At 46.9% G+C, this 72,089-nt stretch overlaps 1 long non-coding RNA gene across 1 annotated transcript; it reads right to left on the bottom strand.

Moving 5' to 3' along the window:
* Positions 1 to 51,882: 51,882 nt before the first annotated feature.
* LOC109379674 (uncharacterized) lies at positions 51,883 to 66,219 on the bottom strand. Its single transcript, XR_002123252.1, has 3 exons — positions 66,057 to 66,219; positions 65,086 to 65,289; positions 51,883 to 53,805 (listed from the first exon to the last, which is right to left on the bottom strand). It is a non-coding gene; the product is annotated as an uncharacterized LOC109379674 (long non-coding RNA).
* Between the last annotated feature and the right edge of the window lie 5,870 nt (positions 66,220 to 72,089).

The following is a 72,089-nucleotide window of genomic DNA, read 5'->3' as shown; positions in this document are numbered from 1 at the left end:
GGACCTTGATGTAACCTCTTAAGATGTCCCTTCATGGTTCTAATCAGCCTCCAGAGTTTGGGGAACAGGTTCATGGTCCTTCCCTCTCACCTTGGCCTATCTTTTCATACTGCAGAGTTACTTCTGTTCAAGGGGTCATGATCTTGGCCCTACTCTGGATAACATTGAGGGCAGGGCCAAATAAACATCAGACAGAGTCTGACAAGTAAGGAGGGGAGCTTCCTGAATCAGTAAGTTTGCTTCAAGGGCCCGTGAGGGTGTGTTAGCATCAGGGAATGTATCTTCTATGGTCATATGTCAGTGTTAGCATGTGTTTGGCCGTGAGCATAACAGAGCATGACTAGGAATCAATGTTTCTTGGGCTCAGGTGTGTCTAGATGACATTTTAAATGCTTATATATTGGAGTGCACACCTGAGTATTTGTATCTATGTAGTCTTTATGTGGGTCCCTGGGAGTAACTCCACGTTTGATTGTCGCTGGCTATATTTATAATGTTTTAACAGTATATGTGTGACTGGGTCATCTCAGATATAAATGCATGTGCCAATATGTGTGTGTCATCACTCGTATTGTTAGGTTTGCCACAATATGCACTTGGGAGTGGGTCAGCAGGTTTTTATTTTCATATGGTAGGTGGTGCAACTCCTTCCTCCAGGAACTTAAGACCATAAGTCCTAATGCCTAGTGCCACAATAGGTCGCCTTGCCATGGGGGCTGGGGACTGAGAAGCTGACCTCTCAGAGGACCAAGCTATATCAGGAGTCTTGGACCCCATGAGTGGTCAACCCTTTTGGACACTTCCATTTCACAAAAGGAGATGTTGAGGACAAATGACCAACAAGGTCATGCTGAGTGTGAGCAGGGAAGAAGGAGAGGGGAACAGGGAGAAGGTGGATGTACCAGACCTGCCTACCCCTTCCCACCATGATGGAGGGCACCTGGGCTGCTGCTGCTCTGTTGCCTTCCACCACCCTGCCTTCCCTCCCTCCCCCAGTCCCAGCCCATCCCCATCCTCCTCTCTCAGTCCCAGTCCTAGCCTCCCTCTCCCAGCCCCTCCCCACTTTCTCCCCTGCTTTCTCTCTCTCCAACGGGCACATGTCAGAGAACATTATGTGCGCTGCAGATTTGCATAATTCAAGAAGCATCAAATTAAATTTGCATAATTCCTTTGATTACACTTGTTATTAAATGTAAGTGACATTGATTTACAAAATGGCCCAATATAAGGTTAATAGCAAATGTCACCTTCCAACAGGGTGAGTGTGTGTGAGTGTGTGTGTGAGTGTGTGTGTGGTAGGGGCAGGGGAGCTGCAGGAGGATGGACCTGAGTCCTGGCATTTCTTTTCTGCCAGGCTCAGCCCCTCCCTGCCTACTCCTTCCTGTCCCACCCCCCAGCTGTCCCAGGCCCCCAGTCTCCCCTCCCCAAGCTCTGAGTCCTGACATAAGGGGAACAATCGGTTACACAGTCCCCCTGTTCTTTCCCCCTTTCTTTCAGAGCTGGATCCAGTGAAGTTAGGTTGAGGGACAGATTCTGTGAGTCAAAGTACAGCGTGTCAAGAGTTGTGGGGTTAATGGTTAGGGATTAGAAGCTATGAAGTGTGGGGGTGCTTTGGAGTTTGCCCCCTAAGACATTGATGTCATAGGGCAAGTCGCTAAATGAAGGTATGTAGCTTCTGACCTGAGTGGGAATGGGGAGACTCAACAGAGGTTGGGTAGCAGAACACGAATGGACTTTATTCCGAGGCTCCAGCCACAGGGCAATGAGGACCCACTGAGGATCATGGTGACTCACCCTCTGAGCAAGGATGAGACCCAGGTTCAAGACCATGAGGACTCAGGAGCCCAGCAGGGAGGGTCCCAGTGAGCAAGAATATTGGAGATGAAAAAAAAATAATAAGACTGGCGATGGGGTCAGGGATCCTTAACCTGGCGCCCGAGTCACCACGACCTGCCTTTGTGGCTCAGCAAGAAGGGGTAGGGATGGAAGCATCATTCAGCCCCTCCTTAGCAAGAGATGACCAGCTCCTTCCCAGGTCATCAGGAAGTGGGTTCAGGACCCAGAGCAGGATGGGAAGAGAGCCATGCTTGACAACTGTGAAGGGCAAGGATATAGAAGTACACACAGCACTACTCAGACAGTCCCATACACATATACACATCTGTACATGCACACCTATACACACAGACATAGATGTACCCCACATAGATACATACATGGGTGGGTATACACATAGTCGTGGGCATATGCAGCCATATATGAACATGAAGGGACAGAAGCACCCAAATATGTTTATGGACCATGTTACACATTTGGATCCATGAATGGCTGGTTGCCAAAGCACGTGAAAATGAAAAATCACAAAGGCACAGAAACACACAGACACAGGCCCCTGCAAGTGTATGACGATGGGAACTTGGACAGACATGTTCTCTCACCTCAAGAAGGGCCTCCCCATTGCCTCCCAGAACCAGGAGGACTTGGAAAGAGGAGAGGTGGTGGGGGGGAGACCTCTCCTAACTTCAGGCCACCACCTTTGTGGGAGCAATAGGAGAATCACAAGGAAAGGCCCTTCCAAATTCCCTGCAGAGCTTCCCTGGAGCTGCCCTCGCCCAAATCCCCTTGCTGAAGGGTCCCTTCCCTCATCCTTAATCTGCCACACAATGTGTGTGTGTGTCAGGGGTGGGAGCAGTGCCTCACCATTCATCCTCTTCCTGTGTGAGAGTATCGACAAGGCGGTAACTAATCATTAGACCCACTGGCCCCTTTAAACAAGGAAGGAGAATTATGGGCAGAACCATTGGGGGCAGGAACTCCCCGTGGGCCCTCTGAGAGCGAGGTGGGCTCAAGGCTGAGCTCCGAGCACACCTGAGAGCTTGATTCAACCATCACTGCCCCAAGGAGGAACCAACTGGGGAGCTCAAGCCTGGAGGCAGGATGTGGAATAGCATCTGTACTCACAAACCCATGAGGACACACAGCTGAACGCAGGCACACCCTTTACACAGGAACACACCCAGATATGGACCTACAAATGCATGTACCTGTGGGCGACCACAGATACATGCAGAATAACACAGAACAAAAACACAGGTTATCACTCTCCACAGACGCATGCATTCCTGCAGTATAATAATCAATGGTCAGGAGTGAGAGTTCTAGGGTCACATGGATCTGGGTTCAAATCCTCAGTCTGCCATATCCTAGCTGAGTGGCCTTTGGAAGCTTACTAAATCCTTCAGAACTCCCATTTCTTCATCTGTTAAGTGAAGATAATAACAATCCCTACCAGTGGAGTTGTTGCATTAACTGAGGTAATAAATGTAAAGTGCCTGGCATGTAGTAGGTGCATAACTGCTCTTAGTTGGTGGTGGTGACGTTGTCATTGTCATTTCCAGTCATATGTATTTACTGAGCATCTCCTCTGTGGCAGACACTTAGAGATACAGTGATAAACAAGACTGACAGTAGTGGGGACTCCATCATTGGGATCCATGGATGGCTGGTTGCCAAAGCACATGAAAATGGAGACTCACAAAGACACAGAAACGTAAACTTAAGAACTGAGAACAAGGCCCTTCCCCCGTCTGCCCACCGAGGGGCAGGTGCAACAGAAACCTGGACAAGTTGCCTCTGGGATCTGAGAGCAGAGCTGAGCATTGTTTTCTCATCTGCCTGGCGTATCACTTCCCTCCACTCTCTGCCCTCAGAGAAGATTAATCAGGCACTAAGACCCACTCTCCCTTTCCCCAACCCATCCCTTTTCTACCTCCATGAATAGTCATCATTTCATTTGCAAACCCTGAGTCCTGACATGTGTGCCCTCCAGCCCATCATGGTTTTTGTTTGTTTTTGTGTTTTGCTCTCTCTCATAGACCACCAAGCCCGCACAGACGTGAAGAGAGCAGGAATGTGCACAGTCTTAGGTTCTCTGCCCCAAGTAGGCTCCCCTCACCTCCTCCTGCCCTAACCAGGTGGGGACACTGCTGCTGTTCTCCTAATTAGTAAATCCACAGGCTCCTCTCAGTATTTCTTCTTTTCGACCTCTGCACATTTGGCAGCAGCTCCACCCCTCCTCCTTGAAATGTCTCCTTTCTTGATTTCCATGACATTGCACCCTCCTACTTTACTTCCCTTCCCCCATCTCTGAAGTTCCTTTTCTGGCTTCTTACCAGCTCCTCTGCCCTCTCCTATTCCCTAAATGCAACTGTGCCCAAGATTTTGCCCTCAAACCTTTTCTCTCCCCTCTCTGCATTTTCATAAGCTCTATCAATTTCAACCTGACCTGTAATCTCTTCGGAAATGAACACCCAACCGAGATTTCTAACCCCAAACCCTGTTTACCAAATGATGGCTTTAAATTTCCACCTGCCTGTTTGAACTGGCATGTCAGATTCACCATGTGCAAAGGAAAGCTGAACGCATTCATTTCTTTGGTAAACATTGCTTAAGCACTTCCAATGTGCAGACGCTGTGCCAGGCAGTAAGGATACCAAGCGAAGGACACTGTCCCTGCCCTCCAAGAGCTTAATGTCTAATGGGCCCCCCTCTTCCCGATCCCCCTCCTCATTCCCTTATCCTTTTACTTAGAAAGCCTCTGAATCATCTGGACACCCTTCTTCCCACTTCCTCTTCCTTCCCCATCCTAGCAATTGTCAGTTCCTATAAAATCTTCATCCGCATTGCAGCTGGCCCAAATCAGATCCCCTGCTTCTTGCTTTCTGAGCAGTTTCCTTGCCACCTGTCTCTCTAGGGTGTAGTTTACCAACTCACCCCTACAAAATCAATCAATCCAAGCACAGCTCTGACCATGTCTGTCATGAGTTGTATTGTGCCAACGCCCCTACCCCCCCCCCCCCAATAAACTTTTTTGTCCAGATAAGTCCTATCCCATGGTACCTGTGAGTGAGTGTGAACTTATTTGGAAAAGGGATCTTTCCAGATGTAATTAAGATGTAAATGAAAATGAGATCACAAAGGAGTAAAGTGGGCCCTTAATCTAATAAGACTGGTGTCCATATAAGGAGAGGGGAACGGACTGTGCAGACACAGACACAGAGGGAAGGCCGCCATGTGAAGATGGAGGCAGAGATCTATCTGAGTTACGCTGCCACAAGCCAAGAAACACCTGGGGCTACCAGACGTGGGGAGAGGCATGGAAAGACCCTCTTTTAGAGGCTTTGGTGCAAGCATGGCCCTGCAGACACCTTGAGTTTGGACTTTGAACCTTCAGAACTGTGAGAGAACAAATTTCTGCTGTTTTAAGCCACTCGTTTTGAGTACTTAGTTATGACAGCCCCAGGAAACTAATGTCACAGCCCTACTTGGAAATCTTCCATGGCTCCCAATATGCATTAAAATCTAACTCACCTTATCATAATAATAGTTATTGCTTCAAAGTATTATTTTCGTATATTATTTCATTCACTATTCACCACAATCCTAAGTAGCTATTTTTATTTCATCCTATTCTACACATGGAGAAATAGAAACAGAGTCCAAATAAGTTGTCAGGCTCATCAAACACCATGGGCTGAAGTTCCAAAGCCTGTACCTTAACTTCTAGGCAATTTTGTCTCCAGTCAAGACTGGCCACAAGTCTATCATTCTAGTTACATTCCTATTTCCTTTCCTGTTTGTATCTCAAGCTTTGACCCAACCGGTCTATTTGCTGTTCCTCAGATAATTCTCACACTTTGGCCTATCTGACTCTTTGCTTACACTGGTCCCTTTGGCTGGAAATACCTCCCTAATATCTTCACCTGCTGAAATGACACTCACCCTTCAAGGAGCAGGTCACATGCCACCTCCCTTACTGATCATCTAATGAGAAGTGATTACTCTATGATTCCTTTCTCACCGCATATAACCCCATCTGGCCCAGCTCTGATGGCCTTACACAGCTTAGCGTAGTGACTGGCATGCAACTGGCCCACTATTAATAGAAAGATATTTCACATTGACTTGTGGTTCCTTCCCCTGAGGGAATCAGCATTATACATGTCAAGGGCGTACGCTTCAGGGTCAAACAGACCTGGCTTTGGATCCAGGCTCTAAGCTAATTCGGCGGTGTCTGGAGTCTCAGTTTTCTCACCTGTAAAATGGGGATAATAACCATTCTTACCTCACAAACTTGTGCAGATTAGAATTTATGGTAGTAGATGTCTGGTATTGTTGGCCAAGCCTCACTGGGAATGTTGGTCTTTTCTTTTGGAAACCAACATATAGTCTCAGAGAGTCTCCTGACCCTCTCTCAGTCCTGGCCAGAGTCACCTGGTCCTAGCCTGGACACTTGACCTATGGGGTCCAATGGGAGTCCTTCTTTGTGATCCTTCCCTGGTGGCGAGAGCTGCAGGTGAAACCTCAGAGACAGAACCTCCTGGTGTTCATCCAGATCCTGTTCTGAAAGTTCCTGAAGCTCTGTACCAACTCGGCCCTTCCTGTTCTTTGATTGTTTAAACCTTGCTCTGATTACCTGTGGGTCCACATCCCTTCCAGTAGATTCCTCTCTTTGCCTAAACTGGTTGAAACTGAGTTCTTATTACTTGCAAATAAGTGAGTCCTGATTGACAAAACATATAAAGGATCTGACAGAGTAGGGGCCCAATAATTGCTAATTCCCTCCCCCAGGAAAGAGACTAGTGTAACCCTGAGTCCCAGAGATAATGTCCCTTGGGGCTGTCCCAGAGGAAAACAGAACCTCTGCTGATTTTCAGGTTTTTATGTCTTGAGAAGGGATAGCCTGGCTCAAATGGCTCCAGCATAAAAAGGCTTGAGTGTTAAAAAAAAAGCTTGAACATAATTTTCTTTCTTCTTCTTCTTCTTCTTCTTCTTTTTTTTTTAGAATTTCACAGTGACATCCTCATCTCATAGCGAGGATGTCACTGTGAAATTCTAAAAAATTAGATGTCACTGCGAAATTCTAAAAATTTTATTCATACTTTTTGATTACTAGCAAAAAATAACTTATGAGCAAAACCAAACAAGCTGAACTAAATTTCAAAGACAGGGAGAAACTTATAAAACTAAAAATGAGCCTTGGCGTTAAAAAAGACAGAAGAGTTTTTTTCTTGAGAGATGGTAAAGTTGGGTAGAAACTGAACCATTCTAGAAGATTTACAACCTGGCATCGCAGGCAGGGGAGGGCTGTGGGAAAGTCTTGTCCCAGGCGCCCTCCACAGGGCTCTGCTCCAAGAAAAGCCTGGCCTTGATGAGACTGTGACTGGCAGCGGGTCTTCCAGACTTACAATAGAAAGTGGCCTTTGCTTGAAGGCAAGTATTCAAAATAATTGCTTCTGAAAAAGGAAGTTGGTGGAGTTGCCAGCTCTAGGGGAATTTTCACATTTTACTCCACATACTTCTGTATATTTCGCTGTTTTACTTTGGGTATGAATTGTGGTATAGTTTAAAAATATTTAGACAAACCAGAACGTGGTCACTGTGTGTTGTGTACACGTGAGGCCTGTGGGTGTCCTCCTGGCTCCATGGCCCCTGTGGAGTCCTCCATGGGGTGCTTGCTGGACTGAGAGCTCTCTCCGTCTGCTCCTTTTCCTGCCATAGCAGCTCGGAGGGCTCATCTTCCTGGGCACAAACTACCCAGGCTCTGACGTTGAGCTGAGACTGCAGCCTGCTGCCGAGGAGGCCCCAGGACCAAGGGGGGCGGGGCAGTTCCGTCTGCTTCCCATATGGGGACATTGTCTGTCCCTGCCTGAGGGCCGCCCCCCCTCCTGCTTCACATTGTCCCCTCGCTGTTTCCTGCTGGCCCAAGCCCTGGCCTGTCTCTTCCCTTTTCATTAGCCTCCTAGTGGCAGCCCCGGGCAGGACACGGGGGGGCTGGGAAGGGGGCTGGGAGTCGGCTTGCTCTTCTCCAGCCTTGGAGTCCCTGGCCAGCTCGCCCGGACTCTTCCCAGACGGGAGTTTCAGCCTCATGTGCACACACGCGGGGTGTATGGGGAGGGGTGCCATGCTGGGCAGGGCCTCTGGCTGCACTGGTGACTCAGCTGGCCCTGGCTCAGACCCTAGAAGAAAAATGGGGAGGAGAAGGCCACAGTTGCCCCCCACCCCCTTGCAAAACACGCCCTCACTTTATGATTCTGGACCTGATGGGAATTAGGGTCCCCCCTAACCCCACAGTAATTTAGGGCTGGGGGCTGCCACTTTGAGGCAAATCTAGGTGGTATGGTGGGAGGAGGGCATCCCCCACTCTGCCAATGCTCTGACCCTAGAGGAGAGGGTCCATTGGGGTTCGTCTTTAGAGGATAAATTCCCACAAAGCCTTGTTCCAGATATTCCAGGACAGATCACCTGACAAGGCATGGTGTCCAGGAGAGAGGAGCGAGGCAGGTGTCAGCTTACAAAGTTGTGAGATTTGTTTAGCAAGTGCTTTATAAATATTAACTAATTTAACCTTCACAATAATCCTATAAAGGAGGAACTATAATTATTATTCCCATCTTCTAGGTCGGAAAGCTGAGGTTAAGTAACCTGCTCCAAATCACACAGCTAGTAAATAGCCGAGCTTGGATTTGAACAGTCTGGCCCGAGTGGCTTCCTAACCACCTTCTGTGCCACCTCCACATGTTGGCCCACACTTCCGGCAGCGTGCACATGTTTACATATGTGTGTGCATTGTCCAAGTTCGGAAGAGGTTCTGATTTGCATAAGTGCTTACAAGTGAGTGCAAAATGTGTATAATTTGATGGTGATCGTAATAGTAATCACTTACTGAACGCTTACGGTGCTAACTGTGAATATCATTGAATCCTCACAGTCCCACAAGGTAGATTCTATTATTATTCTCATTTGCCTGTTGAGGAATGCTGAGTGAGGTCAACTAACTTATCCTAGGTGACTCATCCAGAGATGAATGGAGCAGGTAGGTTTAAATGGATGCCTGCAAAGCCTTTACTCTTAATTCCTATTCTGTACTGAAAGTGTCTCTATGATCAGTGTGGGGATATGTATGTCACGATGTGTTTGCATGTAAGTATCTATGTATCTATATTATTTATCTGACTATTATCTATTTATATCTCTCTATCTATCTATATCTATATCTAGCTATATCTATCTATCTATCTATCTATCTATCTATCTATCTATCTATCTATCTATCTATCTATCTATCTATCTATCTATTCATCCCTACCTGTCTATCATTGGCAGCTGAGGTCATCGCCTTGTGTCAAGTTTTGTGGAAACCAAACTGTGGGGACTGGAGGAGAGATAAGAGAGGAAGCCGTGGCCTCTTTCAGCTGGATCAAAAAATACCCAAGTTCCTGTCATGCGTTCTCTCGAGTCCAGAGTGCTTATAAGGAAAAAAGCCCTGCCCAGGCGTGCAGGGGGAGAGGTCTCACCCAAAAGGGTGGATGCATCCTCTTCCTCATTGCCATCACCCCAGACCAGTGGGCAAGAGGGGCTTCATCACACTCTTCAGAAGGCAAATCTAGAGCTGACCACACATCCACCTGTGTCAGTGCTTGTCCAGGGGACCAGAATCTGTACATTGGGACCCAAATTAGTTTGTATCTTTAAGAGTGAATTTCCTTCATGTTTCTCCATAGCACTTGTTAACTTTGTGTGTGTGTGTGTGTGGGGGGGTTTGCTAAATCTGGTTTTAAACAGATAGAGAGAAAGCTGAAAGGCAGAACTGAAATGATGCTTCAAGGAAAATGGGATTAGTGGTCAAAAGAATTAAAAGATTTGGGAGACAAGCAGGGAACAGACCAGTGTGACTAATAAGTTTCTTTTTGGGGTAGGGGCCAAATTACCTGGATGTGATGCGGTAGGTATTATTTTCTATCTTGAAGAAAAATGTGAGATGTTTATACTGTCTCAGAACAAATAGGCCTGTGACTGATGGATAGTTTACCATTCATGTAGCTGGTTTCATGTACTTTTGACAGCTCAATCAGGATTCCAACAGTTATAAAAAATGATTTTCTTCTAGGAAGTTGCAGGAGGGGAGCATGTGCCCCTCGCCCCCATCCTGTGCCCCCCGGCATTGTACCTCTGAGCGAGGAAAGATGGGGATGTAGAGGGCAGCAGGGGGAGTGGGAAGAGGCTCACGGGTGCCCATAGAGCCGTCCTGGGTTAGACATGGGGTGTCTCATTTCTTGAGGGGCTGCCTCGGGACTCTTTGGCTGAACTGAGTCTTGGAGGGCCATTCAGGAAGGTCCATGAGCTTTTGCTGTCCCTAGGACTAAGAGGAGGAGGGGACTGTGGACATGAGGAAAAGAAGCTAAGCCCATCAGAAGCCCAGGAGAGTCGGACCCAGACAAGACTGGCCTTCAGGCCATAAGGAGGATTTGGGCTCCTCCTTCCTGGATCTAGCCTGTGACCAAGTCACTGTCTCAGCTGACTCACTACCCCAGTCAAGAAGGGGACCATGAGGACGAGGAGAAGGGTTGTGGCCCTGCTGGCCTTCATGTGGTGGCAGCAAAAAACGCCAGTGGCCAAATCAGGAAGGTGGAAGGTAGGAGGGAGTATTTTGTCATGTGCACATGTGCAGGGACATTTTAAGTTTGGGTTCATCCACTTCAAAGCCATTTCAAAATAGAGAAGTCCAGAGAGGCACCACAGATCAGCTAGAGGCTGATGAAGGAGGGATGCTGGAAGCATGAACAGGCCTCAGCCGGGTTTGGAGGCTGTGTGACACTGGAGCTGGTGACAGGCCTGAGAGCCACCCGGAGCTAGCACTCCCCATTCACCTGATGAGACCTGCTACCAGAGACGTCTGCAAGCCTCTGGCCTATGATTTTGAGGGCATTAGTGGGATCTTCAAGGTGACTTTTAAGGAGGCAACCTTAAGGTATAACAGGCTCTGCCCATGGGTCCCCCTGAAGAACAAAGCTGTTCCCGTTATTTTTTCAGCATTAACCCACAACCCAAGCAGGCTCTGGAGCCTGATACCTAGGTTCAAACCCCTTCTCCTCCACTTACCAGCTACGTGATCTTGGGCAAGCCACTTAACCTCCCTGTGCCCAGTTTCTTCATTTGCAAATGGGTATATTTTAGAATAATCTCATAGGCTTGCTGAGAGGACTCAATGAAATAACCTACTGCATCTAGTTAGCACAGTGCCGGGCACATTACAAACACTCAGTAAGCGATTATTATTTCTCCACCTCCCTCTTTTTCATAATTACCATTCCATTAATATCGACTATGTGCTAGGCATAATTTAACATAAATTTACTTTATTTATTTATTAAAAAAATTTTTTTTTAAATTGGGGAATTGGGGGGATGGGAACAGCAGTGGGGAATTGGGGGAAGGGGAACAGACAAGTTGCTGTCATTTTGTTCTTCAGTCTAGTTGTGGAGGACGTTGCTTCACTGGCCCAAGTTGGCACCATCATTGCGCTCTTCCCGGGCGAGGCACATCAGTCGCCGGCCTCTGGACAGCTGCGAACTGCGGCTGCTAGCCGCTCACGCTGGCTGCTGGTTACACACGGTAGCCCATGGCAACCCACTGCCACAGGGGCTGCAGCCTACACCGTCGCCGGCGACTCACGGCAGCCCAGCTCCAGGTTGAGCCACTGTTCAGCATCTTAGCTGTGGAGGGCAGTGTCACTGGCCCTCATATGTGGGATCCGAACCATGGCCCTCTGGCGCCCCAAGCGAGTTCTTAACCATCGCGCCACTCGGCCGGCCCAACATAAATTTACTTTAAAATGTATATCAAGCACTAGGATAGATATTGAAGATACAGGAGTGGGTGACAATTATGATATTATCTAGCATTTATTAAGAACCTACTCTATGCCAAAGCTCTACTAAATACTTAACATACATTGCCTCATTCACGAAGGGCCTTGCTTTCAGGAAGCTAACAGTTTAAATGCAGCTGTACATATATTATCTAATGTACCCCATGACGGAGATGCTGTTGCTCCAATTCCATAGATGGGGAAATTAAAACTGAGAAAAGTCGAACAGATTGGAAATACTGGGACTTAGGTTCAAATCCAGCTCTGTGGCTCAAAGCCCATGCTATTTCCACCACGCCATGCCACCATGCTCACGTTGCCAAATATTCACATATTTAATTGTCACGCCTCTGGAAGTGTGGGCCTCATGTCCAGGGTATGTGCTCCTGTGTGTCTGGATGTCCGATCCTGGATGCCTGTCTATGACTGGGCGCCTTACATTCATAAGGGGGATATGTGTGACTATATTTCTGCATCTTATGCCTGAAAGCAGACTGTTGATGTGATACTGTAGGATTGTGCAGCTTAGTGCAACTGGTCTGATGATGGGTCAGGATAACTATGCGTGGGGTAGGTAGGTGTGTCTGCTTAGATGATTGTGGGTCTGTGTGGCTATGGCTGGCCCAGATTGGTGGTGGGTTGTACTGGTTTGAAGGGCTCTTCTGACGCCGCCCTTAAAGGAAGGAAGAGAAGTGTTGGGAACCCCGAGTGGTGGCCTGCTGGATAGACCCTTCTGGGTGGGGACACCTACTGTGCCTGGGCCTGGGCCTCCCCTGATGGCTCCATTGCCTGGTGCTGGGTTTTAGACCGAGAGTTGGATAAGCTCATTTCCCCTTAAACACCACAGATTAAGGGCCTGCAGTGGGCACGGGCGGGAGGGCGCCTTGTCGCTCACATTACAAATCAATTCATTACCGGCACTAGCAGTCGCCTCCGATCTTCAAGGATCGGGGGTTTGATGAAGAGGATTCATTTCAAGAAATAAACCTTTTAAATTAACCACGAGATGAGGGAAATTTCTTTATTTAAAAAATGCTCAGGCTCTGCCGGCTTTGTTTTCTCTCTCTTATTAGCATTGTTATTAATAATCCCACCCTCTCTCTCCAGGGCATGGTCCACCCTGCCCTGGGAGGCTGAGTGAGCCACTGAAACTTGGGGGCAGACCCCAACCCCAGACACCTCTGGCCAGGCCTGTCTGTTTCACCAGGCCTCCAAGGTCCAACAGTGTGGTCCCTCCCAGGCTCATATGCCCCAGATAGACCCTCAGGCAGGTGGCCATGAACCTGCTATGTGACCTTGGGCAAGTCACCTGACATTTCTTTCCTCGACAGCAAAACAAACATAGAATCACTACTTTCTACAACTGGGCCTTAAAGTTAGGAGTTCACCCTTGCATGTTATCAATGAGAAACCAGGCCCAGAGAAGCGAAGTGACTTATTCAAGGTCACACACACAACATCTTCATTGCAGAGTTGGTTTCAACATCAGCCTAACTCCTAGTCTAGTTTCTACCTGGAATCAAGCATTTGATTTGTGATCTATAAATTACAAAGCACATTGATACACATGATCTCACTGGATATGTACTAATAACACTTGTCAGCTGTATATTATCATCCTTCTTTTCCAGGTGAGGACACTGAAGTGCCCTGGGAATGTACCAGCCAGAGTTTTGACAGGAAACATATGACATACTCTATTGGGTCATCTGAAGAGAGTTTAATAAAACAACTATTTATGAAGGTGTGGGCAAGGATTAGGAAAAGTACATGTGAATGGAGCAGTATGCTGGCATTACTAACAGTGGGAAGCCATGACCAACCCAGGTCTAAAAGGGGCAAAGATGGATGGAGAAAAATGACCAGAACCAGGATAGACATCTGTGTAGAGAGGTGTGGAGAGCTGTGGCCTTCGGTGGGGAGATGCAACCAATCCATAGCAACCTGAACAGAAGGGAGCCAAGGACAGAAATACCCCAATCCCCTCTCATCTCTTGCTGACTACCCCTTTTGGTCAAACCCAAGGGAGCCAGTTGATGCAGACTGGCTAGCCTCTCGGTCACAGAGCAGGCCTGAGAAGGATGGGAGTGGACTTGGAAGGCAGATACCCAGCACAGAGGGGAAGGGACTTGTTAAAAAATGGCAGAGAGAAGATGTGACCTCAGGACTCCTGAGTTGAAGGGTGTCCTAAGTCCAAAGCCGTAGTTTCTCCTGCCACCCTGCTCTGCCCCAGTGACACCTGGCCCCTGCCTCAAAGGAGTTTTGCACAACTCAAATGCAGTGCTGGAGGTGTAACCTAGTATGAGGAGCGGCTGTCCCTCCCTGTGGGCATTTCGGAAAGAATCAAATACTGGCATCAAGCAATGACAGGTAGCAGCATCATGCCTCCCAGGCGGCATGTTTGCATCAGAGCAGGGACCTTCTGGAAACTCAAGGCTTTCACCTAGCAGGGTAGCCCATGCTCAGGCCTTGGGCTCCCTTCCACAGGTCCACACTGCACACAACGGTCTACCCTAAAAGAGTCTGCACACCACAGGCCTAGCCCAGGAATCAGGAAGAGTCTCCCCCACCCTCACGCTGCACACAGGGTAAGAGCAAATTTGGGCCTTGGAGAACATCACCCACTACTTCCTTTGGGGTTCACTCCCCACTTGATGTAGGATGGGTTGGGGAATCCCAGGGAAACACAGATTAGGGCCCCTCTTTCTTTGCCACAGCCCAAAAATGAAAACTAGGCTTACAGATTAATTTCTCAGGTTAAACTGAGCGTCAGCTGGATCCAGAGGAGGGACTAGAGCTGGGAGACACTAGGGGATCTGGGTTCTATGGCCTGGGAGGAGGAGGGGTGGAAGCTGTCAGAGGTGGGGCACAACCAGGCTGTTTAAACCCTGCTTTACAGGTCGAATACCAACTGGTATTTACAGTCATTTCTCAGGTGGGGAGTCTGTCTTCCTCCTTAGAACCAGGTCCCCAAGGCCGCGCTCATGTTTTTCATCATCAGGTTAGGGGTGTCTGGGAGTGGGGCTCAGTTCATCCTCTGTGTGGCCTCTGAAACTCAGCCCAGGTCTCTGATCTTCGGTGGGAGCTTTAGCTCAGCAGACCCCCCAATCAAAGAAGATAAAAATCCTAAGCCTCCCTCTCCCTTCCCAGGCCTCCTCCCAGCCCGCCCCCTACAGGCTGGGGAAGGAAAGAAGGGAGGACATGACGGCCTTTCTAGCTTAGGCACAGACCTGCCCAGGTGTGTGGGGGGGACCAGCTCACCATCTCATTAACGTGGAATTGTTTTTAGGTTAATAATCTCACGTTAATTTTCCCTTAAAATATTGTCTTTGACCGTTAAATGCTCACACTGTTATAAAAAGAACGTAATAAATGATCTTGAAGCAAATTCTCCTGCCAAATGTCATAATTTATTTGCATAATTAGCTCTTAATTTTAATTCAATATGCAAATCCACGCTTCCTTTCCATTGCAGCCGCCTGTTTCCCAGCCTGGGCGGCCATGAATTTACTGTGACGCTCTCTCCATGGCTGTCAGAGGCGGGGGTGGGGAGGCAGGGACCTTCTGGGGCTGGTGCCTGGAGAAGGGGTTCAGACACACAGACTCAGATAGACAGGCCCATGGGCCCCTGCTACATAGATTCAGGCTCCCACAGATGGACCTGTGTGGACACCAGAATACCAACATACAGACTGACGTGTGCGGAGACGCATCGACACATAATCAGAGGCAGAGACCCAGAGGTAAAGGCACATGAACCCAGACTTAGAAGCTGACACATTAAGAAATCCATGGGCACCCACTGAGACACATTACACAGGCAGAAACACTGCCACGCATGAGCACGTGAACACAGACTCTCCTTAAGGCCCATGGCCTCATGGACCCAGACATGGACACTGACATTCAGAGACATGGGCATGCCCAGATATACTTATGAAAGCAGGTAAACCCAGAGACCCAGCCAGCGAGCAGAGGTGCCTGGGGTGACACAGATAGCATGCAGCATAAGAGAGACCCATGGGTAGCTAGCTATAGGTGTGCAAAGCCACACTTGCTGTGAGACCACAAATCCACATGTGACACATATAACAAGGCACACTGTCACAGACAGAGACTTGACAACCCTATTGAAAAGTCAGGGTGCCTTGTGGACACCCCTGCACAGGCAAGACATGGCCTTCACCACTCCATTGCAAGATTTGTGAGGCATTGTAGGGCTGTGGAAGGAGCACTGAGCTTACGGTCAAGGGACGTAGCTCTGGTACCATCACCACCTCTCACTTGCTGGGGGACCTTGAGCAAGATACGTCATCCTTTTTTTTTAAATAATGGCTTTATCAAGATGTAATTCACATACCATACAATTCGTCTATTTAAAGTGTGCAAGTCAATGGTGTTCAGTATATTCACAGGGCTGTGCAACCATCACCATAGGATGTTTTAAAACATTTGAATCATCCTTCCCAAACCCTATAGGCATTAGCAGCCACTCCTCTCTTCCCCCAACATGCTCTTTCCCACCCCAGCCCTAAGCAACCCCTAATATATATTTTTTTCTCTGTATGTTGGCTTATTCTGGACATTTCATATAAAATGAATCATACAATGCATGTTTTTTTTGGTGACTGGCTTCTTTTACTTAACATAATGTTTTACTATTCATTCACATTGTAGCAGGTATCAGAACTTCATTCCTTTTTATGGTCAAATAATATTCCATTATAGGGATATACAGCATTTTATTTATGCATTCATCACTTGATGTACAATGGGTTGTTTCCACTTTTGGGCCATTATAAATAATTCTGCTATGAGCATTCTTGTTCACACAGGCTTATCTAGCTGCATTTGTTTATGGTTAACTTGGGGTTCACCAGCTGAGGTTATGGTTCTTCTCACACAACCAGATACACACACACACACACACACACACACAGCCACCTGGACACACCATAACCACAAAGGCACAGACGTTCTCAAGGTGACCTAGACCGTTGCAGGGACCTGTTCCATAGTTTGGACCTAGAGAGTAAGAAATGCTGTCGGAGAGATTGTGACAGCCCTGGAGAAGACTGCCCTGACTCAGGGAGGGGGTCCTTTCACGGTGAAGGGGAGTCAAGTCTGGAATTTAGGAGAAAGGAGGTCAGTCAACAAGAAGGAGAACCAAGGGAGGGTGAGAGGGTGGGATATTGGACATGGAGGGGGGCCTCAGGACCTGGTCCAAACACCAGGACACTTGGGTCCCATTTCCCCAGCCATTTCTGCCTTAGCCTCTCTGACTAGGTTACCCTTTGTGTCCTGCTCCCTCTCCCTGGAGGAAACATGACCCCTCCCCACCCTTCAGTTACCCCCCAACCCCCATAAGCTAAGGAGACAAAAGGGATCCTTTTTCCAGGATAATTAAGCCTCAAAGACAGCAGCTCCTCCCAGGAAACTGATCGGGTTTGCCCTGAGAGAGCCCTTTAGTGTGGGAGGGGAGGGGAGGGACAGAGAGATGGCCAGGAGACAAGAAAGTGAACCCAGAGACCGCTGGGCTGACACCAATTCCTGTGGCCATATATTGCCTGTCACAGGAAAGTTTGATCTTTAATTCTCCTTAGGAGAAGGGTTTCTGAAGTTGGGGACCTGATGAGCTACAGACTTAATGCACTATCTCCCCATAATCACAGAAGACCTGGGTATGGATGAATGGAAGATGTTTGAGTGTGTGCGTGGACGTGTGCATGCCCACCGTTATTATGGATGCGTGTTTATGTTGCTGCTACGTATCAGTGTATAAATGTGTGAATGTGTGTCTGTCCCCAACCCTCTCCGGCCCCCACCCCCACCCATGTCCCCCTGCAGAAGACTCACTGTGCGGCCTCAGCGGAGTTTCTAACCTGGAGTGATCGCTTTCCTGATTTGCCACTTTAGTACTCTTGTTAATGAATTTTTAATCTTCTTAATGACATTAAACACGGAAAGTAATTAAGGAAAACAAGTTTGAAACTGCTGACTTCAACCCTTTATTCACAACTATTTAATGTAGAATTAATTTGATTTTGCCCATTATTCAAATGAACGCGCTACCTTCTCTTCGGCCCCAGGCCTGTCCCCTTGCCCCCTCCCTGCATGCCCAGAGACCTCCTGTAGGGGTCACCCAGTTATCAGTGACCAGTGTGGTCGATGGTTTCGGTGTGACATGTCTGTGCTGGGGGCCTGGAGGTGATGACCTGAACAAGCCAAACTCCTGGAGGGTGAGGAACACAGAGTGGCCTCCCTAGGTGGAGAGGATTGAAGGGACTCAGGAGGGAACAAGGAAGATAGAGGGGGCCTGATGGGCGGATGCTGGACTGATGCAGACTCCCTTCCATTTCAGATTTCCAACTATAGGCACTCACTTAGTCAGCTCCTGGGTGCTTGGTGACCTATGCACTCAAATGCTTGGATGTCGGGGAACATTCAGATTCACAGGTATTTGGTAGTAGAATGTTTAAATCTGTAGACCTCAGATAGTCAGGTGTGTGGAGACTCAGAGGCTGAGGTCCCATGACTTCCAATTTCAGACTATTTTGCAGAATTTCATTTTCAGAATTTCAGAGAAAGAAGCTCTTCCCTCTAAATCCTGGGCCTCAGGCCACTCTTTGGATGAGGCTAAAATGGGAAAGGCACAGCTGTTTGAAACTGGGCTTGAAACCTATCCAGATCCTGGGAGCAGAAACCAGACCCCAGGGCCTAGTCAGCTTTCCTGAGAGGGTTTGGCCTCCCCCTTCCAGAAGGAGTCCTTAACTGGCCTCTGAACCCTGGGGAAGCAGGAAGACAGGGTCCACAGGAGCCCTGGGGGGGTCGTTCAGGTCCTGGGCCTCAAAATCCACACAGCTGGGGGTAGCTGGGAGAACAGCTGCAGTAGGTAGGTACCCTCCCACCCCACCTCTTGACTCTCGACTCTGGCCTTGGATCCCAGATCTTGTTTTGTGTGTGAGTGTGTATTGTACCTGTGTGGTGGTAAGAGCAGGAGCGGTGGGTGAACATCTCAGGAGTCAGCAGAGGGGAGGAGGGACATCTCAGCATGTGGACTCAGGCAGATGTGACTTAAGTCCTTGCTCTGCTCTTTTTTGTAACTTTGGGCAAGGCTGGCCTTGCTTTTCCTCCCCTCTGAAGTGGGAGACTGATCCTTGCCTCAAGGAGTCGTTGTGGAGATTCAGTGGAATGTCACAGATCTGACCCAGCACAGTGCCTGGTTGACAGTGGGCCTTCCCACCAATTCCTGGCCCATTCTCCACAAAGCCCACCAACGAGGAGAAAGGAGACTCCATGAATGTGCCAGAGAAGGAAAACTGAGGGCTTCTGGGGCTGAGGATCACAAGGGGATCTTAGGAACGAGGGGATTTGCCCAGATGCACTGAGAGTGGGGAGGGGAGCTAGCATTGCAGAGCTTCGTCCCTCTTTTCCCTGAACTTCCTGGGAAATTTTCTGGGGGGTAATTCCCCTGAATTACACCCCCAGAGGGTTTTTCTTTCTTCCTCCCCTTTACCCCTTCCTCTTGCCTCTTCTCTCCAACAAGCCCCCCCCCCAAGTCACTCCACTCATCTTGGCTCCTGGAGGAAACCCAGCCCTAACCCTTTGTCCTGCCCCCACCACTCTGCACTGAGCCATGACTGGGCCTGAGCTGATGCCAGAGTCTCTCTCACCCCTTCCTTCCATTCCAGAGACTTTATGGCCTGAGACGCTGCTGCTTGCTCACTTCTCTCTCTCTCCAGCTCCTCTTTCTTTCTTCCCCTGCATGTCCTGCCTTGCTCCTCTGTCTTTCTGTCTCTGTGTCTTCCTCCACTTCTCTCTCTCTTTCTTGAGAGACCATGGATTCTAGAACATTTCCAGCTACAACTGTCCAAGGCACATTCTCAGGAAAGGAAAACTGGCAGGGGAAATGGAAGGACCTACCTTAAGGGTACCCTGGGGCAGGGCTAGTCCTTGAACCTAGCTGTTTATCTTGAGAAAACCCAGGTCTCCTGTTTCCCACTTACTCTGACCACTTCCCCTCCTTGTTGACATCCTGGGAAGGGCCAGGAGGGCTCTGAAGAAAAGGACCTGGTCAATCTAGCACTCCCACCACCCTCCCATACCTATTTACCAACCCCAACTCTCTCATACTCACAAAACCCTCTCACAAAGACCCACACTGACACTTACACACACACACACACACACACACATTCACATATGGGACAAACTTGCACCTCGCTTACACACACACACACACACACACACACACGTATGCACGGGCACAGATACACACAGACACAGATGCACACTCGCAGATACACAGTGCCCCCTCCCCACAGATGCATACGCACACACACATACACATGCAGAGATCCCACAGGCACCCAAAAGCACAGGGCAATGATTAATGTCCCCTCAGAAAAAGAAATTATATCGAATAAATTAAACTACTGTGGCAGCAAATTGAAAAATAAGGATGTAAATGAGGTTTGAATACTTAATATCGAAGACAAGGGGGGAACAAAAAGGGATTGCTAGGTTCCCTGAGAGGGGAAAGTATGGTCCCTCCTGCCCCCCAGTTTGACTCTGGCTCCTGTCCAGGGACCTCAGAGCTGGGAGCTGGGGAGTATGAGGGCTTCAACCAGCACAGGGGACCCTGTCCCCAGTGGCCATTGCAGAGAAGGTCTCGGAGCCTTTAGAAAGACTGGGGGGGGGTGGAGAGGAGGTAGCATGACCACCTGATGGCACCCCAAAACCCACCCCTGACAGGCCCCAACACACCAACGAACACTTGCTTTCAGGTTCAACATATATTCCTTTGGAGGCCCATCCTGGTTTACCTGAGCCTACTACTCATCTCCCCCCGGGGCCCCTACCCACCCCAAGACTCCCAAATGCATCTGGTCACATACACCTTGCTCAGCCCTCCACAACTCAGTCTCAAAGTTGCACACACTCACTGGACTCACCTGCCTCCTCACACCCCCAACATATCCTAACCTATACACATACCCTGACCATGCCACAGACATTCTGCCCACATGCCCACCAACACCTCCATATTCACCTGGCACAGTCCTACCCATACCAAACAACCCCCGCTCACACCCACCTGCACCCACATCTGCATTCACATACACAAACATAAACTCTTTCCTTGTAACATACCCCTGCCACACACCCCCCATACAAACCATCATGTGCTCAGGTGCACACACACAGCAGGGGTAGACCATCCCTGGGTCTCTTCAGAAATTGTAAGGAGGAGGAAAGCTGGTTTTGGAAGAGGCTTCACTTTCTCCCAAGCTTTAAGCCAGTCCTCCCTACACACACACACACACACACACACACACACACACACACACACACACAGGTTCTGTGTAGAGCACTTCCATCTTTCTGTTTCTCTCTGCCTCCATCTCTCGTGCTATCTCAGTTTCCCTCACTCTTCCTGTCAACTGCTTTTTCCCTGTCGCCTTTGTCTCGCACCCCAACATATCCCTGCCCCCTCCTCCCCATTAGTGGCCAGTCCTGGGCTGCTACCCCCACCCCCCCTTCCCTCGCTGTCGTCTCTGTTCATATATATTTAGTATTTATTTACAAGGCTGGGTTTTTTCCCTGGGCGGGAAGCCAGCCGTGCACAGAAATCCTTAAGATGCTATAAAGCTGGTGAGGTATAAAATGGAAAGTGGTTAGTGCGCTGTTTGGAGATATCTCACCGGCGGCCGGGGGCCGGCGCGCCCAGCCGCCCGCTGTAAATCTCCCGGAGTTTAGCGCGCTTGTTTGTATCTGGCCAGGAAGGGAGGGAGGCGCTGGGAGAGGACGTGGGGCGGGCAGGATGGGGCGCCCCCCAGCGTGGGCACCCTTCTGGAGAGGCTGTCACTCCCTTCTCAAAAGGAGGAAGGTTGAAGGGAGAACTGGGAAGACCCCTTTTTGGGAAACAGAGGCTCCTCAGCTGTGCCTCTTCTGAACTCCACCTTGTCCCCAAGGGGGACAGAAACAAAAGGAGTTAAAACCCAGAGTCCAGAGGTCCCCCTCAGGGCACGTGAAGGAACAGGGACCCCATAACACTGTCCTGTGAACCTCCTTCCCAAGAGTCCTCTTAAGCTACCCTCACTCCCCCCAATCCCCAAAGTGCTGGTGGTATGCGGAGGGAGGAGGTGACCCTGGCCAGGTCACCAAGGACCAATGACACATTTAAGGCAGGGAACCAAGGTCCTGTCACTGATAAGCTGGGTGCATGCTCTCAAGTTACTTCACTCCTGAGCCGCAGTTTCCTCCTGCTCAGTGGGATCATAATTACCACTCCGAAGGGAAGATTAAATGCCAGTGCAGGTGATGGCGTGAGCTCAGGGACTCACACATAGTAGATGCTCAGTAAATGCTGACTAGTGTAGTTTCTGCCCGTCTGCCCAGCATTTTGTTCATCCATGTGTTTGTTTAGCTGCTCATTCACTCATTTATTTTGTCAACTATTCATGGTATTCATCCACCCAACCATTCAGCAACTTTAAGCTGTGAGGTTCTGGACTCTGTAGTGGAGAGTTCTACAGAAGGCAACAGGCCTCCTAGGGGAGTTCCAGTCTGGATGGGGCAGTGAGAGCTACACCAAAAGGGTAAGAAAAGCCACTCCTGGGCTTTTCAGGGCAGCTTGGAGGAAGGGGCTTGCCCCATCCATTAGTGTGTCCATCGCTGTCCGCAGTCACTGGTGAACTCCTGTGGTCTGAGGGTCACAGGAGAGTTCACAGCCTGTGAACTCCCAGAGGGCAGCAATCGTGCCCCACTGTTGCCTCCAACCCCAGCAGAGCCCAGAGCTGACTCTCAGGATCTGTCAGTAAATGCCCTTTGATTGATGAGCTGAGAAGGCTGAACTCTGCCACACTCCCCTCTTGATCTGGAGGGATGACACACCTGTCATACAACCTGCACGCACATGTCCCAGCTCACCTGGACACATGTCAGGAGGGCCAGGAGTAATGACAGGGAACTCCTAGGTGGTCACTGTCCAGAACAGGAGGCTTAGAAGAGTCTAGCCTGTGTCACAGAGCCATGTCCTGGCTAGTTGTGCTGTATTGGCTCATTTGTTCACTTATTCATTCATTTATTCAACAAGTGTTGATTGAGTCTCATGGGCTAGGAGCTGAGGGGGACACATATGAACATTACTTAGTCCTGGCTGTTAAGAAGTATATAGTCCAGGACAACTTTAGAGCAAACATCCTAATAATAACTATCAGGAAAGCTATGATATGAACCAGGAAAACTGTAGAGAGGACTAGAAGGTTCACAGGGAAGAGAAAGCACTTCTGGTGGTGGTGGGAATAATATAATAATAGTAATGCCAACAACACTAATAACGACTAGCAGGCACCTTGCTAAGCATTTACAGGGAATGTTCAGAAGATGGCTTTACTTGAATCAGGTCTTGCAGAGGTTTAGAATATTGACAGGCAGAGATGAGTTGGGGTGTTGGAGGGTGATGCCATTTCAGAAGGAGGAAAAGCATGAGCCAGTGCCCAAAGGTGGGAAATCGCTAGGTGGGGAGAGTGCAGGGGAACCACTCAGAGTCCAATTTGGCTGGCAAATGTGAGTGTGAAGGAGAGTAATGGGAAGGCTTGAGGGAGGGGTAGGTAGGGGCCATGAACATCATAGTAAAGAGTTTGTACTTTATTTAGTAGGCAATGGGGAGCCATTGAGGGTTTTTGAGCAGCAGAGTGACGTGAGCAGAGCTGTGCTTTAGGAAAATTAACCTGGCAGCAGTGTGTAGAACAACTGGAGATGTAGAACTTAAAGGCAGAGAGCCTCGCTCAGAGGAAAATGCCTCACCTGGTGACCAGTTCACAGGCGTCCAGTAACTGTTTAGCGGTTGAATTGAAGCGATCCAGGAGAGCTGTGGTAATAAGGGTCTTCCTGGCATGAGCGGTGATGGTGAGGCAAAGGTGGGTAGAAAAGACATCAGGAAATAGCTCTGAATGTGTAAGCTGATGGAAGGTAGAGATGACGACGGAGGAAGACCTAGAGAGTCCAAGGTTTCTGTGAGGGTGAGTGGGTGGGGGACAGGACTATAACAAAGTAGAGTCACATGTTGTTGCTGGTTTTAGGAGAGACATCGGAGTTAGCCTTGCACTGCCTGGACTGTGGGTTTGGATCTAAAGAGAAGCTTGGAATCAGAGGTCAGTGTTTCCGTCACCTGCAGGGAGGTGTTAGCTGAAAGTGCCTGAGTGGGTGATGTCTCCTGAGAGACAGACAGTAAGAGAGAAGAGTGCACTGTAGCCACATTTTGGTGAGTTGTAGGAAGCAAAAGAGACCAAGGAGTGTCAGAGATGTCAGTGGAGCCGGAGAGTATAATGGGCAAGGAAGCCAGGAGATCCATGAGCTTGCCAGAGTAACCAGTATTCCAAGGGTTCCTGGGATTGGGGCCTGGAATCAGACGTGGGGTCTGTTGGTCAAGAGGTTGGCTAGGAGGCCATGGGGAGGCCTTCTGGGAGAAGTGTTGGTGGAGTGGAGGCTGGAAGGTGCCTCTGGGAGCAGGGGACACTCCAGGGCACGTGCCCTCTGCTCAGACCACAACCCCAAACTTGAGGCTCCCCCAGAGGCCCTTATGTTCCTCTCCTGGGTGGAGAGGCTGCCACCCTAGCCTGGGAGGAAAGTTGGGATTAATGAGACCGACTGCTCCCTGACTTGGTATTCTGAGACCCTCAGATCCCAGCATGCTCAGGGGCTTACTGGGTTCATGGTATTTATTTGGCTGCAAACCACATCACTGCGCTCTTCTCTCTGATGTAGGTGACATCCTTGCCTAGTCATCCCCTGGACAAGTCTGGCCGTCCTCTTCCTTGGCATTGGTGATCGCCCTGGTCCACAGCCTGCTAACCTCTGTTCTGGGCCATACCCCAAGCACTTGAGCTGGTGGTGTCCAGGTCCCCCAAGACCCCCAGGACTGTGAGGCACAGGAAGTGGCTGAGGCTCAGGGGAGTAGAGGAGGCAGGACCCAGAACCATACTCCCCATTTAGGAGGAACAAGGCATGGGAGGTGGTGTGGGCCCCCACCCTCCCGGAGGGGACCTGCAGTCCTAAATGCCCCCGCGCCTTCTCCATATTGTGGGAAAAGCTGCCGCATCCATCACTGTCAGGCACCGAGTTTGAATAAATTTGAATGCACTGAGCCGTGGGCTGCAGTTTCTATAATATCACTTTCCAGTTTGAATATTTCACTTACTTTTTTTTTTTTTTGAATTTCTTTTTATCCAACAGTTTCTCCTCCTTTTCATCTACCCCCGCTGCAGCCAAGCTTTGGATGTAGAGAGAGGACAGTGCCTTGAGGGTGTCTGAGATGGGAGGAGGCCAGGCTTTTACCAGCTTTGGCATCTCTGTCCTCCCACCCACCACCCCTACCCAGCACATGTGCTCCCTGGGCCGGGAGCTCGATCGCCCCTCCAACCCCCACTCTGTAGATGGGGAAACAGCAGCTGGAGAATAAGCCACGCTCGTACTCCCACCCTCTACATGGGCAGACCAAGTGTGTCAGTGTTCTGCTTCTTCCTGATGGAAGCCTGAGCCGCTCACTTATTGACCCTCCACCACACACACACACACACACACACACACACACACACACACACACACCCCATCTGATATATTAATTTATACCTGGATGATAATGGCAGATTGCAATTTCTCACAAGAAAACTTGCTCGTAAGTCCCTCTAGCCACTGTCTTGCCTTCCCCTATAAATAAGGACTCCCTGATTCTGGACCCCTTTCACTCATCTCCCTGCGTCTCTTCACGTGAAATCCATCAGTGTGGTACCAACGCAGCTATGCCTTCTGGATGAGGGCTGCTGGGAGGGAGAAAGGGCTAGAGTCCTAGCAGCATATCTCAAAGAACCATCCCTAGTTCCTGGCCACAAGCCCCATGATTTGTAAACCATGGTTAATGCCATCTCCACTCTCCACCCAGAGCGCAGGGACCAAGGAAATCCAAGGTGCAAGCTGGGAAAGACACCATCCAGAAACAAAATGTGTCAGGGATGCATTCGTCGTTGGGTCCAGATGGGGATGGGGAGGTTCGCAGGTTGAGAGGATGTTCTGAGGATCTTCTCAGTTTGTATCTCTCTATAGGAGTGCCTGGCCACACTGCCCCTTGGACCATCCATAAAGCACCCCCACTACAGGGACAATCTCTAGAGGGCAGTGACCATCCAGGAAGCTCATGGTGACATTGACCATCCATGAGGACACTGCTTTATGGGGCACCCTAACTGACCAGAGGGTTGAGTACTGCAACCATCTACAAAGGGCTCACATTGACCATACGTGGATCTCTGACCTTGCAAGTAGTCACCAACCATCTGGGCTGTCTCCCATGGAGACGTTCAGAGAGCACGTCTGCTCCTCCCAGAAACACTACTTACTTTGGATACTAATCACCCCCCAACAATGCCCACATCTACCACATGGTAGGTATGTATTGGGGGTAGAGGGGACTGGTGAGGGGAAGCAAGAGGCAGAAAACCTCAGTGAGTCTGTGACTTTTGGAGGTGATAGTGCAACTCCCCACTGAGTGCCTAGTCCTGTGTGCTCACAGTTAGTGGAAAAGGCAGGAGACGGGCAGGAAGTGGGCAGACTTTAGGAAGCTCATGGTATGGTTGGGGAGATGAAATTGTCATTAAGAGGAATATTTATTTATACTTTATATTTTGCCATGCTCAAAGTGGGTTTGAACAGATTTAGGACATACACACACACCCCAGTTAAAAAAATATGGGGAACAATTGGAAACTATTTAAAGGCATGAGAGGGCCAGCTGAGTGGCACGTTGGTTGAGTTACCTTGGACTCCAACTCTGAGCAGCAGGGCCCTGGTTCGGATCCCACATTAGGGCCAGTGATGCTGCGCCCTTTCCAGCTAAGATGGTGAACAGCAGCTCGACCTGGAGCTGGGTTGCCTTGAGTCGCCGGCGACGGCGTAGGCTGCAGCCCCTGCTGCAGTGGGCTCCTGTAAGCTACCGTGAGCGGCTGGCAGCCGGCGTGAATGGCCAAGAGGCACCGTGAACGGCTGTCCAGTGACCAGCAACTGATCTGCCTCACCTGGGAAGAGCGCAATGATAATACCAACATGGGCCGGTGAAGCAACGTCCTCCACAACTAGACTGGAGAACAAAAGGACAGCAACTTGTCTGTCCCCTTTCCCTAATTCCCCAATAAAATCTTTAAAAATAAATAAATAAAATAAAGGCATGAGAAAGATAAATGGACCAGAGATCTGGCTGGAGCCAGCGCCTGCTGATGACATGGCCATCACAGGATGGGGCCCACGCTGTAACTGTCCATCTCTCAGGGAGCTCACTCACTGTGGGGTTCAGGTAGTCAAGGAAGGCTTTCTGGAGGAGGTGGAACGAGTCTGGGGACTTGACAGATGGCAGAAGCCCTAAACAGGAAGAGCAAACAGGGGCAGCATTCCAGCAGCAGGACCGGAGAGAGGAAAACCAGGGAAATGGAGCTGAAACGTGTGGCCAATGCTGGGCCAGGAAGGGGCTGGCAATGGGAGTGGGGAGTCTGAGGTGCAGTTAGCAGGTGGGAGAAATGCACTTTGTCTGGGGGACAGTGAAAAGATGAGAGTCCCTGTGGGCTCTTGGTACAGAGGCGGTGGGGTGGTCAGTGTGCTGGGAACACTGAAGAGGTGCCCCAGACTAGCTTGGCTTCACCCCAATATTTCCTAATTCTAATAGTGGCTCCTTAGCACCCTCTTCCTGCAGCCTCCCCCCACCCCCCCCGCCCCTTGAGCTCAAACTCAGCATCCCAGCAAAGACAGACCTCACTAAGGGAGGGCAAGCCACACAAAACAGCCCCCCTCCCATAGAAGAGGCACACACTCCTACGAGGGTGGGGGCCCCGAGCCTCGCCTCCCTACAGTGTGCCCCAGCCGGGCCTGCAGAGGGAGGGAGGGTGGTGTGAAGGGAGAGGCTCTCCTGCCGCACCATGACAGATGATTGACTCGAAACAATATCTAAGGCGATCAGGATAAAGTGCTGGCCATTTCAAGGCTCAGCAGAATTCAGATTCTAATTAGACTTCTCACCACATTCCAAATAAAAATGGTTCCCCTGGTATCCTCTTTGCCTATCAGGTGTCTCTCCCTGATCGCTGGAACAAAACGCATAAAGAAAGTGATTAAAGCCATAACAAAGGCATAAAATTGGAATTATCGCTGCCACCACATCTGGGAGCACGGAGTGTCACCACACCGCCCCCTCCTCCCCAAACCCGCACACACACAGAAGTGCTGTCCCACCTTGGCTCCGGGCTGGGCACCCTGTAACGATAGCCATCAGATGGGTGATGAGGTCAGGGAATGGGGGTTCGGGGAGGGGATGGTGCCAGGGGCATCCAAGGAGCCAAGGATTGGGGATTGAGAGGTGGGTAAAATGGGTGAACGAAGGGCTCCAGACCTGGGGAACGAGGGGATGAGTGGACCAAGGAGTGAGGGCTGGCCAGACAACGGTCACTGTCTCTAGTGTCTAGATGTTTACTAGTGGGAAGGGGCCTTTGGGCTCTTGCCTTGATAACCTCAGTATCCCCAGGACATACATGCTCATGCACGAACAATGCTATAAATCATCTCAAGCACTCCATAAGTGTCCATCCCTGTTGGGAGACTGGCCCACTGCCCAGGCCACTGGACCCAGTATGGTTTTCAGTCACCTTTCCCAGCCTACCTCCAACAGGGGGCACCCACCTATAAAGACTAAGTCCCCATTGGTCCCCAGCACGCGTGTGCACAGCCAGCCTGCAATCCAGAGACCTCAGTCCCCTGCACTGCATATTTGCACACATGCACACCCACACATGCACGCCTACAAACAATACCCTCATATGGTGTACCCACTCTTGGAATGTGGCAAAGGCCCCCCATCTCAGCGGGGTTTCTCTGGCCTCTCCAGCTCTTCTGCCTTCCCCACTGCAGCCCCCGTCTGCCCCCTCAGTGCCAGCCTGGTACCTGGTACTGGGCAGCCTTGTTCTCTGCGTGGGGCGGGGAGGCGGGCGGGAGGTCCAGAGGAGGGTGAAGGAGTGGGAGCGGGGCTCTGAGCGGGGACGATATAAAATTAAAAGGTAAAAAGCAGGAACGCAAATGGAGGGTGCTTTCAGCTTTCACATTATTAATGACTCTTCAAAAAATCGGCGAGTTTTCCAATCTTCTCTGAGAAGCGCTTGAAGGAGCTCACAGATGAAACTGACCTTCAAAATGTTCTTTGGTCTTTAGTTAAGAAATTCGCTCGCCATTATGGCATCATTAGGGAAACAAGGATAAAATTACTCCATGGTTAATGACCTATAGTATCTCCCCACCAAAATTTGTTTCAGATCTAATAAAACTGTGCTTAACACACTCGGATGAGTTATGAGGACTGTTCTGCAGGGTATTAAAATGTGGAAAATAGATTTTCCGAAGCTGGGGGGACTGGACTTTTTGAATCAGATAGCAGAATGGAATTTTCTGGGCAATAAATTCTTCCATGTCTCAATTTCATCTCGCGCTCTCTCTCTCTCCTGCCTGCCTCTGCCCCTCTCTCTCTCCCTCACTCTCTCCCCCACTCTCTCTCTCTCTCTTGCTCTCTCTCTGTCTCCCTCTCTCTGTCTGTCTCCCTCTCTCTGTTCCCTAAAATACTGAAGCAACGCAGAAACCTTTAGAATTTGAAGCCTACATAAACTTTGAAAAAAGCAGTGACAATGGCCATCTGTGTGTGATAATGGGAGACTGCATGTGTGTGCACACGTATGTTTGTGGGTCCTGTCTGACTCACAAAAGTGGAGGCCACTCCCTCCACCACCTCACCCGAGTGCTTCTGTACTCACGCATGGTGGAAGTGACACCCTCCATCTCTCCATTGCTGGCCATGCTGGCAGATCTCACTCTCTACAACAAAATCACAGGGCACACCCATCCTAATGACCCTTCCGAGCAAGCTCCCCACCCTGGGCCTCAACACACACCACTGCCAGGTGTCAAGCTATAAGAGAACACACCTATCCCTGTCCACCCCAAACTTCACGGGGATGGGAGGGGGGGCTGCACTGGCCTTGTGAAGGGTTAGAGCTGCCCCGTTTTGCACACGTGTGTGCACATCAGCACATGCTAGCACTCTTCATGGGGCACATCAAGATGCCCCAGCCAGCCAAGCTGGAGGCTGAGACCGGAGCCCTGGCCCAAGCACTGGCCGAAGGTTTTCGGGGACTGGATACTGCCGCGGAGAGAGGTGGCTGGCGAGGTAATGGCATTTTGCTCTCTTTAAACTTTAATCTTTCCTATTAATTCCCTGCAACTGGAGAATGTGTGAGAGTTAATGTTCCGTGAACGTGTTTCGCACTCGGCAGTCTCTTCGAGCTAATTACCTTCAGGTGCTAAATGGAGGGAAATTGCAATCCATTTGGATGTGAAAAAATTTCGCCTTCCCGTCCCCTGTGAGACATCCTTTTTCCTGAGTGCTGCAGAAAGAATGCTCTCTGGGTGGGAGTTTTTTTCCTAATGTTTTTTTTCTTCAGCCCTCTCCCCCGCCCCCTTTCTCTAAGAGTCTGGGTTTTGCAGGACTGTGGTGGTTGGAGAGTGGAGGAGGCCTGGGCCTCGGCACAAGGTCCAAGTCTGGGGAGGAGGCCAGGTGGGCAGGGACTTACATGCAGGGGAGACACCAGGGCTGAGAACCTAGCCCCTGCCCCTTGGAGGCCCTGGAGTGGATGTGTATTTACACGCTTAATAACATGCTTATTACCAGTGTTTCTCAGCTGCTAGGTTTTGAATACAGATATAATAGAATTTTACAAGCCACATAAAAGCCGTCCTTCTCTTGGACCCTGAACTGGGGTGTCTGATAGGGCGGAGGCCAGGGAATGGAGAAGGGAGATGAGGAGGGTGCTCAATGAGGGAGGGAAGGGGAATGGGCCAGAAGGAAAGAAGGGAGGACCTGGAGGTGGGCTGCATGAGGATGAGAGCGGGAGAGATGGACCAGGACCTCTGTCTCCATCCCAGAGGAGAACTGGAGCACCCAGGATGAAAGCACGAAGGCCAGGAGAGTCTGCTCTGGAGCCCGTTAGGTCCCAGCAGAGTACACCCACCTTAGTCGTGCGTGCATCCCTGCAGTTTCATCCCTGACCTCTCACCTCAGACCTCAACCTCAACACAGCCTCACAAAGAGACACCTGATTTCACCTCCTGTCTCCACTCTGGGTCCATCCCACTAGCCTTCGTAAACCGCATTCCTTAACCTAGGTTGGGGCAGGGAGCTGCCCAGATATAATATTTTGCTTTCTTCCACCCAACAGGGAATAGTCTGGTTTAAAAAAACACAAGACAGAGCCTCTCAGAGTAAGCAGTGCTCCACTTGAAAGAGGATCAGCACCCCCAGGATGATTCTGGGAGTCACCCTTCCCTAGAAGTTCTCTCCCGGGCCTCACTTGTGCCTATTTGTGAGGGGCAGCCATTCTTTCTAACACCGAGGAGCCATTTTCGGGAGAATATATTGGGAAAAGATTGGAGTGACTTGGGTTTACTTATTTGTTACAGCTTTATTCTGGTTCACATATACACATTTGTAAATCCATGTACCTGTCGCGTAGTTTCATCAGCTATCAACACATAGCCGTCTTATTTCATCGATACCCTCTACTCCTTCCCCCAGAGTTATCTGGAAGCAAATCGCTGACATCAAATCAGTTCACCCATAAACATTTCAATATGCATTTCTAAAAGCTAAAGCCTCTTTTAACATAACCACAACACCATTATCTAACCCAAATAAACATTAACTGTAATTTCTTACTCTCATCAAATATCCATTCAGTATTCAAATTTCCCCGAATCTGTTTCTAATCCAGGTCCACGCACTGCATGTGCCTCTTAAGTTTCTTTTATTCCATAAGTTACACTTTCTTTTCTGTTTATTTCTTGCAATTTATATATTGAAGCAACTAAGGGCCACTTGTCCTATGGAATTTCCTTCATTCTGGATCTTGCTGATAGTCTCCTGAGGTACAATTTAATATATGTTTCTCTGACACTTTAAATTGGTAGATTCTAGAGTGCTTGACTTCGGGTTTGACCTTTTTTGGCAAGAATACTTTACAAGTGGTGTGAACTTCCTATTGCATCGTATCAGGACCACATAATTTCTCGTCATTTTTCTTTTTATACTATTAAAATTAATCAGTGGGTTCGGTAGCTGCCCGCCAGATCTATCCATTATGAAATGCCCCTTCAGGTTTTCTTTTTTCCCCTCCATCAGCTTTTCTCTTAATGGTTTTAACAGCCATTGACTACCATTGACTAGATCCATTATTTCATTAGAGTTGTAGTATTTGTTTTAAACTTATTTCTTTTCTCCAAATTTTTGTTTTGGAAAATGTTAAACCTACACAAAAGTTCATTGTTGCAATGAACACTCATACACCCTGACACAGCTTAACAATTTGTATAATAACTATTTCCTACACTTGGTTTCTTTCTCCCTGTCTCTTTCTGAAACACTTGTGTCTTAGTTGCTGACATAAATGACACTTAACCCATAAATACCAGTATTTATCTCTTAAGAACAAGGACATTCATCTGTATTTCAGGAAATTTAATACTTGCCTAATCTATGAGTACATATTCAAAACTCCTCCATTCTCCCAGTGATGTCCTTTATAACACACCCCTCCATCCAACATCTTTATTTGTGTTTATTTATTTTGTTTTTTTTTAATCTCCTTTATTCTGGAATAGTTCTCCCACTTATTTTTTTAATCTTTCATGATTTTGGTAGTTTTGGAAAGTGCAGGTAGCAGAATGTACCTCAATTTGAACTTGGTCTGTTTCCTCATGATTTAATCCAGGCGAAGTATTTGGGGCAGGAATACTACATATGAGTAGGTGATGTTTCCTTCTCAGTGCTTCATATACGGAGGCACAAGATATCGGTTTTTCCAATTATTGACAATGATTAAGTTTGACCATTTTAGGGTGGCATCATCCAAATTTCTCCATTGTAAAGCTACACTTTACCCTGTATGAGTAATACATTATGGGCAGGGGTGGGGGGAGGCAGGATTTGAAATTGTGTGAATATCCTATTCTCTAAGCATCTTGTATCCAGTGGTTTTAGCATCCATTGATTTTTGCCTGAATCAATTATGACTACAGTGGTTACAAAATGGTGAATGTTCTAATTCTATAATTCCTTCTACCTTTAGTAGGCACTCTTCTGTAGTGGCGTTTATATTTAATAAAGGGGCTCTTCCCATGTATTCTTGATAAGAATGGGGAAGTTGTACCTGTCAGGACTAGGTATGACTATGATCTCCGGAAACACCATGTCCACAGAAGCAATGCCACTCATCAGCAGCCTGGGTATACCTGTGGCCCCAGAGACACCTTCCCACAGAACCAGGTATCACTTTGGTCTACAAGAGACCCCACCACCTCATACAACTAGATATAGCATGGTTTACTGGAAAACTATCTGCAAGATCAGCTATATCCATGGTTTCTGAGAAGCCACCCAGAGGAACAGGTAATCCATGGTACATGGGAAATACAGATAGAATGCAGGAGCACGTACCCCCAAAGTCTACAAAGAATACCACTCCACAGGACCAAGTATAGTCATTGTCTCCAGAGAACCCTGCTCCCTGGATGCAGCTCCAGGATGTACAATAACTCATTATGCCTTCTTGCCCCAGTTTCCTGCTTAGTTCTTTCAACACATTTTAAATCCTGGAGTAGTTTACTAATTGCCTGGCCCAACACTGTTAATGGGAAGGTTTGGTGCACCTACTGCCTCTGGTGTAATGGAAGGCCAGGCTGCCCGCTGGGCAGGGGCAACCCAGGTCAGATCCTTCCAGCTACCACTTCTGGGATGAGACAAGTCCTACTCAATGGATGACAGGCAGACTCAGTATCTGTTCGGGAGTGGGCTGATCTGCTACCATATTGGAGCCCTTAGGCCACAATGAACACAAGCTTCTGAATTGACAGTTGTATGAATTACTAGGAGAAGACCCTTCTACTGAAGAGGAGATCCCGTCTTTAACTAGCCATGCTAATAGTGTTGCAAATGGTAGAAGGTAACCTGAGCTAGCTAAGGGTGGTTACTGAGAATACCTAGGAGTATCTCACGTACAGGTTTGGGAAGGGCAGAAGCCAAGGCAGCTCTGGGCTCCTCGAAGCTGAAGCTCATTAGCCTTCTCCTTCGGGCTGCCATCAATGTGACTCTGCTTGTAAGTGCTTGTAAGCATCCCAGTCTCTGGCCCCATCCATTCAAATTCCCAGCTCCCAAGAGCAGGAATCTGATTGGCTCACTTTGTATGAGGTATTGAGGCACCTGACCTTGCCTCTATCAACTGTGGCCAAATGTGGTTCCTGGGACTCTATTCCTGTGGGTGGGGACAGTAATTCCCAAAGATGCTGGGGAAACATTTTAAGGGGTGCATACCAAAGAAATAAACTCACAGTCTTCAAAGTATCAGCAGATAAAAACTCTGGAGAAGAACAACTCTATCATAAGGGGCAAAGCCTTGGCTTTAGGGTGTGTTGCTGGCTAGAGTTGAAAGATGGGGCCAACAAGGCAACATTGCCAGTCCTGTGGACCAATAATAGGTCTGGGGAAGTATGTCTGGAAGGTGCAGTTCTGAGTGTAGCTGTAGAGGTTGAGGCTGGAACACCAGATGCTGACCCAGCTTCAGAAATAGGGACAGGACCCGCGGTCTTCAGATGGTAAACCTCACCCACCTTCCTGCCACTCTACTTTCCTGCCTCCTGATCTACTGAAGGACATATACCAAACCCTCTTATTTGGCCTCAAATCCCAGAGCCCCTTAGGTTCCTCCCACTCATAGAAGTGAATTTGAGAGAAACACCAAGGACACATCCGTGGTATTTGGTATTTTTTTAAAAAAAATTTTTATTTCGCTTTGCTTTATTATGCTTTGCAAATATTGGTTTTTGTTTTTTTTTTAATACGTTGAAGGCTTGTGACAACCATGCATTCAGGAAGCTTATCAGCACCATTTTTTGAACAGGCTTGGATAATGTTTGGCGTTTTTTAACAATAAAGTATTTTTAAATTAAGATATGTGCATTGGTTTTTGGACAATGCTATTGCACACTTAGTAGACTACAGACTAGTATAAAGTTAAGTTTTTTTTTTTAAGATTTTTTTATTAGGGAATTGGGGGAGGGGAACAGCACTGGGGAATCGGGGGAAGGAGAACAGACAAGTTGCTGTTGTTTTTTGTTCTTCAGTCTAGTTGTGGAGGATGTTGCTTTACTGGCCCAAGCTGGCACCATCATTGTGCTTTTCCCTGGGTGAGGCAGATCAGTCACCGGCCTCTGGATGGCCGTTCACAGTGGCTACTGGCCACTCACGCTGGCTACTGGCCGCTCACACTGTCTACACACGATAGCTTATGGCAACCCACTGCAGCAGGGAGCTGCAGGCTACGCCATCACCGTTGCGGCATCGCCGGCGACCCATGGCAGCCCAGCTCCAGGTCAAGCTGCCGTTCACCATCTTAGCTGCAGAGGGCAGTGTCACTGGCCCTCATATGTGGGAACTGAACCGGGGCCCTCTGGCATCCCAAGCCAGTTCTTAACCAACGCGCCACTAGGCCAGCCCTAAAATTAAGTTTTACATACACTGAGAAACAAAAAATTCTTATGACTCACTGTATTGTGATATTAGCTTTACAGTGGGGGTCTAGAACCAAACCTGCACTATCCCTGAGATATGCCTTTGGTCTCCTTTCAATGAGATCCAAGAAATTGGAGATGAATTTATTAATGATAAACAATGCTAATCAGAAGAAGCACTGAGTAGAAGGAAGACACAAGAAGCTTTGAAGCGTTCCCTTCCATGACATATGAGGCAGGCATGCATCTGTAGAATCTTCCCACATTTAGGGGATAAGGAAGACTGGGAAGGCGCCACATGATCTTGTGCTTTAACCTATCCATCCGAACATCCATTTCAGTTTCACCGGGTTTTGAGTCTCCAGAAAAACTAAACTCTTCATTTTCATATTGATTTAACATCCTCTTTATCACCTTAAAGAGTGTCTTCAGTCTGGTAACCTCTTTTTGTCACTCATCATTTTTCTTCTTTTCTTGATGAAAACTAGATTCCTGAGATTGTGTTAAGCCCAGGTAGTTCTTTAACTCTTCCTTTTCATCCTCAGATTTTGAGAAACATTTTTAAAGAAAGTTATTTTTAAAAAACTAGAGGCTCACTCTTCGTTCTTTACAATATTATTCCTCATGAGTTCACGAGTATCATAATATAGGTATTTGGTATTTTTGAACCCCATGCAGGATTCAGTTCTTACCCAGCCTGTGTTGCTATCCCTGCCCACATTTGGGGAACATTGGTTAGTGGTTTCTTCTCATCCCTAGACTGTGCAAAATCCAAATACTTAAACTTTACAATAAACATGTACCTAGATCATGCAACAATTATAAGCTGTACCCAAGAAAAATAGCATGTTTTTTCCCAGCAGTGCCCTGTCTTGTGTACCCTCCCCAGCCCAGGCAGGTGCAAGCCCATGCAAATGAAGTCAGAGCAGGAAGCTGTCCCTTAGCTCCCAGCCAGGACAGAGGAGCCTGCCTTGGCTGGACTCAATGCTCTGGCAGAGCCTCCCCAGTCTGCCGATGTCCTGTTTTATCCTTATTAATGCTTTTTCTATTAAATTCTTGTCTAATATCAATATAGCTAGCCCAACTTCCTTTTGGTTAATATTTGCCCAGCATATTTTGTTCTATATCTTCATTTTCAATCTTTCTGTGACTTTATGTTTTTGGCAAGTCTTTTGTGAACAGCCTATACCTGGAGTTTTAAAAAATACAAATCGGAAGTCTCTTTAAGGGGCAGATTTGATATGTCTACTTTACTATGATTAATGCGTTTGGACTTACTTCTGTCATCTTACTTTGCGTTTAATATTTTCCATGCTTTTTAAAATTTTTTCTTTCCCTCTTTCATGCCTTTATAGCATTGATAAAGTTTTCTTTATTCTCTGTTTTTTCTTTTCTACTGGTTTAGAAGTTAAACATTCCATTTCTAGAGAAACAGAATTACTTTTAATTTTTTTAACATACATATTTTACTTAACAAAGACTAAATCTATATTTCTGTTCTCTTAGAAGGATCAATAGAATGCAAACTAAACTCTCCCATTTTTCATGTTATTTATTGATTAGTATTTTAGTTCCATCATATTTTATTCTTTTTCAAAATAGTTATTTTTATTATTTAGATTTACTTACTTCACTCACTATTGTTTCTATTAGCCCAATTCTTCCTTTTGGAGTTGTTTTCCTTCTTGCTAAAGTCTTTTAGAAATCTCTTTAGCAAGGATCTGTGAATAGTAAACTCTCTTGCGTTTATATCTGAAATTGTCTTTATTTTACCCTTTCTGTGTTGAATGATAATTATCTGGGTTATAGTATCCTAAGTTGACAGTTATTTTCTTTTAGCATTTTTTTTAAAGATTTTATTGGGGAATTGGGGGAAGGGAACAGCGTTGGGGAATCGGGGAAGGGAACAGACAAGTTGCTGTCCTTTTGTTCTTCAGTCTAGTTGTGGAGGACACCGCTTCACTGGCCCATGTTGGTATTATGATTACTGCGCTCTTCCCAGCTAAGGCAGTCAGTCGCCGGCCATCGGACGGCAGCTCATGGCAGCCCACTGCAGCCCCACTGTATCCTATGCCATAGCCGGCGACTCACAGCAGCCCAGCTCCAGGTCAAGCTGTTGTTCACAATCTTAGCTGTAGAGGGCACAGCATCACGGGTCCATGTGGGAACCAAACTGGCGGACCTGAGGCTCACAGCTTGTGCTCCCAAGCCAACTCTTAACCAACTAAGTCACTCGGCCGGCCCTCTTTTAGCATTTTGAGTCTGTAATGATTTATCTTCTGGTTTCTATTTCTCCTAATGAGAAGTCAGCTGCCTGTCTGATTGTCAATATGGTAGTTTTTAAGATTTTCATCTTTGACGTTCTTCAGTATTACTACAACGTGTTTAGGTGAAAACCTATTTTTATTTATTCTGCTCAGAAATCCAGTTGTATTCCTTCTTACTGACATTCATTTTTGTATTCAGTACTGGTCATTTTCCACCATTGTAGCTTCACATATTGCTTCTCTCCCTTTTCCCCTTGTTCTCCTGGAATTTCTAATATCTCTATTGGGCCTTCTCATTTTATTTCTCATATCTCTTAACTTCTTTATATTTTCCACAACTTTAACTCTATGAACAGCCTTTTGGGTACTTTCCAATTTATCTTCCAATTCACTAATTTTCTCTTCAGCAGTGTTATAAACTGTGTAACCCCTCCATTGAGTTGTTTTTATTTAAATATTATTTTATTTTTAGAAATTCTATTTGGTTCTATTTCAACTATATTTTTCTTTTCCATTGTGTCTTATTCAATGGATTTTATCCTTTTGGATTTTATTCTATCCCTCTTTGGGAGAACATTTTAAATATACCTATTTTAAAGTATTTTCCATACTGTTTTGTTACTATTTGAATTCTCCAGTATATTATCTCTGCTGATTCTCTTTCTTGTGGTGGTTCATTTCTTCTTGTAGTTTGTATTTTTGATTGTGAGCTCATCTCAAGCAGAACTTGTTTTCTGTGGGGGGCTTACATGCTGTTAGTCATAGAGAAGGCATCATGTCAAGCAGTTTTGCATCTACTGCGACTATGCGTTTCACCATTTCTGGACTAGTTTGTTATTTCCTTGAATTGGGTTTCCCACTTCTTATGAGCAATGCAAATTCGCACTGCACATCCACGTTTGGCATAGACTTAAGGTTCTAAAGATGACTTTTATTCCACCCTCAGCCCCAGAAAAATGACAAGCTTCTCTACTAAACCCTCATTAGTAAGTGCTGTTTTCTGGTTCCTGTTACATGGATACATAATCCTTCATGGCTCCTAACTTTATGAAGGGAGCTCAGCCCCAGCTCCCCAAAACGCAGAAGACTGGGGCTCATTCTTCTATCTTTATTGCTGTTAAGCTCTAATCTTATGGCCTATTACTAGCTCTAAGGCCTCTATGAGCTCCCACTAGCCACTTTGGATCTGACTTTTCTTTTCATTCCTGGCTTCCATTTATTGCTTTAGAACATTGTTATATACTTTTCAATTGATATATTTGACATATTTTTAATTTATTATATATAATTATAAAGTACGTATTTCTAGTGGGTGACATCTTCCTACATCAGCTCAGTCTGTCACATTGACCTGAAATCCCCTTATAGTCTTGTGTTTATGATCCAGTCCATCTCTTCCACTAGATTGTGAACTCTTTTAAGGACACAGAGTATTTACTATTTGTATTTTTATCCTACTCAAGTACCTGGCCCAGTTCTCTGCACTGAGTAGGGTCCCAGTAAATGTTATTTTTTTTACTGAAATTATTTTTTACTATCTCCAACCTCACTGTTCAGGGGTGACAGAAAACTAGATTCTGGATTTACTCTGAGCATTTAAAGTATACAGTCAGCCTGTTCAGCCTTTGGCATTGCTCATCTGAATTTCATTATTCATGAACAACATCTTCCTCAATCACCGTCAAGGACAAGGCATCATCTATTAGACCAATGTTTCTCAAAGTGTCGGTTGCAATCCATTTGTGGGTCATGAAATCAATTTAATGAAATAGAATAAAATAGAAAATAAAATACCAAGGTGCAGCTATATATGTGTGGGTACTGCTTACTGAAACTCTGTTTTAGGTGTGTGTATGTGTGTGAGTGTGTGTGTATTGTGTGCTGGGTCTCCATATTGCAGGCTATAAGTCGGGGTGAAAATATTTGAGAATCAGTGATTAGACTTTTCCCTGAGACCCTACTCAACCTACCACCGCTTTCTAGCAGGCCCATCTTCAAGCACAAAAATTAACTGCAAAGCTAGAAAACCTCAAGGCCTGTCTTTTCAATATAAATTCTCAGAGTAGGACATCTTGCTCCAGGGAGGAGGGCAGGTCCCACAAAGGTCCACACTGCTCTGGATTGGAAACCCCACAAGTGGTCAAGGATACCCAGTGAGTCCTGTGAATCATAGATATTCTCTGTGCTCCAGGCACCCCCGCTTCACCCTAATACTCTCCTCAACTCTCTGAGCAAGGCTTTGCACTGATGTTTTGCAGGCCTCTGAAACCCTTAAATGCTGCTTCTCCAGAGTGTTGATGCCTAGACAACTCCTTGAATGTGGTTCTCAAGGTCACCATATAATATGCACCTGGGAGAACACTTAGACAATTACTCCCCTGTACTCAGCTCCCAGGGTATTTATCATCTGCAGAACCCCACTACATCATCTTGAAGGTAGAAGTGTCAGCTGTAAAGACTTGACTTTGAGCATCAGCATTGTTATCGAGAAGGGCCCCGGCACTTGTTCGTCCTCTGTACCATCTTGAACATCTGAAGAACACACAAGGACTCAACCCATTTTATATACAATGAACCCTGGTATAAGGGAGTTGAGCCCCACTTAACTTCCACATTCAGTATATCCCAAGGTTCCAAAAGAAAATAAAGAGCCAGTTCACTCTTTAATAAACCAATTTGATATTTGTTGAGCTCCTACTATGTGTCAGGACACTTCTTCCTGAATTATCTCATTTAATATTTATAGCAATCCTAATGAGGTTAGTATGATTATCCCCATTTTACAAATAAGGATTGGGAGGATCAGAGATGCTAAGTGACTTGCTAGAGGTCACCTAGCTAGTAAGTGGTTGCTGAACTGGGATTTAGACTTCAGTTTGGCAAACTCTTGGCCTGAGCACTTAACCACTAGTCTACACAGCCCTTCAATAAAAGGGCTTCCCTTCCAGTAGGGGCATAGACTCTAGAACCAACTCATGTGGAGCCAATGCTTTCTCTGCATGACGGGCCTAAGAAGTGAGATGATCAGGATGTAGATGCTTGCTCCCCTGTGTGTCCCCCTAGGCCACCGTGTGTCCTTGGGCAAGTCACTTACCTCTCTTGAGCCTTGGATTCTCTATCTATACTAATATTTGAACTATCTCTCTCAGAGGACTGCTGCAAGGAGGACGTAAGACAATGACATAAAAGTATTTTGTAAGGCATAGAGTGCTATGCCAAATACATATCTTGTTATAAATTGCCATATAATTAATTAGCTGAATGTGCCTGCGTTTTCCGTGTTGGATTCAGAGCTCTTTCATTGGCTCCCACTGCCCTTTCTCAATGTATTCCAACTTTACAGTGCCTTTGCACATGCTGTTTTCTCTGCCTGGTGCATTTCCTACTTCTATCACAACCTCTATTCTCCACCCCTCCTTTGCCTCACTAACTGCTCATCTTGTAAATAGCAGATTAATTTCTTTGGGGGCAGTGCTACTACATGACTAGGTACAGTCACCCTATTATGCAGTCGCATAGCATATCCTTGCCTTTCTTTCATAGCGCTTTGGAATATATTTACTGTGTATGCATAGTGCTGTTTGTGGTTTGGTGTGCCTTCCCCATTGGAAGGGAAGCTTGATGACAGCAAGGAGCACATATATTTCAGCAAGTCCTGTACCTGGCAGAGCACTTGGCACAAAGTAAGAACCCCACAGATGTTTATTGAACACATTTCAAAAATGAGTAAATGTGAGCAGAGACTGCTTTACTCATATTTTATCACCTATTAGATGTGCCAAAAGGTTTATATATAAACCTTTATATATGCCCTTTAGACTGGTATTTTGAAGCATGAAGCCCATAGGATATAAATAAGTATTGCATAAGAGAAAGGGTTCTGTGGGTCAAATAATTTGGGAAACAGAAGGTTCAGCAAATGTAAACAAGATTTCCCCTTTTTTTTTTAAACCACAGGACTTCTTAGAGCCATGCTTGGGTCCCTGAGAGATGGCAATGCAAATCAGGGTCCCCAGACCAATAATGATGCACACATGGTATGAGAAATATAAACCTTCCTTGTCTTAAACCACTGAGACTGGGGGTTGTTCTAGACACATAACCCAGTTTATCCTGACGAATACATCATCCATATACAGTATTTTTTATATCGGAAAATCCACAGAAATAGGAAGTCAGAAGGTTTCTAGGAATTTGTGAAGAATTAATCCATTGTGGAGGTGAGTGGTTGGGTGGCTTGTACTTGCTAACTCACTAGAGTCAGGGGATGAGAGGCATTCGGCCCCACACATGACCAAGGAGACAGAACCATCCTTATACAACAGATAAAAGTTGATGGGTGGTAGGTTAGACTTTCAAACCAGAAGGGCTTTAATCATTGGTTGAGTAATGCTTTCACTAAACAACATTCATTGAGCACCTACTACATGACAAACACTATTAGGCACTGGGACACACCAGTAAACGGGTCATAGGTTCTCAGGGCTCACAGCCTAGAGGGGGAGTCAATGTCAGCGCAGAGGAAAGGCACTCAAGACAGCTGTGGGATTGAAGGAGCTTCTTGGAGGAGGTGACACCTGAGCTGCGATTCAGAGGATAATTAACAAGTAGCTAGGTAAGCAAGGAGGGAAGGGCATTTCAGGCAGGAGGTGAGGAATCTGCCTCAGGCCATGGGAGGATCCAGCAGGGGCGGTGCCAGGAGGTACAAGGCAGAGGAGAGACCAGACCCAAATATCAGCAGGGAACCTGAGTGAGGAAGAAACCCAGCTTAAGCCTCAGCCAGTAGGTGTGCTTTTGGTAATGGAATTTAAGAGGGCAGGAAGAAAAATGGGCCTGAGGATGAGAACAGAGCCTCTTCTTCTAGGGATAAGAGTGACCTAGGAAGCAGGAGAAAGGGGGATGGAGGAGGGGGGAGGGACTGAAATCCAACATAGGATGAGCCAGACCTTGACTGCTCTTCCTCACTAGGAGACTAGAACCGCTGGGTTTGCTGGCTCTGGAGTACAGAAGTGTGCAGCTGGCCTGAGGACAGATGCTCAGAGGAGGCAGCTAAGAATGAGGTCTGGGGAAGAACTGAGACTCCTCCTGCCCCAGGTCTGGCCACGGTACCAGCCTGAATCCATCATGCTTGATCCACCCAGGGCTGAGATGAGAAATTGAAATGGGAAGGTGTTTGGCCCGTAAGTCTTGGCAGCCAAGCTGGTCTGTGGTCCAGCTGTTTGTATGTTGGAGCCATGAGTCTAGGCATTGAGAGTGCAGCTCTGTTGTTTTCTCTTTATTTTGTAATTAAGGTTTGAAAATTTCAGCCAGATTAAGTTGGAATAAAAGAAGTCAGAATTGAACTAAAGGAAGGCCAATGGTGGTCAGAAAAATGGAATAGATATAGGAGATGGGACCGATAAGTCCCAACACCGGGTGTAGGCTTCCTCCATCGCTCTCAGTGGGCCTCCCCCCACTCTCAGCCCCTCTAAGAACATCCAACCCTTTCCTTGGGAGCCTCTCTCACCTTAGGAAACTGCCAAGAATGAGCCAATTGGGCTTCAAGTGACACTTTCCCCACTATAGGAAAATATGTCCCAACTTCCAGCCTTTCCCTGTCCTCTGCATAACTGCCTGCATCCATTCATTCACACATAAGACAAATATTAAAAATAATATACTGTGCATAAAAGCATGGATTTTGGAATTGGACAGAAACTCAGCTCTATCACCTAAGAGCTATGAGAACTTGGGAGTTAATGAACTTTGTTGAACTTCGGTTTCCTTATTGATAAAATGGGGATGATAATACTTTCTCCAAGCAATGATTGAGATATGGATAGAAGCACTTAGCAGATGCCTGGCACAAAGTAAGCACTCAATAAGTGTTAGCTATTATTACTGATATTATTAAAATAGAACTTTAAACAACCCTCGCTTACCTAGCTCACTGGCTTAAGTGACACCATCAATTCTTTTGTAAAACATACTGACTTACACTCATGGCTCATCAAACCTTCATGGCTAGGATGCCAAGCACTGTGCTCCCCCATTTGGTTGAATTGCATGCTTACCAAGAGTCATTTGTTTTTAACTCAGCCTGTTTATGCCAGCCGTGCATATTATTCTTATTATATAATTTAACTAAATGTTACATAAACCAATAAAATATGAGTGCAAAACTAATGTTGCTGTTTGGAAAGATTCCATAACAGCAAGTTGCTAAACAATTTTAACAAATTATGTATTGGTGAGACAACTGAAAAAGAAGGGGGAAAATCATAACTTAAAAAAAAAAGCAGGACTCTGCATCTAGGTAGTTTCTCAAATACTTTTTAGTTTCCAATACATGTTGAAGAAATCAAAACTGAAAATCGCAGTCGATGCCTTCTGGTTGTAGCAAGATAGTGGTGGGATGGCAGTCATACACAAAGAGAGGTCTGGGCCCTACATCTAAAAACTGCAGAGGAAATAGTCTTTTATTTGTTTTAACCTAAAAACAAAACATTTAAGATATATAGAGGCAAACTGAGAGGTGATCCCAGCCCTCAAGAAATGTATGGTCAAAGGGGGAGAGAGAAAAGTAAATTATTGATCATAGTAGATTATAATGCAGGTAATGGAGCAGAGGGGAAGGGATACCGAACTTGGGCAGCTGTGCAGGGGATTCCTGGAAGAGGTGGTTCCTGAGCTGGTGCTGTTCTCCCTCACACCTGTCCCTCAACTCCTTTCAAATCTTCCTCCAACACAAAAAACCTGACACTTGCCCTCCAGCTTTGCCCTATAGTTCCCTTAGTTTCAGGTCTCAGTATTGACAAAATCCCAAAGAGTGTTGGTGGGGACATGGCTGCCCTCCCCAGCATTAAGGAGGCGCCCCAAGGATCACAGGCTGCCTTAGGGACCGATCACACATACCTCTATGTAGATCTTCTGTGGTTCTGTATGCATTTTCAGTTGTGCCAGATCTCCCAGGGTGAGGTCTCTGAAGGGCTTGTGCAGAGCAGTGCTAATTTTCTTTGATCAGTCTTAAAAATTAAACTTTGTATTTTGAGATAATTCACATGCAGTTGTAAGAAATAATACTAATTACCAAGTTTCTCCCAATGGTAATATCTCACAAAACTAGAGCACAATATCACAATCAGCATATTGACATTGATACAAGCAAGGTACAGAATATTTCCGTCACCACAAGGATCTCTATGTTGTTTTTTTATAGACACACCCACGTCCCTCCAGCCCCCACTCTTTCTTTAACCCTGGCTGGCAACCATTGACCTGTTCTCAAATTTTATAATTTTGTCATTCGAAGAATATTATATAAATGGAATCAAATAGTATATAACCTTTTGGGATTTTTTTTTAACTCAGCATAATTCTCTCATCCAGGTTAGGGTGTGTATTAATAGTTCATTTCTATTTTATTGCTGAGTAATATATAATGATGTGGATGTACCATAGTTTATCTCCCCATTGAAGAATATTCACCCACTGAAAGACATTTGGGTTGTTTTCAGTTTTTGGTTATTCTGAATAAAGCTGCTAGGAGTAATTGTACACAGGTTTTATGTGGACATAGGTTATCGTTTCTCTGGGGTAAAGGCCTAGGTGTACAATTGCTGGGCATATGATACGCATATGCTTACTTTTTAAAAGAAACTGCCAAACTATTTTCCAGAGTGGCTATACTATTTTACATTCCCACCAGCAATGATCATTTCTCTGCATCCTTGCCAGCATTTGGCATTGCCACTGTTCTTTATTTTTAAGCCATTTTGACATGTGTATAATGATCTCTCATTGTGGTTTCATTCTTGCTTTCACATTACCCTGAAGGTCTTTTCATGTGATTATTTGCCATATGTCTACCCTCTTCAGTGAAATGTCTCTCTTCAAGTCTTTAGCCCATTTTCTAGTTGGATTGCTTGTTTGTATGTTTGTTTATTGTTGAGTTTCAAGGGTGTATATTCCAGATTCTCATCATTTGCTGGATATGTGGTTTGCAAATATTTTACCCCAATCTGTAGTTTGTTTTTTCTTTCTCTTAATAGAGTCTTTCACAGAGCTCAAGTCTTGAATTTTGATAAAATCCAATTTATCAACTTTTCCTTGTATGGATCCTACTTTTGGTGTCAAGTCTTAGAGCTCTTTGCCTAGTCCTAGATCCTGACAATTTTATGTTATTTTCTAAATATTTTATAGTTTTATATTTTACATTTGAATCTGTGATTCATTTTGAGTCTTTGTTTGTTTGTTTAACCTATGGATATCCACTTGCTCTAACGCTATTTGCTGAAAAGACTATATATTTTTTTCCATTGAATTGCTTTTGCACCTTTGTAAAAAATCAGTTGGGCATATTTGTGTGGTCTATTTCTGGATTCTTTTTTCTGTTCCATTGAGCTATGGTTCTATACCTCTACCAGTACCACATAGTCTTGGCTATGGTAGCTAAATAATAAGACTGGAGATTTTGTAGATTCTTTCCACTTTATTCTTCTTTTTCAAAGTGTTTTAGCTGTTCTAGCTCCTGTGCCTTTACATACAAATTTTAGAATAATCTTGTCTATATTTGCCAAGAAAATCTTTCTGGGATTTTCATAAGAATTGTGTTAAACCTATATATGAATTTGAGGAGAATTGACATTTTTTTACTATATTAATTCTTCCAATTTGTGATAATATTATAGTATGTTTCTCCATTTCTTAAAAAGATCATCTTTAATTTCTTTCATCAGAATTGTGTAGTTTTCAGCATACAAGTCTTGGCCATGTTATATTAGATTTATACCTGAGTATTTTGTTTTACTTTTGAGAAATTATACATGATATTTTATTTTAATTTCAGTGTCCATATTTCATTGCTAGTATATAGAAATTCAATTGATTTTTGTATATTTATCTTGTATCCAGCTACCTTGCTGAACTTACTCATTAGAAGAGAATAAAAGTCTCAAATAACATTAGAAGCTCCTACTTCAAGAATCTAGAAAAAGAGAGCAAAATAAACACAAAGCAAGCAGAAGGAGGAAATAATAAAAACAAGAGTAGAAATCAATGAAATTGAAAACAGAAAAAAAAGAAAAAATATCAGTGAAATAACGTCCTGTTTTTTTAAAAAAGATCAATAAAATTGACAAGCCTTTAGCAAAACTAACAAAGAAAAAAGAGAGAGGGCACAAAATACCAGTATCAGAAATGAAATAGTAGATATCACCGCAGATCCTACAGGCATCAACTGAATGAGGGAATAGTATAAACAACTCTACATACATTGAAAAACACAAACTACCATAACTCACCAAATATGAAATAGATAATTTTAACAGCCTTATAACTATTAGAAAATTGAGCTAACAATTTTTAAATCTCTATAAAGGAAATATCCAGGTCCAGACAGTTTTACTGGAGAATTCTACCAAATGTTTAAAGAAGAATGAACAGCAGTACTACACAATCTCTTCCAGAAAATGGAAGAGGAGGGAACACTTACTAATTAATTGTATGAAGCTAATATTACCTGGATGTCACCAAAGACAGTACCAAAAAAAGAGAAAACTACAGACCAATATCCCTCATGAATATAGATGCAAAAATCCTCAACAAAATACCAGAAAACCAAACCCAGTAATAGGTAAAAAGAATTATATGCCATGACCAATTGGAGTTTATTCCAGGCATAAAAGGCTGGTTCAATATTTAAAAAAATCAACCAAGGTATTCTACCCTATTCATAGGCTAAAGAAGAACAATCCCATAAACATATTAGTTGATGTGGAAAGAGCACTTGACAAAAGTCAATACTCATTCATGATAAAAACGCTCTGAAAAATAGGAATAGAGGGGGAATTCCTCAATTTGGTAAAGAGTACCCATAAGAATCCTAGAGCTTATATTATACTTAATGGTGAAAGACTGCCAATCTGTCTTTTAATTTGTATATTTATACTATTTACATTTAATGTAATTATTGATATGTTAGTGCCTAATTCTGCCCTTATATTTTTTTGTTTTCTGATTGTTCTCTGTTTTTCATTTCTGTTTTCTCTGCGTTTCTGTGAATTACTTGAGCATTTTTAGAATTCTGATTTTATTTTTTATGGTGTTTTGAGTATATTTCCTTGTATAGCTTTGGTTTTTTTTAGTGGTTTCTTTAAGTATTTCATTATATATGCATAATTTACCACAGTCTACTGATGTCATCATTTTACCAGTTCAAGTGTAGAAATCTTACCTCATTTTGCATCCCTTTATCCTCCCCCATTTATAATATCATTGTCTTAAATATTTCCTTTACATATCATCAGTGTTATAATTTTTGCTTCAATGGTCAAACATAATTTAGAAAATTCAATAGAAGGAAAGTCGATTGTATTTACCTATATGTTTGCTTACCATGTTCTTTCTTTCTTTCTGATGCTCCAAATTTCCTTCTTTTATAAATTCCTTTATATTTTGAGAATTCCCTTTAGCCGTTCTTTTAGAGTAGGTCTGCTAGTGACACATTCTCTTAGTTTTCTTCATCTGAGAATGTCTTGATTTCCCCTTCATTTCCGAAAGATAGTTTCACTGGATACTCTGGGTTGACAGTTCTTGTCTTCCAGCACTTGAAAAATGTTATGCCACTTCTTTTTTGCCCTTATAGTTTCTGATGAGAAATCGACTGCATTTGAATTGGTTTTCCCCTATAGGTAAGGTGTCATTTCTCTTTTATGACTTTCATGAGTTTTGTCTCCAGTGTTTAGAAATTTGACTGTGATGTCTCTTGGCATGGATATTTTTGGGTTTATTCTATTGGAATTCATTCAACTTCTTGAGTCTGTAGGTTTACATCTTTTTCCAAATTTGGGGGAGTTTTTGCCTTTTTTTTTTAAAGATTTTTATTGGGGAATTGGGGGGATGGGAACAGTGCTGGGGAATTGGGGAAGGGGAACAGACAAGTTGCTGTCGTTTTGTTCTTCAGTCTAGTTGTGGAGGACGTTGCTTCACTGGCCCAAGTTGGCACCATCATTGCGCTCTTCCCGGGCGAGGCAGATCAGTCGCTGGCTTCTGGACGGCCACTCACAGCGGCTGCTGGCCGCTCACGCTGGCTGCTGGCTACGCACGGTAGCCCGTGGCAACCCACTGCAGCAGAGGCTGCAGCCTACGCTGTCGCTGGCGACTCACTGCAGCCCAGCTCCAGGTTGAGCTGTTGTTCAGCATCTTAGCTGTAGAGGGCAGTGTCACTGGCCCTCATATGTGGGATCCGAACAGGGGCCCTCTGGCGTGCCAAGCCAGTTCCTAACCATTGGGCCACTTGGCCAGCCCAGTTTTTGTTTTTTTGAGTACCTTTTCAGTCATACTTTCTTTCTTGTCTCCTTCTGGGACTCCAATGACAAAAATGTTAGAAATCTTTTGTTATAGTCCTGCCGTCTATTTTCAGTGTTTTTTTCTCTTGTTCAGCTTGAGTCATTTCTACTGTTCTATCTTGCAGTTCAATGATTCTTTTCTCTTTTCTCTCTATTCTGCTTTTGAGCCCATAATTTGAGGTCTTTAGTTCTGTTATAGTATTTTTGAATTCTAAGACTTCCATTGGTTCTTCTCTATATTTCTTTGCTAAGACTGTCTGTATCTTTACTGAGACCTTCTGTTTTCCATTTGTTTCAAGTGTGTTCCTCATTGTTGTGACATTTTTGTGATGGTTACTTTAAAATCTTTGTAAAAAAAAATCTAACATTTTTGTCATCTCAGTGTTTGCATCTATTTGTTGTCCTTTTTTCATTTCGTTTAGGATCCTCCTAGTTCTTGGTATGATGAGTGATTGTTTTATTGAAACTTGGACATTTTGGGTATTGTTATAAGACCCTTGATTTTATTTAAACCACCTGGTTTAGCTGGCTTCCTCTGACACGCCTCTAGCAGAGGAAAGGGGAGCACACTTCTTTGTAAGTGCAAGGTGTAGTGGCCACTTGGCCTCTCTCTTCATTACTACTGGATAGAGGTGAAGGTAACAGCTCTCCACTAGGCCTCCTTTGATGGCTTCCTGCCTGTGAGGGCGTAGGAGTGCTGTGTTACTGTTACCCACATAGCTTCCATTGACACTATGGGGGGATGAAATTTCTATTAGGCCTCCTCCAACACCACCCCAATGTGGAGGGGAAGTGTTGCCTCATCATTGCTGGGTGGGGGTGGGGAGCTTGTTACCACTGGCAAGTACGAATGTCCAAGCTTCCTACTTGGTCTTCTCTGGCATCATCCTGCAGGGGGTTGGGATGCTTCATTACAGCCCGGTAAGAGTATAAGTCTAGGCTTAGCACTCAGCCTTGCTGGCATGGGTAGAAGTGGGGCCACAGGTTTTTCTGTGGTATTTGGCTGGAGTAGAGTGGTTAAGTTGTCTTGCTAGGCTGCCCCTTTCCTAGTCCTTTGACTAGAGAGAACAGGCCTTCATTAAGATTTTTTTTTCTTTTGGTTTGCACTTGTTGGCATTTCTGGGTTGCTGGCTTCTTCAGCTCCAGGTCTGATATATACGAGGGGAGACAAAAAGAAACCTCAGGGAACTTATCACCATGCCACTCCTTGGGTTCCAAGGTCCCTATCTTGTCTGCCTTCTTCTCTCCACCTTTCAGTTTTCTCATGTTTGCTTCGTGTACGATGCCCAGGGTTTTTAGCTGTACTTAAGGGAAGGATAGGGAAAGGTATGTCTACTCTACCTTCCTTTGATAGAAACCTCTTTTTGATCACTTTTATACCAATCAGTTTGCTGGACCTTTGGAACAGGCACTGTGTAGGCACTACAGGGTGGGCGTAGTATACAAATTATGGCTCCTGTTAGCCAGCATCTCACCCTTTACGGGGACATACAGCCATGACTCATATGGTCTGGCACATCACTAAGAGCACAGCTTAGAATCAGGGAGAACTGAGTCCCAATTCCAGCTCTGCCACTTCCAAGCTCTGTGGCCCTGGGTAAGTGAATTAACCTCTCTGAATCTCAGTCTCCTCACTTGTAAAATAGGGGGAAGAATAGTACCAATCTCATAGGCTGTTGGTGGATGACATTAAATGGAACAGTGCATGTAAATAACTTTGCATGGTGTCAGCACATAGCAAGTGCTTAGTAAATGTTTGTTATTGTTATTGTTGTTGTTGTTATAAGGAAGGCTGGGTCAAATATAATAATTCTCCCTTTGCCTTGTTTTCTCTAGACAGAGGTCTTTTGGCTTACTCTGTGCCCACTGCCTCTCTTCTCCTTATCTACCGTGGGAACATTTTCAACCTCAAGTGGGTCTCTTTGAAGGGGTTGAGATGGATATTGGATAGGATGAGGGGGGAACAGAATGTTTACTTTTTGTTTTCATTCATTCATGCCTTTACTTATTCACGAATTCCTTCAGCAAATATTTATTGAACAATACCCTGTGCTTGGAACCCTGTGGGGAATTTACAATCTAGCAGGATAGGTATCTAAGTCATGATAATATTCAGGGCAGGCTCTAATTGCCAAGAAGGATACAAGCAGAATATCCTGAGAGTTCAGGAAGAGAGAAATCACATTTGGATAGAAAATGTGAGGGTTTTGAGGAGGAAGGAACAATTGTAAGAAGAAAACAACCCAATTTTATTTTTTTTAAAGATTTTTATTGGGGAATTGGGGGAGGGGAACAGCGTTGGGGAATCTGGAAAGGGGAACAGACAAGTTGCTGTCCTTTTGTTCTTCAGTCTAGTTGTGGAGAACATCGCTTCACTGGCCCATGTTGGTATTGTGATCATTGCGTTCTTCCCGGTGAGAGGCAGTCACTCGCTGGCCATTGGACAGCCACACATGGTAGCTCACGGCAGCCCACTGCGGACCCACTGCAGCCTACGCTGTAGCCGGCGACTCACGGCAGCCCAGCTCCAGGTCGAGCTGTTGTTCATTATCTTAGCTGTAGAGGCCGCAGCATCACTGGCCCTTATGTGGGATCCGAACTGGGGCCCTGCTGCTCAGAGCTGGCGTTCCAAGCCAACTCTTAACCAACGCGCCTCTTGGCCTGCCCAACAACCCAATTTTTAAAATAAGCAAAAGATTTAAACTAACACTTAACCCAAGAAGATATACACATGGCAAATAAGCACCTGAAAAGCTGCTCAACATCATTGGTTATTAAGGAAATACAAATTAAAACCACTGAGACACCACCACATACCCACTGGAATGGCTAAGATGAAAAAGACCGATCAGACCAGATATTGGCAAACATGTGGAGCAACTGGAATTCTCACACACTGCTGGTAGCTGTGTAAAATGATACAACCAATTTGAAAAACAGTCTGGCAGTTCCTTAAAAAGTTAAAGATACACTTACCACATGACCCAGACGTTCCACTTTCAAGATAAGTTAAAGCACACAGGTTTTTACACAAATCCTCTTGGGAGCCCCAACTTGGAAACTCAAATGTCCATCCACCAGTAAATGGAGAAACAAAATGAGTGAACTATTGATAATATGCCCCAACATGGATGCATCGCAAAATAACTATGCTGAGTGAAAAAGCCAAAAACAATAAAGGGTACATATTTTATTATTCCATTTACATAAAATTCTAGAAAATGCAAAGTAACCTGTAGTGACACAAACAGGTTAAAAGAGGCCTGGGGATGGGGGTGGAGGTTGAGGGAAGGATAAGAGAGATTATAAAGGGTAACAAGGAGACTTTTGGGGGTATGGATATATTCATCACCTTGATTGTGGTGCTGGTTTCATGAATGTATTCAATTGTCAAAACTTATCGAATTGTTTACTTTAAATATGTGCAGTTTATTGTATGTAATTATACTTTGTATAATGCTGTTAAAAAAAAAGTACCTTGTTTAATACTGTAAAAACATATTCTTTGGCCCCACCCCAGGCCTACTGAATAAGAAGCTGTGGGAGTGCAACCCAGCAATCTGTGTTTTAACAAACGCTCCAGGTGAGCCTGATGCACAGCAAAATCTGAGACCAGCGATTTAAAGTGATAACGCTTGCAGCTGGTGGTTGAAATAAGGCTCTGGGCTGGAGAAGAGATTTGAGAGTCACCTGCTTGGAGGTCAAAGCTGAAGTTGTAGGATGAGGAGATTTCGAGAGTAAAGAACAGGAAGCAAGAGGTGGGGACATACCCTCAGGAGACAGGAGGAAAAGGAGGAGCAGGTGACAGAAGCAAGGAATAAGTGGCCTGAGGTTAGGGGAAGGAACATAACAGATGCCAAGGAAGGGATTTTGAGATACGGGTGATCAATAATGATGAGACCAAGGTGGTACCTTGTATTAGCATAAGTGCTGTCCAGTTTCCAAATGGTTTTCACGTACATTAGCGCATTCACCGTGCCAGGGGTGGGCAGACAGGCAGCAATAATGTTCTACCCTGTAGGCAGCACAGTCTACAGGACAGAGCCCGGAATTTAGAGTCAGGCAGACCTGGGTGCTGTCTAGCTCCTTCATTTACTCGTGCGTACATTTGGGCAAGTTTCTTGAACTGAGTCTCCATTTCCCTATTTGCAAAAGGGGGATAATTCTACCCACTAACAGCGTAGAGTATTTGTGGTGTGTAAAATACCTGCACGAGATGACTCACACAATTGTTGGTTTCCTGGCACTCTTCACCTCCACCTCATAGCCCTCAATTTACAGATAAGGAAATTGAGGCCTGGGAGGGTGGGGTGGTAAGTGATGGACCCCAGGTCACAGGACTGGCAAATGCTCCATTTGGAAGCACATCCTTCTTGACTTGGAACCCACGGACCACTGAGCAGGCCTGTAGGTGGGCCGCAGGGTCTGTGAAATGCCTGAAATCATATGCAGGCTGGATGTGAGCGCGATGCCTGTTGGTCTGGAGCACATGTTCATTGCTTCAAGGCAGGTCCAAGGGTCGGGGATCTTTAAGGTTAAGAACTTCTGCTCAAAGGTCAGTTGAATTTATTTTTCCCTGAGTGTCCGGAGTCACACCTCCCCATACCCTCAATCATCCCCCTTCCCATCACACCTCTTTCTGAAGAGTTTCACTAATTGTCTGCCAACTGACCAGTCTGCAAACCAGGAAGCTTTCTTCATGGTCTCACCGTGGGTCACTCATTCACTCCAGGAGCAGAGCCGATCACCTGCCGGTCCAGTTGGCACTATCTCTGGTACAGTGAAGGGCCCACACTTGAATGAGGATCCCACCTTGATGGAGCGTACGGCAGAGACAGCTACGACAGATACAGGCAGTCTGTGATGGGAAAGATGAGAGAAGGGGCACAAGCAAAAGGTTGTCTGGGGAGACTGCATTGGGACTGGCCCAGCATTGACCCTGGGGAGTCTCTAACCACGTCTGTCCATTCAGAGACGTACAACCCTCAGTTTCCTTTTTATTGTTCAGACCATCACAACTTGTCTCCCACCCGCCACTTTAATGAAATGCTCTCCGCAGATCAACCACCAGGAACCCCTTGCCCTCTGCAACAGACTCTGTCACTTTTCCGTCTGTCGCCCTCTCTGTGGCACTGAGCTGTGTCGGCTGGGACCTTTGGGTCTCCTTCCCCCCGGCCTTTCAAGACAGCAGCATCTCCTTGTTGCCTCCTGCTTCTCTGGGGTCTCTTCTGCCTCCCTCCGAAGCCCCCTTTCATGGTGGTGTTCACCCCAGTTCCATCCGCAGCCCATGACTCTTCCCTTTCCACACACTCACCCTGGGGACCTCATCCAGACCCACGGCTCCTCGGACCGCCATCACACAAATGGTCCCCACAGGTTTTTTCCACATCCAGCCTTTCTCAGAGCTCAACTCTGAACAACTGACCAGTATCTCCAGCCAGATTCCTCAAGAATCTCAATTTCAATTCACCCCAAAAAATGAACTTACCACCTCTCCCTGTTCTGAGTCCGTTTGTGAGTTCCCAGCATTAGTCACCCAAACCAGAAACCTGGGAGTCATCCTGGATGACGTCTTTCTCATCACCTCATTCATCTAAGCATCACTAAGTCCTGTGAATTTTCCCTCTTAAAAGCTTTTGAACTGGCCCCTTCCTTTCCACCCCGGCTGCTGCTGTCCTAGTTGTGCTCTTAGCGTATCTTTCTTGAATACCTGCAGCGGCCGTCTCCCTGCGCCTTCCACTGGTGTCCCCTCGCCCCAGTCCGGCCGGCAATAGCCAATAATAATAACTAATCTTCCCCAAGGACTGCCACATGCCACCTTTATCCATATCTCTTGCTTCATTCTGACAACAACTCTAAGAGGCAGGCACGATTATTATCCCCACTTCACAGATGAGAGAACTGAGGCACAGAGAGGTTAAGTCACTTGTCAATAACACAGCTAGTCAGTGGCAGTGCCAAGACGACTCTGAAATGCAAATTTTAATTATGTCACACATTGTTCTAAAATTCTTAAGGGCTCCCCACTCCAATAATAATAATAATAATAATAATAATAATAATAATAATAATAATAATAACAACCCTCAAATTCTTTAACAGGGCAGCGAGACCTTCAGATCTGAGCCCTGCCTACCTCTCCTGTGTCAACTTTGCTTCTGGGTTTTAGCACAAGCTCCTCTTTCCCCTGGAAACTCTCCTCTTCCCTACACTCCACACTCCTGACTTGTTTTATTTGCCTTCCTAACCCCTACTCATTCTTTTAAAAGCTCAGGTATTGTCTCATACATCAAGGCTTCCTTGAGTGCCCCACCCTCCCCAGCTTGGGCCGGTGCCTGTGGTGGACACTGTAATATGCCACCCAGATCCTCAAGGCACAGGTTTGGAATCAAGTGCATCCGAGGTCAACTCCTGAATCTCCCCTGCATTGGCTGTGAGGCCTTAGGCGAGTCACTTCAGCTACCTAAAGCCTCATTTCCTCGTCTGTGGAACAAATGTGGTGACAGTATCTTCTCACAAGGTTTTTGGGGTTTTTTTGAGACACCACATGTACGACTCTCAGCCCCCCCGGGGGCTGCCCAGCACCTGATAGTTCTCTTCCTCTAAACTGGAGAACCCTGAATCCCCAGAGCCAGAAGCATAATAGAATAATAACTCTTTTATAGCACTGGCTATACATCAGGGACTGTTCTAAGTACCCTACTTATACTGAATCAATCCTCTCAACAATTGTGAGAGGTAGGTACTACGATGAACCTCATTTTGCAGATAAGGAAATGGGACACAGAGAAGTTAAGTCATTTGTCTGAGGTCACATAGCTAGGAAGAGGTAGAGCCAGAATTAGAACCCAGGCAGTTTGGCTTCAGATCTATGCCCTGGGTGGGGGGTGGGGGTGGGGTGAGAAGAGTACACTCTGCACATAGTAGGCTCTCAAGGAAGCTTGTTGAAGAGCTCTGACCAGGGTGGGGGAGAGAGAACAAGACACAGCCGTAGTACTTCTTGGCGTTGGTGTGAGCACTTGTTGTTTGTAGGTTAGTGTGCATGTATGTGAGGGTGTATTTGGTGCCTGTGGGTCTGTGCTGGAGCCTCTTACAGGGCAATCAGGGAAGGCTTCCTAGAAGAGGAGACATCTGAGTGTGGCTTGTAGAGATGTGGAATGTGGTTGGTGGAGAAGCAGGAAGCCGCAGGCCTGTCCAGGAAGGTGGCCAGTCCTGAAGGGCTTGTGGGGGCGGAAGTGGGGGAGATGGAGCGATAAGTTGGGGGCTATTGTGGTGAGCTCCGAATACCACACTGAATGACCTTCGTCAATGGAGTGATGGCTCAGAGAAATGCCTTAGAAAGAATAATCAGGCAGCGGGAGAGGAGGGTAAAGATGAGGAGGAGGGGCAGAATACTTTGGGGGCACCCACTGCCGCCTCCTTGTGAAGTCCCCCACCCCCTTGGTCCTCTGACAGACCCGTTATCCTGGGGGAAAAGAGAGAGGGACCGCCACAGAGTCCTTAGTCCCCTGGGTCTTCTGTTTTTGGAAAGTGCCAGCTACACTTGCTGCTGCCTAGGTGGGACCTGGAGACTGTGAATGCAGGTGAGAGTGGGGTGGAGAGAGGGCACAGCTACGGAAGAAAGAGAGCCCAGATGCATGGCATGTAGGGGCTACTTTATGATTATTTCTTGATCCATTAACTAAGGGAAAGACAGGCACCCCCACAGGGAGAGACACATAAAGGGAGGAAGAAAGAGAGAAGGTGCCTCCAGGAGAGGGACTTGCCTTAGCTGCCATTTGTCTCCCACAGCACGAGGCGGTAGCTCAGACACCACGGCAGGTCAAGAATTATTTGTTGAATTGAGCAACTCAGAGGAGACTCAGAAAGTGGCCAGTAACTGAGATGGATACAAAAGATGGAGAGAACTGAGGTTTGGGATTTAGGAGCTTGGCGGACCTTCCTTCTTCACTTGCTGCTATCGATATTTGCCACCATTTCCCTGCCTCTTAACAAAAAAGCAAGTCTTGAGTCTGCTCCCTTCCCGTGAGCCTGGAAAGTAAACAGATTTCAGAGGAAGACGTCCAAGGCCTAACTCCAGGTGCCTGGAGTCTCTGGCAGGAAGTGTGTGGGGAGGGGTGACCAGGAAAAGAACCCTAGGCCAGGACATAGTTGCTGGGTTTTGGAGAAAGGCTGCCTGGGGTTGCCGAGGGTAAGGGTGGGGTGAGAGGAGCTTCTCTGCCTTCCCATGGTTCCCATGCTCCTTTGCGGTCCCAAACCCAGGCGCTGCTCAGAGGCAGCCGCTGCCACACAATAACATGCCTTATTAGGGAGGCAGAGGGTCAGTTATGGGTATGGGGACTCAAAGACAAGCAGGTGAGGGCAGGGAGAAGGCAGGGAGGGAGGTCATGAGAGAAGAAAGGAAAAGAGAGAGAAAGAGACAGAGAGAGGAAGAGAGGGAGGAGGTAGGATAGAGTGTGTGGGAAGAGAGAGAGAGAGAGGGAGGGAGGGAGGGAAGGAGGGAGGAACAGAGAGAATTTTTCTCAAACAAGAAAATTACATAGTTAATAGCAACAAGTATCTAATACACCTATTAAACATGAATACCGGGCTTACTGAGTCTGCTGTCTTTCCACCCGTTTGCTCTCAGTATCTCTATCTATACATTATGTACACATTTTCTTCTGCTTTTTAATCTAACTAGCCAGATATCCACATGTCCTAGGTTTGACTACCTGTCTGTCTTCGTCTACCTGCCCATTTATTTGTTTTTCTATGTTTTTGATCTATCTAACCATGTGGCTGAACGTCCATTTGTCCGTCCATCCATAATATACCTGCCTTCCTGATGGCGAGCTGTTCATCCATACTCATTCATATTCTCTCTCTTTCGTCCATTTGTCTATTTGCTGATCATTCTGTTTTTCTGTTCATTTGTCTGCTGTTGGTATACACATGAACATACTGTCTATTTGCCTCTCTGATGGTCTGTCAGCCTGCTTGCCAAATTGTCTGTCTGTCCATTTACATTTATCTATCTGTACAACTTTTTGTCCATTTCCTATTTTTCTTCCTTCCCTCCCTTCCTTCCTTCATTCCTTCCTCCCTCCCTTACTTCCTTTCTTCCATCATCCATCTACAGCTATTCGTTTGATAAGTAAATATTCATTGATAACTTACTGTGTGCTCAGCTCTGTGCAAGTCTGGGGATATCAAAGGTGGGTAAGACGTGATTCCTACCCTCAAGGGACTTGTGACCTGGAGCTTGAAGAGCGATAAGGAAACCAATTTTCACCACACAGTGGGTGAGGGCTGAAACAGTGTTGTGTAGAGGTGGCCATGGGAACACTGAGAAAGAGAATCCAAATCAGACTGGGGTCAAAGATGCTTTTCTGGAGAAAGTGTCAGTGGCCTGTTTTCTGCATATGTCTCCATCTGCCAGTCCTGCCTTTTATCTCACCATGCTCCAATCCATATTTCCATTTGTCTAACCCACCTCTGGCCATCTATCTGCTTACTTAGTATCCATCTACAAACCATCTGCCCATCTCTGTCAGTTGAAGAATCTGCTTATTATCTAACTGTTGGTCTATTGGTCATCTATCTGTATGTCTTTCTGTCTATTGGTTGGTCTCACCACTCCTGTATCTCCCCAATTTTCCATTGTTTGTCTACCAATTTGTAGGTTGATTTGTGTACCAATGAGAATACTTTTGGCTGCAAGTAACAGATGGCCCTACCAAAAGGGGCTAAGCTGCTAAGAAAAATATTATCTCACATAACAAGAAGTTTGGGGATAGAAAGATTCCCAAATTGGTTAATGTGGCCCAGTGGCATCATTCAACACTCAGGTTCTTTTCACGTCCTTCCTCTGCCATAGTTGGCATGTCAGCTTTTGACTTAGGAGGAACCTCAAAGTTTCAAAAATACTGCAGCACCTCAGGACCTTACATCTTCACATAGCAAAGTCCAAAATCAAGAAGGAGAGAAGGGGATGCATCTCTTCCATGGGTCCTTTTATAAGTGTGAGGTAAAATTTGCCCCAAACCTCCTTAAAAGACTTCCTCCCAAATTTCAGTGGTCAGAATTATATCATATGTGCATTCCTAAATCAATCCCCAGCAAGGGGAATGGAATTCTCATGATTTTTCTGGATCAACTAAGATTAACCTTTGGGGAAAGGGAGGGGTTCAAACCTCCCCCAAAGAACTTAGGCTCCAAACACCAAACAAGAATGGGTTCCATGAGCAAGGAAGGAGGATAGAATGTGGGCATGGCTGTTGGGCAGGCCTATTCTGTATGCTGAGCTATACATCCATCTTTTCTGTATAATCAGCTGTCCATCTATCTATCTGCCTATCGATTGGTCTGCCTGTCTGTTGGTCTGTCAGTCACTCCTGGAGAGTGCCTGCCTGCCTGACAATGCATGTCAGTCTGTGTGTCTACCTGTACATCTATTTATCTGTGTCTCTATTTGTCTTTTGGTCTGTCTATAAATAAATCTATTCATCAGTTTGTGTTTGGTCAGTATGTCTATCTATCTCTATCCATCCATCCATCTTATCCATCTTGAGTTTCTGTCCACTACTGCCCTTCTCTCCCTCACCTGTCCCATTTTAACAAATGGATAGCTCATTTCCTTTTTTCCCCACCACAAAAGCGTCTGAAATAACTCTTGACATTCATCGCTCTGGATAAAGCACAGACCACAAGGCCCACGTCCCCTAGAAGAGAGATGGCAGCACCGAACGGTCACCAGAGTTGCCACTCCAACACGCCTGGGGCACTGTCTCCCCTCTTCCCAGGTCCTGCCCAGGGGCTGGGCTGCTCATGGTCGCTACCAGTGGTGGGCAGGCCCTTATACAGTTTACTGTGCACACGCTTATACTGTAACCGCCCTGGGACCCCAACAGCAGGGCACAGGAAAGCGGTACAGGATTCCTATTTCTGTCCCCACATCTAGTCTCGATTCCCTGCATGACCCTGAGTAATCACTTCCTGGCCATGCAGTGTCCCTGTGTATAAACAGGGAAATGCCTGGCCCAAGCATGATCGAGCTCCTCTCATTCTCTTGAACTACTCTCCTCGCATTCCTTTCTGCCTGAAAGTTGCTTCTGGTCTGTCTCTCAATGGGAACATGTCCCCCTCCGTTCTCCCCTCTCTGCCCGTCTGACTCCCTTCCGGCCTCCGGAGGCCCTCCCCTGATGGTGCTCCTACGTTTGTGTTTCCCTTCAGAGTGTGACTGTGTCTGGGGACGGGGCTGTGTCTTTGTGTGGTGTTTGAGCATAAGGGTACAGTGTTTGAATTCATGTCTGAGTATACGTTTGAGCTGCTGTGTATTCCTATGTGTGTCCCTGTGTGTTTTTATCCAAGCGTGTGCACGCGCGCGCGCACATACACGCACGCACACACACACCGGCGTGCTCTTGGCTTCCCTAATATCCTGAACGGGCCATTACGCCTCTTGCATGTGGGGCTGGGGGTAGGTGGGGAGGGGGGACAGAGAGAGGCGGCAGGATTCTGTAAGAACATTAAACCCCAAATAAAGTAGAAAATATTTTTTAAAATTACCGACTTCCCGTTTTCTCCGAAATGGAGTGAAACGAGGCTGGTCCCGAGGCGGGGGGCTCCGCAGGGCCAGCCACTGGAAAGGGGCAGCGCTTTATTTTTTATTTTTGTAATAAGAGGAACTGAATTAGAAAAAACGGGGAAGGAAGAGCAGAGTCAGATTGTTAAAGGATTCAATGAGCTGTGGCCAATGTATTCGAAAGGTGCTTAAGGCAGCAGAGCCGCTCACCAAACACACACTCGCACGCACGCGCACACACACACTGTCACACACACACAGTCACACACAGCCACACCACGGCACCACATACCGCCATCACACTCACACCACTGAGACAAAGGCACATGCAACCACACTTGTTTCAGGACACAGACCCGGAGACACACACAGGCCATGGGGACACACAACACACAACCCCACACACGCCGCCCCACAGCGAGTGCACACTCCAAGCTGCACACGTCCATCTCAGATGCCAGGACAACTCACTTACACTCCGAGACACAAAATCATCTATTGCGAACAGATGCACACAATGAGGCTGACACCCAAAGACAAACACACATTTACAGTCACACAAAGACACACTCACCACTCTTGGGCCCACACATATTTTCACATATTTCACTGTAACTACCAAATACACGTCTAACATCTGTACACTCAACTTGCACAACAAACTCATTGCAAATAGAGCTCACACTAACATACATGTTCTCTCACCCAGACTCCCATTAGGACTGATACACAAAGACACCCAGGCCCCCAGACACACCCATACACATCACACCGACAGACATACCCACATCATCACACAGTCACCTAACAGGCCCCATGTGTCATTATTAGTGATGATATTGCACATGGAGAGCTTTAGAGTTGAACATTTATTTCAGTCTATTTAAGCCCCACAATCATCTTGGGAAACAGATACCCTTATCCCTACTTTAGAGATGCAGCCATGAGGCTCGGGGAGGTTAAATGACCTGTCCAAAACCACACCCCAGCAACAGGCCAAGCCAGGACGCAGGCCCCTGGCTTTAAAATTTCAATTCCCACACTCAGAGAGCTGAACAAACACAGACTCACACGGTCTCATGCACTCAGCCTCATGCTCATTTATTTACACAGGTTCAAATTCACGCCCCCAACCATAACCTGTGTGTGGCGTACACACAATCTCACACAATCTCACGCACAGTCATCCCCTTCTACCTCCCTTTCTGGCTTTCTGTTTCTCCAGTTGCTTCCTAATCCTTCCTCCCCTGGACAGACTGAGCTAAGGCAATTTTTTAGTGGACAGAGACAGGGCCAGAGCCAGGCCTTTCCTCTCTGTTAAACCTATGAGCCACATTCTTCCCACCCCCCAAAAGAAACCCCGCCTTGTGGCTGCCCCAGCCCCCTCCTCCAGGGCCTGGGAAAGGTGAGCTCCAGCCTCCCGCGGCCCACTCCTCCCACACATTCTAACCAAGGGGACATTAAAAAGTGCTGACAGGGCAGGGGAGAGGCCACCTGCCTGCCCGCCAGTCGGGCCACTTTCATCTCAGCCGCCTCCTGCCACAGCCGCCTGCCTGGTCTTCCCTCCCCCAGGTCCCTCTTTATTAATCTGGCCCCGTCTGGCCAACCTGCCCCGCCCAGTTGCCCCATTACCCTTCTTCCCTCCACCGTCAGAGGGGGAGGCTCCTAAGCCCCCACATCCCAGGGCTGAGCCAGGCAGAGGCTCCACTCCCCACATCAATCATCCCAGGGGCCATGGAGAGCACCTCCAACAGTCCCGGGAAAGCTCATTCTCCTGTGGATTTACGGCAGGAGCTGGGGGTCTCCCACACCCCACACAGACAGACACACATCACACCAACGGAGCCTCACCCGGTCAGGGCATGGGTGCCACACACTGACAGTCCTTCATTCACACGGCAAGCAACACCCAACCTCCCACCCACAGCCTGAGCCACACCCACTGTTGTTACAAGTTACATACAACACCCACAACGACAGTCACACACAATGACACTCACAGACTCACACCGACAGCCATATGATAACAGTTACCCACACTTGCTATCATTTAGAGCACACAGTCAACACATTCACACACAAGCACTCACACATAATGACACAAGGCACCAACACCACACACTAGAACACACCACACACTATCACCCATCACGTGGGTTGACCGTAGCAATAATCAAGCGGTTACTGAGCTCATAGTGACACTTAGTCACTTAATATTTACTGAATGAATAAATGATACAGTAACAACACGTTCATTCATACACCACACTGTACACATATACCTTAAAGCCGAAATGCATATGCCACAGAAAGTGGAAATCAGCCCTGCTTAGAATGCCCCAAGCAGCACGTGACTGATGTCAGAAAAGCAGACAGAAAGGAACCCGGCTGGGACAGGGTTGGGGACAGGGCATTCAGTTACCTTTTGCAACTGGAGACATCTTTTTGAAACATAAATCTAATCCTAGAATAAAGCCCCAGCACTGGTAACAGCCTGGGCGGCCCTGTCTGGGATAGAGCCCCTGCTTGCCTGTCCCACCACGGCTCCCCACTTCCCAGGCTCCAGCCACACGGGCCCACTCTCAGCTCCCTCCTGCCACAGGGCTTTGCATGTGCTGCTCCTTCCACCGCTGGGAACAACTTTCTCTCCCCTGTTCTCCGAGTTTACCTTTAGCTCTTGGTTCCAGGTCGCTTTCTAACTAAGTTAAATCCGCCATGCTAGAGACTGAATATTTGTGTCCCCCCAAATCCATAAGTTGAAACCTAATGCTCAAAGTGATAGATAGCATTAGGAGGTGGGGCCTTTGAAAGGTGAGTGGTCATGAGGGCTGGGACCTCATGAATGGGATGTGCGTCCTTATAAAAGGGACTCAGGAGCACGTCCTGGACCCTTCTACCATGTGGCAGCACAGTGAGAAGACGGTGGTCTGTGAACCAAGAAGAGGGCCCTCACCGGACCCCAAATCTACTAGTGCCTTGATATTAGACTTCCCAGACTCTAGAATGTGAGAAATAAACTTCTGTTGTTTATAAGCCACGTTTTTTTTTTTTCCTTTTTGGTTCTAGCAGCCCCATCAAACTGACACCCTACTTACAAGCCTTCCTTATCACACTTTTGATCTCTCATTTATGGCACTTTTCACAGATGTCGTTTTTCTGGCCCCACTGCTCGACTGAAAGACCTATGAGGGCAGTGTCTGCTTTTGTTTCCATTGATGCCCAGAACTGATACCTACTAGTCCTGAGAGCCTGCCGTGTATCCAGTGCATAGTAGGTGCTCAATAAACATCTGTTAAGTGAATGAATAACAAACACAAAGTACATAAAAGAACACTAGAGCGACAGCTCAGCTAGAGGTTTATAAGTCCTAGAATGCTAGAACTGAGAGAAATGTGGGGGGAAATCCTGAGTTTTTGCACTTGCTGTGTGAACTTGGGCAAGTCCCTTCATCTCTCTGGGCCTCAGTTTTCACACCTGTAAATACAGGCATCAGACTATCAAGATGTGCTCTGTGGAGTCATAGGGGTTCTCAGGAGCATCCAGATCTGTTATGGGCAAGAGCTGGAGCAAACATGAGCAAGCTTCAACCACAGCAACGTGTGTGTGTGTGTGTGTGTGTGTGTGTGTGTGTGTGTGTGTGTGTACTCAACATCGAACAGAAGATTCTATAGCTTAAAGTATTCTTTGAAATCCCTGGGCTAGGTGATCTCTAGCTCTTTTCCAGGACAGAAAAATGCAACAGAAGCAAAATGGTTCTTAAACAGTGAGATACCAAAGCACGTGCTGCTTTTTATCTGCAAAGTTATCTAAGTGGACCCCCCCCCCATCTCCAGAATCGACAGAGGAAAGGAGCAATGAGGAAAGGAGCAATAAGAATTGAATGAGCCCAATTGGAGGAGGATTCCTAGAGGAGAGGAGTTTTCAACATCCTCTGCTGATTCCTAACGCTGGTGACAGACTCAAAGAGACCAGGGAGCTAGTGGGGGAGGGATCAGGGCAACACTTCCCAGAAGGGACGGTGATCAAAGCAACAGCCAAAAAAGGCAAGTCCGGCCTGAATAGGAGTAACAGAAGACTTGAGGGAAGAGGGGAGATCAGCACAGGGTGGTCCACAAGCTTTCTGAAAAACCCACATGCACTGAGGATGGCAAACAGGAAAAAACTCTAGTCATGTCATCTTATGGGAGCTGAACTTTCTCCTGGGGAGGGGAAGGCTGAGGGTAGGAAAGTCAGATAAATCAGGATAGTTACAGGCCAGGGCTATCTGTTTTTCTCTGTGTTCCCTGAGGCTGAGGCAGAGGAAATAGCCTAATCTGGGGGTTAAGGGGAGGGGGACAAGAGAAAGGCTGGACAATTGAACCTGGAGAAATCCACCACTTTGTAGCTAAGGTGGGGTGCTTCCTTGGGAGCCCTTTAGCTCCGAGAAGAGCCCCCTTTCCTGTCCCTTCCCCTCCATCAGCCTCAATGTGTCCTCTCACATTCATCCTCTTCAGCCTGCCCTCAGAACCACAGCTCCCTCCTTCTCTCCTTGGACTCCCAACCTTCTCCAGCCCAACAGCCATCTTCACTTACCGCCTCCTTCCTTCTGCAGCTCCACTGCCTGTCTCTGGCCTCCACCCTACCGCTGTCCTGAAGTCACTGGCTCTGGAAGCAGCCTGCCTTTAGGCCTCTTCTCTGCAGTCCCCCGTGCTGGTGATGTCCTTCCGGAAGTGCTCGGCCCTCTCCTAGTTCTCTGGTCTCACCAATTCTCTGCCAGCAACTCTTCTCTTCCCTTATCTGCAGAAAGGGCCCAGGCTCGGCCTGAAGGTTTTCAGTGCTTCCCCCTCCATGCCCTCTTCCCATGATCAACTCATCTACATGCAGGACTTCAAATTCAACTAGCAAACCCATAGGAATGACCCTCAAAGGGTCCTATTTTATATGTGCATTGAGCATCACGGGTCCTCGGTAGATGTGGATTAATGACTCCCAAATCAGTACTTCAGGCCTGACTTCCAACAGGCATTTCCAGCTGCTCATTAGACATCTCCTCCCAGACTCCTCATCATCACCTTAAATCCACCATGGTCACCTTGAGTCCCCAACCAGCCCACCTCTCCCAGAATTCCCTCCCAGGTCATGTGCTTGCTAGATCTGGCCCAGCCCATGCTCCATTCATGCATCTTCACACCGTGTTTTCCTTCAAATGGCCCACGATATTGCCACTTATCTGCACACTTCAACCTCAAACTCAGCGCAGCTCACGGGCCTTTCCTGCCAGGGTTTTGGCCCCACTCCCCTAATGGGTCCCCAGATTCTCCTCCTCCTACTCAACTTCTTCCCTGGCTCCATGAGTGAGCTTCCTACATATGTCATACTCCCTGTCCAGAACCTCACGGCTCTCCGTACCTTCTGCTCCCTTTCCAGGCCCTCAGCTCAGGCTTCTGAGGTTTGGTCCCAGCCTACTTTTGCAGCCCTCCACCCCCTCCAGCCAGGAAGCTTCGCCTCCAACAGGGTCTGACTCTTCCCAGCCCCTTATAAACCTCCAAACGCCGGATACTTACTTACTCAAGCTGTCCAATCTCGTGGGGACTGCTACTCTTCCGAGGAGTTAAATCCCGAGCATCCTTTCCCACTGAGTGTTTCCTGCACATTCTCCACTGGGATGTGACTGACCACTGTTAACAGTCTCGGCTCCTGCCCATCAAAAACCAGTAGCTTCTCCAGGCCACTGTGACAACAAAAATGTCCCTGGTTGAGAACCACTGGTTGAATGCTGTTCTTTCACCTTTCCCCACTATCTGACCTTCTCTAAATTATCAATATGCTCCAGAACCTTCTTTCACTTTCCTCAAAGTCCTTAGCTTCTGGCTGGAAGCCGTGAAGAGTAATGGCAATAATGACAATAATAATAGCAATAATAAATAGCATCCCCTTAAGTAGCACTTTCTATGTACTAGACATTGTTTTAAGTCCTTTACATGTGTTAATTCATTTAATCCTCACAAAAACCTATGAAATAGTATTACTATTATCCCCACTTTTCAGATGATAAAAGTGAGGGAGAAATCAAGTAACTTGCCCAAGATCTAGTAAGTAGTTGACAAAAAGGCACAGCAGAAAGCACAGGCTTTTGAGTCAGAAAAACCTTTCAAATACCAACTCTGCCACCAACTGGCTGTGTGACCTTGGCCAAGTTACTTCCCCACTCTGAACCTTAATTTCCACATTTGTAACACGGTAATAATAATAACACCTAATTCATTGGGGGGGGGTCCTTCTGAGGATTAAGTTAGTTAACATAGAACAGTGTTAGACACAAAGCAATGCTCTCTTTCTGCATCTCCTTATGTTCTTCCCTCTACCCAGATATGTAAAAATATTGGGTTGTCGGAAAAGTCATGACATATTTTTTCCTATGTTTTTTCGTTGCAAAAATGCATCATGACTTTTCTGACAACCCAATAGTAACAATGGTAATACCTCACATTTAAACTCATGGCTGCCTACACTATTCCATCAAAACCTCCCAGGCCACGCTCTGGCAGCCTTCCCTCCTTTCCTCCAGTGAGGCCCCTCACTGCCCTCGTGGTGTCCTGGCTTCTAGGCTCCCGACACTGTTGTAACCGGGTTGCACCATGGCTTGCTTCCTCCATCCTGCTCCCAGAATGCAGAGCATCAGATCTGGCCCAAGGCAAACCCCAGCCCAGCTCCACTGCATCCGGACCTACTGGGCAATAGATGAGATGTCCAGATCGCTCCTTTGATTTAGACCCCTTCCTCTGTGTCCCTCCAGCCCTGCCCTACCCTGGCCACCCTGACTTACAGGAGCCGACCTCAACCTTGACTCCCACTTTTAGATCAAAGCCTGGATCCAACAGGAACCTCGCTCCTTCACCCCTTTCTTCCCACCTGAGGCTTTGATCTCTTCTGGGGGCCCTGGCTCCCTGTCCTTCCTTTCCCTTCCAGAACTTGGCTCTTCCCAGTGTCCGCTCTTTCTAGCAGCTCCAGTGTTTTCCTCTCCAATGGTTCCTCCTCTTCTGTCCCCAGATTTGCTCCTCTCCTTAATAAAGCTTTGCTGCAGCTTCTTTTTCAAAATAGGGGCCTGTCTCCTCCAGTCCTGTATTTCTCAAAGAATAACCTACAGTTGTCGATAGCTGCTGCCCGCATTTCTTCTCCAACTCACTCTTTAACCCCGACCATTCATTCTGCTGATCTCTTATACACCAACTCTAATGACCTTCACTGGGTCCTCACCTCCACCCTCCTCCACCAAACTCCTCTTCAGGGTTTGAGCCTGTGACTTCCTTTTTGTGTCCCGCTCCATATGACCTCCATGCTCTTGGTTCCACTCCTGCTTATCTGGAAAGTGCTTCTCTGGCATGGCATGCCTGTCCCTGCAACCCTTTCTCTTCTCTTCTCTCCCTCCTTGTCTCCTTGGGTGCTCTCATCTGCTCCTCTAGCCTTAGTCCTCACTGCTCCTACTATAAGCCCAACCCTGAGTTTCTTTCCTCTGGCTTCCAACCTCCTGCTGCAGCCAGGCCTCTATGTCCCCTCTCTCCCTCTGCCCCAACAGTGGTCCCAGCCCCCTAACCAAGCTAGTCTCTGTGCTGTCCCCCAAATCTCAGATGGATTCAGGCCTCTGTAGCTTTGCTCCCCTGTGGACAGACCAACATGCCCCACCCTTTCATCCCAATATTTTTTGTTTTCTTCAATTTCCATAGAGTCATAGTCGAAAAGAGGAAAAAACAACTACAAATAAATCCTACCCGTTTTAAGGTGCAGCTCCAGCTGCCCTGCTCTGGGCGCCTTCTTGTGTAAGCACTCACCCACCTCTGACCTCCTAGGTGTTTATCAGCAGAGCCCACAACCCACTACTGACTCTCCCTTTTCTCTAGATAATGTGTGAATCTTGTCTCCCATATCAGGCTCTGGGATCCCAAGAACCTTAGAAAGGGGGGTGTCCACACAAGGTGTCTATTTCCCAGGATAAAACTGAGGGCAACGACATCGGATGGTATCTAAGTTCTCTTCCAGCTCCAGTGTTCAAGGACTTAGAATTTGAGGATTCTTTCTAGAATGTTCCTCTGGGAAGGTCTTCAGGATTTCTGGAAAGTGTTTTCAGTTAGCATCTTCATCTAACATCCACAACTTCATGAGCTGCCGACAAGAGTGCCCCCTTTTGGGGAGTTGAGCCCCAAGAGAAACCAGGCAGGTCAAATGTTATTCTGCGTGTGGAGGTAGGGGAGAGGAGTGTGCCCTGGAGATGGACTCCCTCTCCTCAAGTCAGGAAATCCAGAAAGGGGCCTTTGAAAATCTCATTGCATAAGCTAACTCCCCTTACACACACACACACACACACACACACACACACACACACACACACTTTACCTATATCTCCAGGTAAGGGGGTAAGAAAGTTCCCCCAGAAGCTCTTAAGGGACATCCTCTTCCCCTCTTTTTCCAAAAAAGACAATAGTCAGAAGCTTGGGCTCAAGGCCTCACCACAAATCACAAAGCATGGCTGCCCCCATGGGGCATCACTGAGCATCGCAGTCTCCATCACTTCTTGGCCTCATCATGATAAAACAAATCTCCATCTGAAGCCCCCCAAGAAAACACTACTGTATCCCACCTCATTGTCTCAGCTCCTTCACCTCCCAGGACACTCTGACTCCGTGCCCATCAATAACACATTCCACTCAACACTCCAACGCAGACACCCCCCCCACTGCCCTACCACTAAGGGTCCCCCATCCCCAGTGCCATCACCTCAACTCTTGTATGGCCTTCGGTGCATCTAATCTTCCTAGGTCTCAAACATCCATTTTGAGCTGAAATATTGTGTCCCATCTCGACCCATCCTCCTCCCTCACCACCTTGGCTAGCCTTCTGGAGAGCAAGCCTGTGTGCTCTTGTCAGCCCAGCACCGTGATCACCACACTGTCCCTCCTGTGGGCTCTGAAAAAGAGAACTAATGCATACTAGGTAGCCTCGTATGTCCTAAGTGTTTCTCAAAATGTGGTCACAGGGCCACGGACATCAGAATCACCTGGGGAAACTGATTAAAATTACAGATTCCTGAGCTCTATCCAGAGCTACTTAATGACAGGTGGTGGAGCCAGATATCTGCATTTTCAACAAACTCTTCTGGTGATTCCTGTAACAGTTCAGAACCACTGCCCTAACAACTCCACGAACTTATTATTCTAGGCAGTGTTATTCTACCTTGAACAGTTAAGGAACCCAAGATATACAGAACTTAGGTAAATTGGTGACAGTCATACAGCCAATCATTGGCCGGGGATTCAGGCTAGTCCATCCATGACCCCACAGAGAGATGGAACTCTTTGGTGCCCGGGAGACCTCCTGCTATAGGAGCAGCCCTCTGCACCGTGGGCTCCTCGTTAGGGTAGCAGTTCAGGCGGGATGCCTGGCACTAACAGGAGCCAATTCTGGATTCCATGTGTGCTTGTGCTGCAGGCAAGTTTTCCACCCTGCAGTCACCTTCTTGCCACCGAGTCCGGGCCAGCCGCGCCTAAGCAGAGCGGCCCCGCGGGCTCCCTGCAGTGGGGAGAGCCGAAAGCGCAGCTGCAGCCTTGTGCCCAATCCGCTCCCGCCATTGGCTCAGGATCCCCGCGTGGAGCGAGGGCTCCACGCTGTGACCAAAGTGGGGACTGCACATCCCAGGGGGGTGGGGGGCAGTGCTGGAAAGGTATTGCTTGAGGTCCAAATTTGCAGGTTCCTTTCCACTTCACGGCTCCGTTTTCAACCCACTCCCGCCGCTGATCCCCATCCTAGACCCATTCTGAGTAACTCCTAATCCCCCAACTTCAGGAAGGCCTGCGATTAGATTCACAGGCCAATGTCTCTGGGTACTCACAGGAAGTGAGGAAAAGCAGCCCCCATATTTCCTTCCAAATCCCAGAAAACTGCTCCAGATACAAGTCTTTTCGCGGAGCCAGATTATACACCCCCCCCCCCCATTCCAGAATCTCAGCCCCATAGACTTTCTGGAAAGTTTCTGGTAGTATTCAGAGCCACTGCCATGCTGGCTGCGTGCCCAAAATATCCTCTCATTTGTCACCCGTCTCCTTAAAACAAGGACCTCAGAATTGGACCCAGTATTCCAGAGGTGGCCTGATAATCTCAGACAGCAGTGGGGTAGGTGCCTCCCTTGAGCCAGCTGCTTTTTGGTTAATGCAATTCGTGATATTAGAGGTTTTAGCAGTCACATCACACCATTGACTCATATTGAGCTTGCAGTAAACTAAACCCCCCCAGGTCTTCTCATCAAGAACTGCTGTCAAGCTGGGCCCACCCCCCACCCAGTACTTATGTCATTGATTTTGTTTTAACCTAAGTGCAGGGCTCTACATTTATCCCTGTTAAATTTAATCTTGTTGGTTCCAGCCTGTTGAAATCCTTTTGAATCCTGACTCTTTCATGCAAAGTATTAGCTGCCCCTCCCAGCTCTATCACCTGCAAACTTGATGAGCCTGCCACCTCCGTCAGTTGTCAATAAACACGTCAGACAGGACACAGGCCCAGATGGAGCCCTAAGGCATACTGCCGGAGACGTCCCTCTAGTCTAGGCTGCCATGGGTCCATTCATCAACCCTCACTGCGTCTGGCTCTTCACCAGACTTCATGATCATTTGGCTCAGGTGTTTCTGCTACATCTACAGGTATTGTGAGGCTGTCAGCTGCATTGCTGGAAATTTCTCCTGCTCCGGGCTGTGGCCCCAACATTATGGCCATGCCCCCTTTCTGCTCTCCAAACCTCTAGCATCATTTATTTAACAATACCTTCAGGGCATTCTGACAGTGCCCCTCCTGCATCTCCTGAGGTGTTAGGGTGTTTCTGAGCTTTAGGATTTCCCTGGGTATAAACCAGTGTTGCTATTTCCTATCCCATCACCCCAGTGCTTCCTCTGAGACCTTATTCTCACACTTAAATTCTCTCTCCTGCCACCTTCTCCGCTGCCAACAAATATGTGTGGTGGCCTCCCTCATCTAAACAGCCTTCTAGTAGCTGTCTCCTTAAACTGTGATTGGCTTCTGTCTCCAAAAATTCAAACACTTCCAACCTCACCACCCATGTCTCCAGAACCTTCAGCAATCTTCCATCCCTCAGCTGAGTAACCACACTGCCCAGCCAGTGAGCAGTGATGGTCGAGCTGGGGTTTGGGAAGCAGTCAGAAGATTCACAACCACGCCTGAGCGATCAGGTATAATCAGGTACGGGAGCGTCATAAAGCAGAGAGCTCACACACCCAAGTGAGGCTGTGGTCACATTACGAGGGGATCAGGAAGTTCACAGGAACTGAGACGAGGCTAGAGCCTAGGCAAATTGTCCAGGCCAGAGAGGACCTAGAGCCAGTCTGGTCACAGGCAAGAGCAGTAAACACAGAGAAGTCCGAGCCTGGGAACTTCCTACAGGGTTGAAACCAGTCCTGGGCCCGGGTCAGATGGGAAAAGACAGGCTCGCTCAAGTGGAGACATTAATAGAGAGGAGGGTGGGGCCTGTACTTTTCCTGACCCCTTATCTCAGGCTATATAAACCAGCTGTTGTGGGCCAGAGAGGTCACAGAAAT

This window comes from Hipposideros armiger, unplaced genomic scaffold, assembly GCF_001890085.2.
Source record: "Hipposideros armiger isolate ML-2016 unplaced genomic scaffold, ASM189008v1 scaffold_28, whole genome shotgun sequence".
Taxonomy (NCBI): domain Eukaryota; kingdom Metazoa; phylum Chordata; class Mammalia; order Chiroptera; family Hipposideridae; genus Hipposideros; species Hipposideros armiger.
Note: the sequence above shows the minus strand (reverse complement) of the source record. Positions and strands in the feature narration are given on the sequence as shown.